Consider the following 72,089-nt stretch of genomic DNA (forward strand, 5'->3'; position numbering starts at 1 on the left):
TTCATATAAGATGCAGCCTTTCACTCTGTGCGTCTGGGTAGTCTTCTTACTCGGCCGACGAACCCCTTCTTTTCTTATCCGGGTTCAGGCGCAGATCGTAAGTACTGATTCAGTGTTGCCGATCTTCTGCCCTCTGGTCGCTGCTACCAGTGCTTTTCCGAGCTCGCCGTCCGGTGGAAACAGGGATTGGGGGTCCCTGTTCGGGCGCCACTTGCGACGGGCGAGGGAAGCAAGCAGACGACTCAATGTGAGTGATAAAGCAAGCTTCAACTTTATTGATTACAGTTGCGGTTTATATACCTTTTACTACATTTTGCTTAGTCATTCCCTAAACTTGATTGGTTTGGTTATACATTTGTCAAACAATCATTGGCTACTACTACATTCATTTAATCTTATTCTCTCCTACTTGCGGATACAGTGGGGGGCCCACAATACTCTCCTGCTTCCTTGAAGTTGTTTGTTCGGCATATCTTCTAGGTCCGCCTGACCTTTACTCACTTCCTTATCAGTATGTTTTAACATACCTCTGGTACATCTTCATTGCAGCTGATAAGTTTCCACTGAGATACTCATGCTAAACAAAAGCCTTATGATAACTGTGTCTCACACAGTTTCTCCATAGATCCATGGCCTTGTTCAGTTAGCCATTCATGCATCCATTCTCCAACAGTAAACCCATGTTGACTGGGCCTGATCACCCGGTTCTCTTGCATGTGCTTCATGATAGCACTCAAGATCACCTGTTCCATGACTTTCCCTGGCACTGAGGTCAGACTGACAGGCCTGTAGTTCCCTGGATCCTCTCTGCAACCCTTCTTGTATATGGGCACAACATCAGCCAGCCTCCAGTCTAGTGGAACTTCCCCAGTCAGCCAGGACCTCTGGAAGATGATGGATAGGGGTTTGGAAAGGACATCCGCCAGCTCCTTCAATACTCTTGGGTGGATCCCATCCGGCCCCATAGACTTGTGGGTGTCTAGCTGGGCAAGCAAGTCTCTAACCGTCTCCTCTTGGATCATGGGAGCCTCAATCTGCCTCTCTAACTCTTGGATTTGTAAACAGAAGGAACAACTTTCTTTGCTATTAAAGACTGAGGCGAAGAAGGCATTAAGTACCTCAGCCTTGTCCTTATCCCCTGTCACTGTTATTCCTTCTGCATCCAATAGAGACTGGATATTCTCCCTCGTCCTCCTTTTCCTGTTAATGTACTTGTAGAAAGACTTTTTGTTGTCTTTCACAGACTTAGCGAGTTTTATTTCTATTGACCCCAGCAATAGTGAAAAATCTGCCTTTTCGGTTCCGACAGCAAACAGAAGGGACCGGTGTAGAGATATCAGTGGGTGATGTTACCACAAAGGATGAAAAATACGCCAACAATGTGTCCACTTTATGTTGACCAAGCCTTACAAGGTTTCCGGAAAAAATGTCCACAGCTGTTAGCGTATCATTACATGGATAATATACTAGTGACAGGGAAAGATAATTTGGAAAGGTATAAACAGGAATAATGTGACGTTGCAAAAACATCAATTGCAAATCGCACGAGAAGAGGTGCAGAGTGTTGCACCATGGATGTATTTGGGGTGAAAAATTTTGGATAAAACCATCAAACCACAAAGGGTATCATTTAGAATTAACATCCAAACACTTAACAATGTGCAGATCTTGCTGGGTAATATCAATTGGATCAGGAATTTGATAGGGGTAGATAATCAAATGTTGTTACCTTTGTTTGGGTTGTTAAAAGGAGATACGGATATATTAGCACCAAGGAAACTAACAAAGGAAGCAGAACAAACGCTGGAAAAAAAGAGAAAATGCAGTAAGCAACAGACAAGCACATCGTGTAGTATGCGAGTGGCCTGTCGATTGTTTGATCATCAATAATGCTTATGGTTAATAATGGAATGGCTTGAAAATGATTTGGATTAGGTTAGCTAAGGTACACTATGTTATGAATTTTTTATGATTGCCAGGAGATACTTTAATCCCTCCAATAGTGAAACATGTGCAAACCGTGTCAACAGGAATGACTGAACATAAAAATCAAGTAAAAGTCATGGTAAGAACTTGGGAAGGAAATTGGGAAGGTGCATTTCCATTGTTAACCTGAGGACAAGGATATGCTTTTGTAATGTATAATTATACCTATAACATCACTCAAAAAGGTCAGAATGTGAATGTGAATGGCTCCTGGGGTGGCTGCTGCAGCAGCCTTGACAAAGCTGACAAACTTGGGTTGTTGGTTGAGTAAGCAGACCAATTCTACATCAATTGCATTAAGTGGCTTGTTAACTGATGTTGATAGTGTTAGGCATGTTACATTACAAAATAGAGCTGCAATAGATTTTTTATTACTAGCTCAAGGACATGGATGTGAAGACTTTGAGGGAATGTGTTGTATGAACTTATCAGATCGTTTGGAATCAATATAGAAAGAGCCCCTCCGTAGCTTTCCTGTAGATCCCCTTTAAGTACTGGAAGGCTACTATAAGGTCTCCCCAGAGCCTTCTCTTCTCTAGACTAAACAAGCCCAACTCTCTCAGCCTGTCCTTGTATGGGAGGTGTTCAACATGTCACATACCTGCCGTAGTTTCCCACACAAGTGGCCATGATGAGAAGATGAGGTACAGTGGTTCTTGGGTTGTGGCTAGGGTATTTAGGGTATAATTACCACTCAATGTAATGATTGAGAGAAGGATAATGGCCAGGGTGACTTCATATGAGATGTTTTGGGCTACTGTTCGGAGTGCTTTGAATTGGAGGCCCACCCTGATCATAGGATTGAGTATACTGCTAGGCTTGATATGGCTAGTAAGAATAGGAGTCCTAGGTTCAAATCGGTAAGTGAAAATGGGAGAGGAAGAGTGATTCACATTGTAATTGCTAAGAGTAGGGCTAGTATTGGGGTTATAATGAAGAGAAATGGTGAGGAGGTGGATGGACAGATAGGTTCTTTTATAAATAGCTTTACTCCATCTGCTACAGGTTGTAATAGGCCAAATGGTCCTACGATGTTTGGGCCTTTTCGAACTTGTATGTAGCTTAAAATTTTTCATTCTACTAATGTTAGGAAGGCTACGGCAATTAGGATTGGAATGTCGTAAGATAGGGATATGAAGAGGTAGGTTATTGCAGGAAGTTGCGTCATGGGTGGAGTATAGCTAGGGAGAGGACTTGAACCTCTGGATAAAGGGCTTAAGCCTTTTGCATTTACCCATCTTTGCCAAGCTAGCGGCCCTTTTCTGGGGTGTGAAGGTTAGTAGTTGGTGTCTTGGTAGTAATTTAGTTGGGTTCATTACTGTGGGGGAGGTGTGCTTGTGATATTGGCCTCACTTTTCTGGTCCTTTCGTACTAGGACAAGTTTATCATAGATAGAAATCGACCTGGATTGCTCCGGTCTGAACTCAGATCACATAGGACTGTTAATCGTTGAACAAACAAACCCTTAATAGTGGCTGCACCATTAGGATGTCCTGATCCAACATCGAGGTCGTAAACCCCCTTGTCAATATCACAGAATCACCAGGTTGGAAAGGACCCACTGGATCATCGAGTCCAACCATTCCTAACACTCCCTAAATCATGTCCCTAAGCACTTCATCCACCCGTTCCTTAAACACCTCCAGGGAAGGCGACTCGACCACCTCCCTGGGCAGCCTTGAATATGGGCTCTTGAAGGAGATTGCGCTGTTATTCCTGGGGTAGCTTGGTTCATTGGTCAGTTATACTGGGTCTGGGTACTATCAGTACATTGAGTGGTTGCTCTTGGTCAAGAGAGAGGATCTTGTTTTCGGAGGATTTGTTTTTCTCCAAGGTCACCTCGACCAAAAAATATGGACCAACATTTGGTGTTAGTAGGCCTAGTAGGTTTGGGTTATATGAGTAGTGGCTGTTGATTTTTAAGTTCCACAGAGTCTTCTCGTCTTATGGTATTATTCTTGCTTTTGCACAGGAAGATCAATTTCACTGGTTATCTGCAAGAGACAGTTAAGATCTCATTTAGCCATTCATACAAGTCCCAATTTATGAGACACTTGATTGTTCTACCTTTGCACAGTTAGGATACTGTGGCCATTAAACATTATGTCACTGGGCAGGCATCACCTTTAATACTTCGTCAGCTAAAGGCTATGTTTTTGGTAAACAGTTGGGCCTTGGGTTTGCCTAGTTCCTTTTGCTGATTTAAACCTTTCTAGTAAGCGCTCCTGGTGTTGGGTTAACAGGATGTATAGTACGAAGTCTTGTTGGAGTTGTAGTACTAGTTGTAGTCTGTTAAAAATTTGTGGAAGTAAGCTTGCGCTTAAGAGGGGAGAAGCCCAAGTTACTTATTTTACCATTAATTCTTCTATAGGTATAGGTTGGCCTGTTAGTCATGAGGGAGTCATGGTGTTTTATAATCTTTGAGTGTAGAGCTTTGATGCGCTCTTTATTGATGGCTGCTTAAAGGCCCACAGTATGCTATGTGTTTGGTTTTTATCCGCTGGGGGAGGTTGTATCCTTTTTTAAAGGTGCTGTGCCCCCTTTAAATAGCTCTTAATTTGCTACATAGGAGTTAAATTGCGTGTCTGGGGAGAAAAATTAAGGAAGAACTTAAATTCATTTCACAGGCAACCAGCTATCACCCAACTCAGTTGACTTTTCACTTCTACTAACAAGTCATCCCACTCTTTTGCAATAGAGACGGGTTCGCTCATGGATAGCTGCTTATAAGTAGCTCACTTGGGTTTCAGGATGGCAAGCTTAAATCCATTTTGCTTGGTTGTTCTTGCTAAATCATGATGCAAAAGGTACAACAGTTTATCTTTGCTATTTAGTGCTTGGGTTTTCATTGTTATTTCATCATTCCCTTATGGTACAAGATCTCTATTGCTCCAAAGTAGATATATTCTTTTCTATCACCTATACTAAGTTTGGAAAATGTTTTAGCTTTAATGTTTAAGTGGATTTTTGATTCTTTCAGGTTGAGTGTAGTTGGGCTAGAGGTGGGCTTCAAGGCGATCTGGTTAATTACAGATATCTTTCAGGTGTAAGCTGAATGCTTTTGTGTTATAGCTATGCCTTGATATGCTAAGTACACCTTCCGGTACACTTACCTTGTTACGACTTGCCTTATCTTTAGCTTGTAAAGGCATTAGTTATGGAGATTTGAGGCTTGTGAGGAGGGTGATGGGTGGTATGTACATGCCCCAGGGCCAATTTAAAGGAAGCTTTATTGTTCTCCTTTACTGCTAAATCCACCTTCTAGGGATAGTTTCATAACTCTTTCAGTATTTTCTATTGTTAGAAAATGTAGCCCATTTCTTCTGCCTCATGAGCTATACCTTGACCTGTCTTGCTAGCAGGGAGGCTATTGTGCTCACTGTTGTCCTCTCAGTGGAGGTGAGCTGGCGACGGCAGTGTGTAGGCTGCTTTGGGTGAGAGACGGTTGGGTGTAGCGTGGGTTATCGATTACAGAACAGGCTCCTCTAGGTGGGTTTGGGACACCGCCAAGTCCTTAGAGTTTTAAGCATTTGTGCTCATAGTTCTCAGGCGGATACTTTGGTAAAGTTAAGTATCAAGATTTAGGGCTAGGCATAGTGGGGTATCTAATCCCAGTTTGTGCCCTAGCTTTAGTGGATCTGATCTATCAGGGACTTGCTAAGATCATTATAATGGTGGCTTTAGGTGCAGCTTGGGCATATGACAGCTCAGCTACATTCTGATCCTAGATATTATGATAGTGCATATACCACTCTTTACGCTGTGCTACAGTTAATTCGGGTCTCTTGTGTGACTGCGGTGGCTGGCACAAGATTTACCAACCCTAGGTAGTTGCTATGACTAAGTCAAGTTTGCACTCATTGCTTAATGTTAATTACTGCTGAATACCTGTGGGGGTTCCTGTAGTTGAAGTTTTACAACAATGTTTTTTTTCAGGCCATGGATCTTGGAGAGAGGCCAAGCGGGAATTATTATGACTTATTTTGTTATTTTTTAGGAGTGTGTTTTGTGTTAGGTGGATTGGTGGTTGCGTCAAATCCCTCTCCTTATTATGGGGTGGTTGGTTTGGTGTTAGCGTCTGTAGTGGGTTGTGGGTGGTTACTGAGTTTGGGAGTTTCATTTGTGTCATTAGTATTGTTTATGCTTTATTTGGGTGGGATGTTGGTAGTTTTTGTTTATTCTGTTTCTTTAGCGGCAAATTCTTTTCCAGAGGCTTGGGGAGATTGGTGAGTGTTAGGGTATGCGGTTGAGTTTATTTTAGTGGTTGTTGTAGGAGTGGTTGTTGGGGGTGCTATAAAGTATCTGAAGTTTGGTGTGGGCACAGTGGATAGCCTAATTTCTATAACCCTAATCTCTATAACAGCTGTAATCATACTAATATTTATCATCTGAGAAACCTTCGCATCAAAACAAAAAGTTCTTCAACCAGAACTACCCTCCACTAACATTGAATGAATCCAGGACACTTCTGACTCCTAGAAGTTGACCATCAAGTTGTTATCCTAATAGAGTCACATGTGCGTATTATTGTAACTGCCAGCCATGTTCTTCACTCATGAGCAGTACCAACACTCGGAGTAAAAACAGACGCAATTCCAGGCCGACTGAAACAAACATCATTTATTACTACCCACTGTGGCATCTTCTACAGCCAATGCTCTGCTCCAAAATCTGTGGAGCCAACCACAGCTACATATCAATCCCACGGGGACAGGGCTTGAAGGAGCCCGGGATTCACCCCGCGGGGCTGGGAGAGGGAGTGGGAGCCCCGCGGCCGGAGCGGGGGAAAGGGGAAGAAAAACACAAAAAAAAAGAGGGGAAAGAAAAAAAAAAAAGAGAGGGAAGAGCCGAGCCAAAAGAGCTCGGAGGATAACTGCAATCAAGAAACCAACCTGAGCTTGACCTTCAGAGACCAGGGTGACCCTGTTGGAAAAATGTTAATTTAGCTGAAGAATTAGAGTTTAATTAAGTAAGACTAGAATTATAGGTTATGTATATTGTATTTGGCAATTGATATGTATTGTATTTAGCCTTTAACTTCGTTGATCTTTATAGTTAAGTTTGTGCAGACTTCGTGTTTGTTTCTGTAGACAGTGACAGTTTTCTCACAGACCACATATAACCTTTACAAGTATGATATTAGGGAGTGCTTAGAAAGAATGTACTAACAACCTTATCCGAGCAGAGCCTACGCTTTCACTAACAACCTTATCTGAACACAGTCTACATTTGTGAAGGCCAGAAGCATACCAAGGGCAGTCAACTGAAGATAAAGAAATGCTGGTGTCCACAAATGATGAGACAATTTTCGAATACATATGCATGAAAAATGATGTAATCTGTTGAATATACATTAGATTATGAAACACTTAAGGGTTAAATTGCGTACGCGCCGGGATGGTCTTGGAATCTGATTTGGGTATACCCCAGGTTCCCGGGGCCTCGAAATAAAGCACCACATTTAACCTACCTGGACTGGTTATGTGTTTGTCTCTATGCTAACAGTTTTGGCGACCCAGATGGGACCTCGTGGGCATTGCTGAGGCGGCCCGCATCGATCTCGCTCCAGCCGGCACCGAGTGATTCTCGGGGAGCCATCGACCGCAGCCGACCTCCGCTGCCCCTGACGGACCTGGGCTATCGGTAAGACACGGTGCTTTATCGGGAATGGTACCAACTTTGTCGGGTCTTCTGCCTAATTGGGAATAGTACTAAATTTTCCTATGGGTCCTGTGCCCAAATCGGAAAGGTACCATATTTTCTGATCTGTCTGGTAAAAGCCTGCCTGTTAGACGCGGCGAAAGCTACGCTTGGTTGGGCTAGGGAGCTCCAGAGGAAAGCCTAGGTGCCGTCCATAAGACAGCAGTGAAAGCTCTGCAGGTTCGGCATCAGTGGTCTGGTTCTGCATTCTCAGTATTAGTGATCTGTTCTGTATTTTTCAGTAATCTGTATTATTTGTTACCTGTATCATTCCTACTCTGTATTATTTGTTTTGCAGGTTCGGCAACAGTGTTCTGATCTTGTATTTTTCAGTAATCTGTATTATTTGTTACGTGGAAGTTTGTTTAGTTTGTTGTTTGGTACTGGTCTGGACTGTTATAAAATGCCACCGATACCTAAGTCATCACCGTTAGGGTGTATTCTGATGCATTGGAAAGAGGGGCAGTTTGGGCAAGAAATGCAAAAAAGGAAATTGGTTGAGTATTGTAATGTATGGCGGACACAGTATAATTTAGAGGATCAGGTTCATTGGCCAGAAAATGGAACTTTAGACTATAATACCATCCTACAATTGATGCTATTTTGTAAGCGCGAGGGCAAATGGGATGAGATACCATATGTAGAACTGGTTTTTATTTTAAGAGGGAAAGAGGAGTGGAAGAAGGCGTGTGGGATAATGGTCATTAGTACAAAATCGGATGAGCAATGTAAGGGATGTGTGACTGAGAAGAAATGTATGAAATGTCTGGCAGTGGAAAATGCTTTGCAGCATAAGGAGGATGATGATTTTGATTTATTAGTGGCTCCGTCGGCCCCACCAGCCCCCAGAGATACTGGAGTAGAAGGTGATGGGGAGGATGAGGTAGAAATAGAGGAAGAGGAGTATTCCACTACCCCAATATCCCACCGAACACGGCAACGGGATATTCAAGTTAGACAGCAGACACCCAGTGCTATATTAGCACCGCTTCGGCAAGGGGGTTGGGGCAGAAGGACCCGTATATGTTAAAGTACCTTTCACTCCAGGAGATCTGATGCTCTGGAAACAATCTGCTGGAACTTATCGGGAGAACCCGAGTAAAGTGGCACGAGTTGTAAAGATGATTCTGAAAACCCAAAATCCTGATTGGGATGATATACAGGTATTACTAGATACTCTAATGGACTCCACAGAGAAGGAAATGGTGTTGAGAACTGCGTGTGAACGAGTTAGAGAAGACATTAGGCAGGGGATTGTCACAGGGACAGTTGATCAGAATTTTCCGACTGAAGATCCCATGTGGGATTATAATACTGCAAGAGGAATGGGTAATCTGAGGAGATATCAGGAATGGATAGTTGTTGGAGTACAAAATGCTATGCCAAAAACAATTAATTGGTCGAAACTGTATAATGTTAGGCAAGAGAAAACAGAATCCCCGCCTGCGTTTTTGGAGCGGCTTAAAGAGGTGGCGAGGAAATACACAGATTTAGACGTAGAAACAGAGCAAGCTAAGGTGCAGCTGGCCCTGATTTTCTTAGGGCAGTCGCAGGATGATATTAGAAAGAAACTGCAAAAACTGGAGGGCGCGGAGCTGCGTAATCTGGATAGACTATTAGAGACTGCTTGGAAAGTATACAATAACCGTGAGAGGGAGAGTTCTCAAAGACAACAGCGACATCTACTGGCGGTGATGCAGGGCAGAGGCCAGCACAATCCTGCAGGTCGAGGTAGAGGAAGAGACTCGGTGCGCGGACAGGGAAGAGGGGTTGGATTTAATTGCTTGCCTAATGACTTAGGACAAAGGCTGAATAGATTAGGCATTAACCAATGTGCATATTGCAAGCAGGAGGGACATTGGAAGAATGCGTGCCCGTACAGAATGAGGCAGAGTTTGCAGCCGGGAATCCCATTTGGAAACACCGAAGTAGCCAAGGCAATGGTTTTGGGAGACTATGAGAATCAGAGCTGACTAGAATCGGGAAAGGATGAACCTCTAGTGAAAGTAAGGTTAGGGGGAAAAGAGGTGCAATTTTTAGTAGATACTGGTGCAACATACTCAGTGTTAAATGATTTATGTGGACAGATAGGGAAAAAGACAACTACAATAGTGGGAGCCACAGGGAAAGAGGAAACCCGGCCATTCATGCAACCCCTAGAATTACGATTTGGAGGAAAGGAAATATGGCATGAATTTTTGTATATGCCTGATTGTCCAATCTCCCTGCTGGGACGGGATTTGTTATCTAAATTAAATGCAAGAATTGTCTTTGAGAATGGAGAATTAATTATGCAAGTTCCAGAATCAAAGTCAGGACAGATACTAGTGTTGAAGGAAAATCCAAAAGTTCAAGTACCCAGAGAGGTAGAAGAGGCAGTGATCCCTACAGTATGGGAAACTGATATACCAGGGAAATCGAAAATGGCTCAACCGATAGTAGTAGAATCGAAGGAAGGAACGAAACCAGTACGAATAAACCAATATCCCATCAAATTAGAGGCCCGATATGGAATAGTGAAAATTATTGAAAAATTTTTAAAATTTGGAATATTAGAAGAATGTGAATCAGAATATAATACCCCAATTTTTCCAGTAAAGAAACCAAATGGAGAATATAGATTGGTACAGGACTTAAGGGCTATTAATGAAATCACGAAAGATATACATCCGGTAGTAGCTAACCCATACACATTGTTAACATCTGTGAAGGAGAAATACAAATGGTTTACAGTAATTGATTTAAAAGATGCCTTCTTCTGTATTGCTCTCGACAAAGGTAGTAGGAAACTCTTCGCTTTTGAATGGGAGAACACGCACAACGGACGAAAAATGCAGTTGACATGGACAAGGCTTCCACAGGGATTCAAGAACAGTCCAACACTTTTTGGGAACCAGCTGGCAAAAGAATTGGAATCATGGACAATGCAGGAGAAATTTCAGGTACCACGATCACAATATGTTCTGCTACAATATGTGGATGATATTTTAATTGCAACAGAACACAAATCAGTATGTATCCAAGTGACAATTGAAATTTTAAACCAATTAGGCCTTAACGGGTACAAAGTCTCGAAAGAGAAAGCTCAAATTGCCTGCACAACTGTATTATATTTGGGTTGCGAAATAACACAGGGACAACGACGACTAGGAATGAATCGTATTAGAGCAATCTGTGCGATTCCAGAGCCTCAAAATTTACATGAATTAAGGACATTCTTGAGTATGGCAGGCTGGTGTAGGTTATGGATACTGGATTATGGACTTATAGCAAAACCTCTATATGAGGCACAGAAGTCACCAACTTTCATCTGGGAAGGACCTCAGAGGGAGGCCTTTAAGAAATTAAAAGAAGCCCTGACTAAGGCACCAGCATTAGCCCTGCCAGATTTGACTAAGGACTTCCAGTTGTTTGTCCATGAAAGGCAACGGCTGGCACTAGGGGTCTTGACACAGAAGTTGGGAAGCTGGAAACGACCAGTAGGGTACTTTTCTAAACAATTAGACCCTGTGAGTGCTGGCTGGCCATCATGTTTGAGAGTGGTAGCGGCAACGGTGACCCTGATACAAGAAGCCAGAAAACTGACTTTGGGGAAGCGTATTGAGGTATATGTGCCTCATATGGTGTTAACAGTCCTAGAACAAAAAGGGGGGTATTGGCTTTCCCCTAGCAGGATGATGAAATACCAGGCAGTACCGACCGAACAAGATGATGTAAGTTTAAAAACAACTAATTTGTTAAATCCAGCCTTCTTAGGAGTACCTATGGAAGACGGCCCTTTGGAACATGACTGTGTGGAAGTTATCGAACACACTCATGCAACAAGGGCTGACTTAAAGGATACCCCACTTGAACAGCCTGATCAAGAACTTTTTACAGATGGAAGTAGTTATGTAGAAAACGGGACACAATATGCCGGGTATGCGGTAACCACACAAAATAGGGTAATAAAAGCAGAGGCTCTTCCTGTAGGAACTTCAGCACAGCGAGCAGAAATAATAGCTCTCACGAGAGCCTTGGAATTGAGTAGGGATCAACGAGTAAATATATGGACGGACTCAAAATATGCATTTGGAGTGGTTCATATACATGGAGCACTATGGAAAGAACGAGGACTCCTATCTTCACAAGGTACGAATATAAAATACCAAAAAGAAATTCTGAATTTGATAACTGCTGTACAGTTACCCAAACAGGTGGCGATCATGCACTGTAAGGCACATCAAGGAGGAGATTCCAAAATAGCTGAAGGGAATGCGTTAGCAGACCGGACAGCTCGACGGATTGCACGACAGGTATCAAATATGATGGCCTTAATACCCACGAAGGTAAGCCCTTTACAAAATTATTTAACGCAGAAGCCGAAGTACTCGGAGGAGGACGAGAAATTAGCCAGATTACTGAAGGCCCAGTTGGGTTCAGATGGATGGTACCTAACTGCAACCGGACAAGTAATTGTACCAACAACTATTATGCGGACAGTTTTGCAAACGGAACATCAGAAATGTCACTGGGGAGCAGAAGCTTTAGTGGCATATCTAAAGCGCAGCATAATCTCAACACGGATGTTAACAATGGCAAGGTCAATAAATTCAAAATGTGAAATCTGTTTGAGGAACAATCCGGTGGTTAGGAAAGGAATAGAAATGGGACATATCAGAGTAGGTATGGAACCGGGTGATTATTGGCAAATTGATTTTGTAGAATTACCTAAAAGTCAAGGATACAGGTATTTGTTAGTTGGGGTTGACACTTTTTCTGGATGGCCGGAAGCCTTTCCTTGTTGCACCAACCAAGCTAAGGAGACAGTGAAATGGCTGCTGCGGGAGATTATTCCAAGATTTGGGGTACCCCTAGGCCTATCTTCAGATAGGGGACAGCACTTCGTAGCAACTATAGTTCAAGAGGTAAGCAGAATGCTAGGAATCTCTTGGAATCTCCACACACCGTGGAGACCACAGTCAAGTGGACAAGTAGAAAAGATGAATCAGACAATTAAGCGGCAAATCAGTGAAATATGTCAGGAGGCTAAAATTCAATGGCCACAGGCGTTACCAATAGCACTCCTAAGAATAAGAATTAAGCCAAGGAGCATGATGACAGTAAGCCCTTATGAAATCCTTTTTGGGAAACCATATGAGGCGCCTCAACCAAATCTAAATGTGCATATAAAAGGGAATCAAGATGTATATAACTATGTACTGTCTCTCAGTAGAACTCTGACACGGCTACGAAGTGCCCTGATCTGGAACCATCCGTTATCATTAGAAAATCCAGTACACGAAATTGAGCCAGGAGACCAGGTCTACGTTCGAGATTGGAATGAAGAACCACTGAAAGAATGGTGGAATGGACCGTACTTGGTAGTACTAACAACATTTACTGCGGTAAAAGTAAAAGGAATAGACTCTTGGATTCATTATACCCGAGTGAAAAAGGTTCCTAGAAATTGGGAAGTAGAAACTCTTGGACCAACAAAACTGAGACTGAAAAGCAGATAAATGTCGAATTTTGTGTATAGTACCTTAATTGCAATCTGGTCCTTGACACCCCTAATGGTTATCACTTTTGTAAAGGTTCCGCAGAAAAAGGAAATGATGAAATCTGTCACTGGACAAAATGCCACTCCGTTTTGCAAGTTCAGAAACACTGTCCCGAGGAATTTAGAATCAAACAGGTATGGATGGGGATTGAAGGGAAAACAGAAATCTAGAGGCAAGGTGTCAAATAAATTCTGTTTATGTAACCCCCTTCAGGATCATGGGATAAAGGCAGGACATTCATACTATCAGATTCCTCTGGACAGTGATATACTTATCTATTGCCTATTGGATGATCCACTACCTAGGGAGTTTGGATGGACAAGGAAAGGGAAGAAAATCCCTAATGATAACAGGCATTTAACAGAATTAAGATTAGGAGGAATGTTAGTTCAGACTATTAGACGAATAGATGAATCAGATATGGGGGCATATAGATGCCAATAACAGAATTAAGATTAGGAGGAATGTTAGTTCAGACTATTAGACGAATAGATGAATCAGATATGGGGGCATATAGATGCCAATACCAGAATGAAACTGCTTCTGGATACAGTGAAATAAACATCACTAGAATTAGAGTAAAACGAGCAATAGAATCAACTCAACTGCCCCAGGTAATGAATATACCTCGGGGTGATCCTGAAGAAAACCTGATAATTGGCTTAATCAAAGATTTTGCAAAAGTGCAGAATACTAGTAGAATTACTGCATGTTTACCCTTGCCGAAAACAGCAGGGGAACCAATAAAATGGGGAATAATGACTTTTCCATTCCCAAAGAATGTAGGGAATAATACAGTATGCAAACAAGAAACGAGAGTGTTACAGGTGAAACAAAAACAGTATATAAAGCAGCAATGGAAATTGCCAGGAAGGCGAGAGGATTGTTACAAATTACTAAACCATCAGTTTGTCCAAAGGAATTCAATGTTTAGTTTTGGAGACGTGGGATGGTGTACATATGATGTGGTTAAAGAATTCATAGCCCCTCAGGAGAGGAAGGAGTGGGTATGCCGAGAAAAGGATGAAGTAAACACAAAATGGGATTCTGTCTGGTCAACTAGCATCTTACAAAAATTTCAATATGGAGGTGACACACCTTGGTGTTTCAGATGGACAGGGAAACAGAGTGTCACAAATGATTTAGCATTATTGGCAACTAACAAGGTCAGTCGGGATATCATTGAGAGTGTTTCATGGTGGAACTGCTCTAAGACTTTTGATTGTGACACAGACCCTAAACAGATAACAATCCCTCCTGTAAGAATAGCTTTAATAACAGGATGTTCATGTCGAGATCTGAAAGTTAACGGAAAAGTAATACCGATCCCAGAAACAGACTGCAGATACTCGACGATACATAGTATGGGTAACTTTGTATGGGCAGCTAACAATGGAACCTGGACTACCCACCTCCCAGTGACAGGACCAGTACGGGAAATAACTTTGGGCTTACCTACCCTATGCCCGATTTGGAAGCGATTCCCTTTTAAAGGTAAATTAGAAACCTTACAGATTCGAACTAGAAGAGACATAAACAATGATATTGAAGATATAGATGATATTTGGCAAGAACCTTCAACTGGGGTTAAAGTAGGTTGGGCGCTGGAATCTCTTTTTGCTCAGGTAGCTGCGTATCATAATAGGGAAATGATTTATGATTTAATTGGACAAACTGAAAGATTAGCTAGAGTAACCAAGAAGGGATTCAGAGATCTAAATTTGCAATTGCAGGCCACAACCAAAATGACCTTGCAGAACAGAATGGCATTAGATATATTGCTATTAAAAGAACATGGAGTATGCGGGTACCTCAAAGACCGGACTGATCATTGCTGTGTACATATACCAAATGTAACTGCGGACATAGAATATGATATTTCACAACTCGGGAAAATAGAAAAAGAGGCTGAAAGAGAAAAAGAGGTAATTAGTCATAACTGGATTGGGGAACTGTTCAATGGATTAGGAATTCATCTTACTGGCTGGATTCAATCCCTGGCTGAAACACTATTTACCCTCCTGATTATCTTTCTTGCAATTTGTCTGGTATACCTGTGTATCCGAAAAGAAATTGTTCGTAAAAGCAATTGGACGCACAGAATCATTGGAGCCATCACACGAGAATACCCACAACACCCAACACCCCCGCTGATTTACCAAGAAACAGCTATGTAAATGAAAATACTTGCAGAAAATGAAGTATTTTCAAAGGGGGGAAATGTTGGAAAAATGTTAATTTAGCTGAAGAATTAGAGTTTAATTAAGTAAGACTAGAATTATAGGTTATGTATATTGTATTTGGCAATTGATATGTATTGTATTTAGCCTTTAACTTCGTTGATCTTTATAGTTAAGTTTGTGCAGACTTCGTGTTTGTTTCTGTAGACAGTGACAGTTTTCTCACAGACCACATATAACCTTCACAAGTATGATATTAGGGAGTGCTTAGAAAGAATGTACTAACAACCTTATCCCAGCAGAGCCTACGCTTTCACTAACAACCTTATCTGAACACAGTCTACATTTGTGAAGGCCAGAGGCATACCAAGGGCTGTCAACCGAAGATAAAGAAATGCAGGTGTCCACAAATGATGAGACAATTTTCGAATACATATGCATGAAAAATGATGTAATCTGTTGAATATACATTAGATTATGAAACACTTAAGGGTTAAATTGCGTACGCGCCGGGATGGTCTTGGAACCTGATTTGGGTATACCCCAGGTTCCCGGGGCCTCGAAATAAAGCACCACATTTAACCTACCTGGACTGGTTATGTGTTTGTCTCTACGCTAACAACCCGGTGAGTCTCCGCTCTCCGCGGTGAGGGGATGCGCAGATGCGGTGGGGATGCTCCCCTCCTTCCCTGCCGACCCGCTCCCCTCGCGCGCACACGCACTCTCACACACGCTCGGGTGTGTGTGCCCGAGCGCCTGCTGCGCGCATCCCCGCTTGTCCCCGCGGGATGAGCAGCACCTGTCCTGCTGGCCGGGATAAATTGTGCCTGTCCCCGTCTCTGTCTGCCCTTCCCCCCCCCCCCCGTCGGCTTTAAATGTATGGGGGTGACGAGGTGCGAAAGGCAGAGCTCGTCGGGGGCTGGGGGGACCTCCGGGCTGCCTTTGCGGCCCCTCATTGTTATGCGGGTGGCGGTGCCGCCAGCCAGACCGAAAAGGTGAGCCCGGGGGATGGGGGAAGCCGCAGCTCTGTCAGCCTGGGAGCACATCGGGGGAAGGTACGGAAAATAAAGGCTGTAATCTTGGGTATCCGGCGGGCAGACTTCGAGGAAGGGATGAGTTTCTCCTTCGTAGGCTGGGTAAAGGAGATGGGGGCGATGACAGAAAAATGGGCATTGGAAGTTGTGGATGGCAGTGGTCCCTGCCTGGTGTCGCCGACACTTCATTCTCTACCTGATACTCTCTGCCAAAGGGTTAACACTTCAGGATTAAACACATGCCCAAACTCTGCAATGTCAGAAAATGTTGGAAAAAAAGTATGCAGGTGATGAACAGATACGTGCCAAGTGTGCTGGGACACTGCGGGGGATGTATCCTGCCCAGTTGTTTTCACACCTGAAAGAATTTGTCATTGGCTATTTCTGCTTGTATCGTTTGGTTGTGTTGAATACCTTGTGCTAAAGTGGAGAGACAGCAACGCATTGTGTTTGAAGTGAAAAAGATCTACTGAAAGAAAAATGGTCCGAAACACTTGGGGCTATAAATGTTTCTGTCCTTGACAGATAAGCTCTCAGCAAACTCTAGCTGCATGTGTTATCCCTGATGGGGATGTAGTTGGACTCTGCAGGATGCGGGTGTGTGTATGTGGTGGGGAAAAAGAGAAAAATCAAATTTGGTTTTAACAGGAGGGGGAACAGGGATCTAGCTGAGCGTAAAGTGTAATCGTGTGATTCCAGATGGTTTGACATTGAGTGTTGGTGACCAAAAGCTCATCTTTGCAACAGGGGGCTGTATTTGGAAGGAGACTGTTTGGAAGTTGATTTTCTTGCTGTTTTGGTTTGTGCTTCTGTTCAAATTGTATTTCAAAGAGCTTTTGACCTGACTAGTTGATCAAACACGACATTACCGTTAACGCACCCTACTAATGTGATTATGACAGCAGTGACATCAATGTTTCCTTGCCCTGCAACTACAGTGGCAATGCATTTGTTTACTTCCTCCGTGCACACTCTGAAATGTCTGTTACTCAACAGCTCTGGACAGAAAGCGAAGAAAGGAGGAGGAGGGGGAAGATCTTAAAGGCATTTTAAAATGACCATAGCTCTATTTTCCTTATGCGTTTAATTATGTGAAAATAAAATAACCTCCAAGTCCCCTTCTTTAATTATTTTTTTACAGTTTTTACCTAAGTGGCAAAAACCTCTTCACACTTTGACATGTCAGATTGTGTCACATGTTCCCTTCCGAATTAATGGCAGTGTGCACCTTCTGCCTCTCTCCCAGTTGGCAGGAGCTAGTGGGCGATATGGTTAGAGAGGCTTTGCCATTTAATGTTAAGTATTTCACAGTAAACTGGTATTTAAAATTGATAGTTACAGAACCAGACAGAACGTGGCGAATTGAAATGGTTTTCACAAAACTTTAAAAATTGACACATAAGTGTGCATGTAATGAAACAACTGAAGTGTTGACATGAACAAACATATTTTATAGTACCCAACATAACTGAAGTTAATCAGCTTAATACTTGCAGGCTGTGAAATAGTTCATTCACTTACAGTAGTGTTTCCAGCTGGCTTATTATTATCTTAAGCATATAGTGTCTAGGAGACAAGATATAGAAAATATTTTTTCTCTATCAGCTTTTATTTTATAAAAGGTGTGTATATATATGTCTTAATATATAAGTATGCATTTATATAAATGGTAATGGGTATTTTCCAGCCTGGAACAATTGAAAAATAAGCAGAGCAATTATTAGCAATATTGTATTTGATTTATAGTTGAAGTCACAGATTCGTTGGCTTTGGATCGATACTATGTGTGTTCATTATTATGTATTAACAGAGGGAAAACCCTAAAGATAAGAAGCCCACCCTTCCTATTGCTGTGATACCTAATATAAGAGGATGAGATCCTGAGCTTGCTGAGGTTGGCGTGGAATTTTGCAGTTGGTTCTGATGGAGTCAGAAAATTATTGACAGATTTCCTTGTGAATTTGAAACAACAGGATGTTATTGAAGTTGAGAGAACTATTAAAACAGTAAACAAGGGCAGATTGGTCACAGCAGAATGCCTAACAGATCTTATTTTTTCATTTATTTTCTTGCTTGCTCAGAAGTTTGGTGATGATTTTATTTCTATTTAATGTTAGTAGCTGCTCCTGCCCCAACTCAACAATTTTCACTTTGCTCTCTCTTAATCTATGGCAGTGTTTCTGAAATATAATCTGTGCCTGAGATACACAGTCTAGTACATCAGGGAGATACAGATCACTTCTAAGTATTTTTTTGCCATAAGATGTGTTGTAGCATCATTAGTAGGACCTTTGTTCAAGGCAAAGACAACTTGTTATCATGTTCCTACTTGATCCAAGAGAAATATTTATCATATTGCGAAAACTGGTAATATCATAGGCTGAAAGTATCATATTGGTCCAAAAGGAATTTAATAGACTATTCAAGCATTGTGTAAAAGGATAATTCAGAGCTTTACCTTTTTGTGTGAAAAAGACCGTGAAGAACTTAACCACTGCTTCATCAGCAGAAGTGTAATGAATTTTATGGATTAATTCTTACAGCAAGGCAGCATGCTACAGCATGGTCCCGGGAACCCCATCACATCAGATTCAAATGTACAGTATGTTTATGGGTAAGTTATTCTTTTCTCAATCAGGCAAATTGCCTAAAGTTTTATTAAATATTGTCAGGAAGTGGCACGTAAGCATTGCTGGACAATGAACATAACAGGTTTGCTTATTTTCTGGTTCCTCCCTTATAAGACAGATTAATAAGAGTCAGTTTCTTCACGATACGACCTCTGTGCGTCTTGTACCATTTCCCTAAAACAGGCCTAAAAAGAGCATTGAAGATCATTCCAGCATAAGAGGGTCTCTGCAGAGACGAAAAGTTAGCCAACGTCCAAGGATGGCCTTGAGTCATTCAAGTGTTTGGCTGTACATTTTTTCTCTCCGGGTGAGTTAAAGTCGAGTAACCTTCAGTCTGCTGTCAGGCAGAACATGTATATCCACCCTACACAGCTCCAGCCCTGTTTAGCAGAGGGCTTGATGTAGGAGCAATTTTCTACTGTCTATTTTATGCAAGAGATCAGACACGATGATTTCATAGTGATTCCTTATGGCTTTAAAATCTGTGACCCTTTGATTATTGGTAATGTGACAAGCACTCGGTGTGATTTATATGTTTATAAACAGTTTTGAGGTGGGACTGTGGGAATTAATTGTATGATTTATGCCACAATTATAACACTTCAAACTGGCAGGGCCCTTTAAATGACAAGTTTTGGGTCTGTGTTAGGGAATACAGTATCACTGTAACAAGTGTATTGAACCTGCAGGATGAGCAGGCCATGTCTTTTCTTCTTTCTTTGCTAGAATAACAGTCTTGCATTGGTAATGTTAATACAAACTCTGGTGGTGTTGTAATGGAGCTGTAAAGAACAAGAATGTTTGCCCTTCACCTGAAGAGCAAGCCCAATGCACACATCAGGTACATATGTACCATTAGACACTCGCCTGGTGTGCTCTTTCCCTCCTGCACCACACTGCTTCAGGGCTGGAGTTGGATCTTAAAGTACGGAAAAATTCCACTTCTGTTTCTCAGCAAATGGCTTTCCCCCCATTTTTATTTTGATGCATGAGTGTGTTTTGCGGAATCAAACTCTATAACCCAAAATGAGTTATAAAGCAGGTATGCTTATTTCCAGCACTGGGGTTCAAGGGGGTTCTCCTCCTAGCTTGCACACCGTATAGCTTAACAAGCAGCTACTTATAGTGTAAAGACATGCATAGGTATAAGCGCCTACTACATATTCATACCCTATCCCCGCTTCATATTATAATTAGAACTGGAAAGTTCGCTCCAATCTTGCGCCAGCGTAGTGCCTCCTGATGGTCGTTGGCCGAGGTCTTAGGGGTGAAGCAGGAAGTCTTCCTCGGGATGAATATATTTCTTTTTGAACTTTGCGCAGACTCAGTCTCCTCTGGCTGTTTTCAAACTCCTGAACCAAATGCAGCCAGCTTTCTGCATTCCAGTGCCCACTTATCAGTAAACTGCTGCTAGCTGGCTCCTTCATTATCAACTTCCAAGGTCTTCAAGGCGAACAACGCCAAGCTCTAATGAATGCTCCCAGCCCCCATTGTCTGCTTTCGCACATCAAGTGTTTTCTCCTTTGCCTCCTAAGCCATAATCCTCTGAACTGTGACTAGCATATAATGCGGTTTGTAGACTAACTGTGTGAATTGATTTTCCTGAAGTGGACTGACAAAATGGTGAGTGTATTGGAAAGCAGCACACACTTGCTTATTTGTTGTTCTACATTAAGCTAGGTTCTTCAAGTAAATGTTCTTTTTTATTTTAGTGTGCTGCTCTTAGCATGCATAGCTAATATGGTGCATATAGTTGCATGGCAGCTTCTGTTCTTGTTAGAAGCACTCTGATAGCTTTCAGTATTAAACCCTGATGAAAAAATCTGAACTTCATCTCGGAGGGGCTGGCTGCTGTTGAGAATTACATCCTCATTTTGAATGTTTTGCTATACATTGGAATACTAAAGATTCTTACTGGTGTTTTCACGAGTCACCATTAAATTAAATCATATGTAAAGGATGACAATAAGGTATTTCTTTGTAGAGCATATGGTGGATGTGGATTATAGTTGAGAAAAAGATGTGGAAAAAAATTATTGTAAGTGATGAAGAAGAGAAAGGAATGGGAAAAGAAAGAAGGAAGAATGTTACATGAAGATGGAAGAAGAGAGACTCCAGAGTATTCAAATGTTAAGAAGTGCAGCTAATACGGAGTAAAATGCTAAGCTCACAGGACAAAAAATGCCACTTCCCTTTGCAGAAAGCGTATAAACATTTATATATACACACATATATACATATGTGTGAGTGCATGTACATATGTACCGTCTATGTGATCAAATTAGAAATCTGCAACTCTAGAATTGAACTGAGAATCTTTATAGGGATGATTTTATTCATTTATCCCTGAAACCTGGCATTATTACTGCCCAATATGCAATAAGTTAAAACTCAGTAGTGTTACTGATGCTTTCTGTAGGACATTGGGATCAAACATGAGTGAGATTGTACTCTGAAATTATAAATTAATGATTCTTATAAAGAAAATTCTAACGCTGTATTCACTTTTAAAAAAGAATGAGTTTATGTTTTATGGGCTAGAAGAAATACATTAATAACAAATAGATTTTATGTCTTGTTTTTTTCCACTGACCTCAGAAAGACAAAGCCCTCATGTACTAGGGAAAAAGTCTATTAGGTAATTAACTTGTTATGACTAAGAAATACATACGAGAAAAGAGTATCTCAGAGAGAAGGTACTGGAATTGTAATATCTTGTTTAAAAACAGTAATAGCCAACACTTACTTGCAAAAGTAAAAATCTTTCATGTGATACATCTTTCCTATTTATATCTTCAAGTGCAGAGGAGGAAAGAACTCCCCTGAAATTATGAATGCTAAAACTTAATGCACAGTGAAACTCACTAAATGATTATGATGCTTTTTGGGTTTGTGTGAAACAAGGGAATGTACATACCAAGGGCTGGGGATAAAAATAAAAGTGCATTTTGCATGAAAAAAACAAACAAACCAAAACAAAATAATAAAAAAAAAACCACTCCCAAAAAACTGGCCTGGACAGGCGCACACTCAGTTATGCTGTTGATCCTGGTGTACTCGTGAGGGGAATAATTTTAATTCCTAAGTGACTACTCGCTAAATTATCTAACCCATCAGTAATCTTTGCATCTGTGCTGCCACTTGGAGTGCTATCCCCCACTTCCTCAGAGGTGGCAGACCAAAGGTCCTCACCATCCCTCAAACAGTGGAGTGCCATTCCCAGTCTTTTTTCTATCAAGCCTAGTTTTGTCCCCTTCCTCCTTCATATCTAGTTTAAAGCTTTATCGATGAGCCCTGCTAGCTTCTTGGTAAGCATCCTTTTGTCCCTTGGGGACAAGTGTACCCCATCCTTGGACAGCAAGACTGGTGTTGTGCAGGCCAACCCATGGTCAAAACCCCCAAAGTTTTGCTCCTCACACCAGGCTTGGAGACAGGCATAAATTTCCTGGCTCTTCCTACTCCGTCCCTCGTCATTCCCTGTAGTTGGAATGACAGAGGAGAACACTACCTGTGCCCCTGATCGCTTCACCATTTGTCCCAAGGCCCTGAAGTCCCTTTTAATTGCCCTCACATTTCTTGTTGGAATTACATTACTGCCTACTTGGAAAATCAATAGAGGATAATAATCCATAGGCCTGACCAGGGTTGGAAGTTTTCTTTCCATATCTCTAACCGAGGCCCCAGGTAGGCAGCAGGCTTCCCTATGTAATGGGTCCAGTCTGCAGATCGGGCCTTCTGTTCCCTTCAGAATGGAGTCTCCTATGACAATGACCTGTCTTTTCTTCTTAACAGAAGCCGTTTTGATGGATGGCTTAGGGTGTCTTAACCTAGGGAACATTCTAGGCTGTGAGACCCATCATCCTCATTGAAGTTTGGTTCCACTTGCAGAGCTTCATATCACTCTCGAAGAGGAGAGTGATCGTCTTAGGGGATTCCCTTCTAAAAGGAACGGAGGGACCCATCTGCAGACCAGATCCGCTCCACAGGGAGGTCTGCTGCTTACCGGGGGCATCAGTGAAGGATGTAACTAGAAAACTACCTTCCCTGGTGAAAGAGACAGATTACTACCCTCTAGTAGTATTTCAAATAGGCAATGATGACTTACAGCGCAGAAAGCTGAAAGCCATCAAGAGAGACTTCAGGACTCTAAGGAGAACATTGGAGGGCTCTGGGGCACAAGTAGCGTTTAGTCCCATTCCAATGCTAAGGAATGAGAAGCAGGAGGTCAAAGAGAAACAGTTGATTAATGCCTGGCTCCGAGCCTGGTGTGAGGAAAAAGGCTTTGGGTTCTTTGATCATGGGGTGACCCACACACCCCCAGGCTTTCTTACTAGGGATGGGACACGCTTGTCTCCTAGGGGGACTAAAGTCCTTACTAAAAATCTAGCGAGGCTCTTAAACAGAGCTTTAAACTAGATGTGAAGGGGGAGGGGGACGAGACCAGGCTAGTCGGGAGTGAGCCTGGAAGTGGGACTCCAGTACCTAAAAGATGGTGTGCTGGAGAGGACTGACAGCACATCACCTCAGAGCAAGTGGGGGCGATTATACCTGGGGACAGTAAGGATGAAACTGGCACTGTGGAGTTAGTTATTCCAAGGACCAGTCAATTGGGAATGAACTCTATTCCCTTTATGAGGGCTGAAGGTTTGCCAGCCCAGCTGAAGTGCATTTACACCAATGCACGCAGCATGGGCAATAAGAAGGAGGAGTTGGAAGCTGTTGTAGGGCAAGGTGACTACAATGTCGTTGCCATCACAGAAACGTGGTGGGACAACTCGTATAACTGGAGTGCAGCCGTGGTGGGGTATAAACTCTTCAGGTGGGACAGGAAGGGTAGGAGAGGAGGTGGTGTAGCCGTCTATGTTAGAGAGTGCTTTGATACCCTTGATCTCAATTACAGTGAGGAAGGGACTGAGTGCCTATGGGATAAAATCAGAGGAGCCCACAAGAAGGCAGATATTGTGATGGGAGACCACCCCAAACCACCTACAGACCACCTAGCCAAGAAGAAGCAGCTGATGAGCTCTTCTATAAACAGCTGGGGATAGTCTCTAGATCGCTACCTCTTGTCCTCGTGGGAGACTTCAATCTTCCTGATATCTGCTGGAAGTACAATACAGCAGAAAGGAAGCAGTCTAGGAGGTTCCTGGAGTGCGTGGAAGACAACTTCCTCACACAACTGGTGAGTGAGCCGACGAGGGAGGGTGCCCTCCTGGACCTGCTGTTTGTGAACAGAGAAGGCCTTGTGGGGGATGTGATGATTGGAGGACACCTGGGACAAAGCGATCATGAGATAACAGGGTTTTCAGTTCTAGGTGAGATGAAGAAGGGAATTAGCAGAACAGTCACATCGAACTTCCAGAGGGCAGACTTTGGATTGGTCAGAAGGCTGGTTAGCAAAGTCCTGTGGGAGACAGTCCTTCAGGGCAAGGGAGCCCACGAGTGCCGGGTGCTCTTCAAAAATGAAATCCTAGCAGCTCAGGAGCAACGCATCCCCATGTTCCGGAAAAGGAGCAGGCGGGGGAAAAAACCTCTGCTTGGCTGAGTAGGGAGAACTTGAGAGACATCAAAAAGGAGAGGAAAGTTTATGAGCTTTGGAAGAAGGGACAGGCGTCCTGGGTGGACTACAGGGAGGAAGTGAGATCGTGCAGGGGAAAAAACAGGAGGGCTAAGGCCAACTAGAAATCAAACTGGCTAAGTCTGAGAAAAATAATAAAAAATAATTCTACAAATACATTAACAAGAAAAGGAGGACTGGGGAGAATATTCAGTCCCTATTGGATGCAGAAGGAACAACAGTGACAAGGGATGAAGACAAGGCTGAGGAACTTGATGCCTCCTTTGCCTCAGTCTTTAATAGTAAGGGAAGTTGTTCCCCCTGTGCACAAACCCAGGAGTTAGAGGAGCAGAATGAGGCTCCCATGATCCAAGAGGAGGTGGTTAGAGACTTGCTTGCCCAGCTAGACACCCACAAGTCTATGGGACCGGATGGGATCCACCCAAGAGTATTAAAGGAGCTGGCGGATGTCCTTTCCAAACCCCTTTCCATCATCTTCCAGCAGTCCTGGCTGACTGGGGAAGTTCCACTGGACTGGAGGCTGGCTGATGTTGTGCCCATCTACAAGAAGGGTTGCAGGGAGGATCCAGGGAACTACAGGCCTGTCAGTCTGACCTCAGTGCCAGGGAAAGTCATGGAACAGGTGATCTTGAGTGCTATCATGAAACACATGCAAGAGAGCCGGATGATCAGGCCCAGTCAACACGGGTTCACGAAAGGCAGGTCTTGCCAAACTAACGTGATTGCCTTCTATGACGAAGTGACTCAACTACTGGATGGGGGAAAGGCTGTGGATGTAGTTTTCTTGGACTTCAGTAAAGCCTTTGACACAGTTTCTCACAGCATTCTGCTTCAGAAACTGTCAGCCTCTGGCCTGGACAGGCGCACACTCTCCTGGGTTGAAAACCGGTTGGATGGTCGGGCCCAGAGAGTGGTGGTAAATGCAGTTAACTCCAGCTGGAGGCCAGTTACAAGTGGGGTTCCTCAGGCCTCGGTACTGGGTCCAGCTCTGTTCAATGTCTTTATCAATGACCTGGGTGAAGGCATTGAATGCACCCTTAGCAAGTTTGCAGATGACACTAAGCTGGGGGGAAGTGTGGATCTGATGGAGAGTAGGGAGGCTCTGCAAAGGGATCTGAACAGGCTGGACCACTGGGCTGAGACCAACGGCATGAGGTTTAACAAGGCCAAATGTCGGGTCCTGCACTTGGGGCATAACAACCCTATGCAGTGCTACAGACTAGGAGAAGTCTGGCTAGAAAGCTGTCTGGAGGAGAAGGACCTGGGGGTGTTAGTTGACAGCTGACTGAACATGATCCAGCCATGTGCCCAGTTGGCCAAGAAGGCCAATGGCATCTTGGCTTGTATCAGAAATGGCGTGACCAGCAAGTCCAGGGAGATTATTCTCCCTCTGTACTCGGCACTGGTGAGACCGCACCTTGAGTACTGTGTTCATTTCTGGGCCCCTCACCACAGGAAGGATGTTGAGGCTCTGGAGCGTGTCCAGAGAAGAGCAGCAAAGCTGGTGAGGGGGCTGGGGAACAAGTCTTATGAGGAGTGGCTGAGAGAGCTGGGATTGTTTAGCCTGAAGAAGAGGAGGCTGAGGGGAGACCTAATTGCTCTCTACAACTACCTGAAAGGAGGTTGTGTGTGGAGAGTTTTGTAGAGACGTGGCTCGAGGAGAAGGGACATGAGAAAATACAGCTGGTGAAGCAATAGCAGCCTTGTACAAGGACACAGTATCCTTGAGCAAGAAGTTAGGCCATAGCAGGATGTAAAAACAAGATCTAGAAAAACCACAAACATCCTGAGAATGTAGCAATAGAGGCAGGGCTGACATTCTGTATCGGACCAATGATGAGCCTTACTTTTGCAATATGTATGAGCCTTATTACTGCTATTATAAAAGCATGCCTATCGTATCAATAAACTGAGACTTGTTGATCATCATCGGATGTGCTTGTCTCCCGTCGACTCCGTCAAATGGTGACCCCGACCGACTGGACACCATGGACGAGTGACGACAGTCACGTTCCCGAAGCAGCCGGTACGGCAATAAGCGCGAATACAAAAGGTGACCGTATAGACGAGCCTGGACGCGCTGTGCCCTGGGTGACCGTATAGACGAGCCTGGCCTATACGTGCTGCCGAGACCTTGAGGGGCTGCAACAGCGCTGACAAATTAGATATGGAAAGGCAAGCAGCATATGATTTATTTACCGCTTTCCTGCAAAAGCGGCAGGTTAAGGGAATAGATTTGCAGAAGGAGTTACCGGGGTTTTTAGTATACGGGCACGCCAAGGGATTGTTCATAAATCCACATACCGTACATGAGCTGACAGAGTGGCGAAAGTTCAAGGATGTGTTGTGGGAGGCTACACTAGAGGATGATAAAGTGGCAAAAAAGTTGGGAAAGCTATGGAGGGTGGTACAGCATCAGGCAGAAAAGAAAGCAGCTGAGCAAGCATCTGCTGCTCACACAAAAAATAGAAGCTATGAAAGAGAGTGGTCCCAAACCACTCCGTTGCCCGCTACGGTCACGCAGGTGGCTTTACCTCCCCCGCCGCCACCGCCTTCTGGGTCTGGTTCAGAGGCAGCTTCTGAGCCGTCTGCACCCCCGGAAGAGCAGGGGCCATGGCCGAAAGCGCCCCCGGCCGTTCTCCCTCTGCGCAATGAGCCAATTCCTGGGGCGGAAAGCGACCTAGCGGAGGTCATTGCCAGGGAGCGGAGAGAAGCTTGGGCTGCGCTTGCAAAAGACGGCTTGGAAAGGGGAGATGACAGTGTGGTTAATGCGGCGGCACAGCTAGCATGCCCGGTGACCTTCCAGGCTCAGGCGGGGGGAGGACTGATGGCAGCAATTACTGTCTTATGAGGAGTGGCTGAGAGAGCTGGGATTGTTTAGCCTGGAGAAGAGGAGGCTGAGGGGAGACCTTATTCCTCTCTACAACTACCTGAAAGGAGGGGACAGGACAAGGGGGAATGGCCTCAAGCTCTGACAGGGGAGGTTCAGGCTGGACAACAGGAAAACAATTTCACAGAAAGGGTCATTGGGCACTGGAATAGGCTACCCAGGGAGCTGGTTCAGTCACCTTCCCTGGAGGTGCTTAAGGGATGGGTGGATGAGGTGCTGAGGGGCGTGGTTTAGGGAGTGTTAGGAATGGTTGGACTCGATGACCCAGTGGGTCCCTTCCAACCTAGTGATTCTATGATTCTATGAATCATAGTTGAATCAACCCCACTCACCTACTTCGAAAACTGATCCTCATTCCTATCATCCTAATCATTAAGAAGGTATGAAACAGCACTAGCCTTTTAAGCTAGTAAAAGAGGACCCTGCCCCTCCTTAATGATATGCCACAGCTCAATACAAATTCATGATTCTCTATTATACTCGCATTCCTCCTAACCATCCAGCCAAAACTACTATCATTCACCCAAATCAACTCTCCCTCAACCAAATCCACCCAACCACATAAAACTACCCCTTGAACTTGACCATGAATTTAAGCTTCTTTGATCAATTTGCAAGCCCATATTTTATAAGCATCCCACTAATCCTTATTTCAGTACTATTCCCCGCCCTATTACTCCCATCACCAGGCAATTGATGAATCACCAGTCGCCTTTCTACCTTACAATCATGACTACTACACCTTATTACAAAACAACTGATAATCCCACTAAACAAAAAAGGCCATAAATGAGTCTTAATCCTATCTTCCCTAATAATGCTACTACTTACAATTAACCTTCTAGGCCTCCTACCATATACATTCACCCCAACCACCCAACTATCAATAAATATAGCCCTAGCCTTCCTCCTCTGACTAGCTACGCTCCTCACAGGACTACGAAATCAACCCTCAGCCTCCCTAGGCCACCTCTTACTAGAAGGCACTCCAACCCGCCTCATCCCAGCATTGATCCTAATAGAAACTACTAGCCTCCTTATTCACCTACTAGCCCTAGGAGTCTGCCTTATCGCAAACCTCACTGCAGGACACTTACTAATCCAACTTATCTCTACAGCTACTACTGCCCTCCTTCCAATTCTACCAGCCGTATCCATTCTTACTGCCTGAATTCTACTCCTACTTACTATCCTAGAAATTGCAGTAGCCATAATCCAGGCCTACGTCTTTGTTTTACTACTAAGCCTATACTTACAAGAAAACATTTAATGGCTCACCAAGCACACTCCTACCACATAGTAGACCCAAGCCCATGACCAATCTTCGGAGCCGCTGCTGCTCTACTTACTACATCAGGACTAATCATATGATTCCGTCACAACTCTTCACAACTACTAAGCCTAGGACTGCTTGCCATAATCCTAATCATAATTCAATGATGATGAGACATTGTCCAAGAAGGCACTTTCCAAGGCCACCACACACCCACTGTACAAAAGGGCCTACTATACGGAATAATCCTCTTTATTACATCCAAAGCATTCTTCTTCCTAGGATTTTTCTGAGCATTCTTCCACTCCAGCTCCCTATCCCTGAATTAGGTGGACAATGACCCCCAACAGGAATTAAACCACTTAACCCACTAGAAGTTCCTCCATTAAATACAGCCATCCTACTAGCTCCAGGTGTCACCGTAACATGAGCCCACCACAGCATTACAGAAGGCAATCGAAACCGACCAATCCACGCACTAAGCCTAACAATCCTACTAGGATTTTATTTCACAGCACTCCAAGCAATAGAGTACTATGAGGCCCCCTTCTCGATCGCCGACGGAGTATATGGCTCAACATTCTTCATTGCCACAGGATTCCATGGACTACACGTAATCATCAGCTCGTCCTTCCTGTCCATCTGCCTCCTACGACTAATCAAATTCCATTTCACATCAAACCATCACTTTGGATTCAAAGCTGCCACCTGATACTGACACTTCGTAGGCATCATCTGATTATTCCTCTACATAACAATCTACTGATGAGGTTCCTGCTCTTCTAGTATACTAATTACAATTGACTTCCAATCTATAGAATCTGGTTTAACCCCAGAGAAGAGCAATAAACATAATCACATTCATACTAATTCTATCCCTCACCCTAAGCATCATCTTAACCACATTAAACTTTTGACTTGCACAAATTACCCCAGACTCAGAAAAACTATCATCCTATGAATGTGGATTTGACTCACTAGGATCTGCCCGACTTCCCTTCTCAATCCAATTCTTCCTCAGCAGTAATCCTATTCCTCCTATTCAACTTAGAAATTGCGCTCCTACTACCCCTTCCCTGAGCAACCCAACTTCAATCCCCAACCATCACACTAACCTGAACTTCCACTATCATCCTACTGCTCACACTAGGACTAATCTACAAATGAATACAAGGTGGACTAGAATGAGCAGAATAGACAAAGAAAGTCAGTCTAAGCAAGACAGTTGATTTTGGCTCAACAAACCATAGCTCAATCCTATGACTTTCTTTATGTCACCATTACACCTGAGCTTCTACTCAGCCTTCTCTCTAAGCAGCCTAGGCTTAGCATTCCACCAAACCCATTTAATCTCCGCCCTCCTATGTCTAGAAAGCATAATATTATCCATATACGTAGCCCTATCAACTTGACCCATCAAAAATCAAACACACTCCCCCACTCTAATACCCATCATCATACTCGCATTCTCAGCCTGCGGAGCAGGCACAGGCCTAGCAATACTAGTAGCTTCTACATGAACCCACGGCTCAGACCACCTTCATAACCTAAACCTACTACGATGTTAAAAATTATCCTACCAACAATTATACTTCTCCCACAGCCCTCTTCTCACCAACAAAATTCCTATGAACTAACATTACCACACACAGCTTATTAATTGCCACTATCAGACTTCACTGACTATCCCCAACATACTTCCCACACAAGACCATAACCCAATGAACAGGAATCGACCAAATCTCATTCCCCTTAATAGCGTTCTCATGTTGATTACTTCCACTAATAATCATAGCAAATCAAAATCATCTACTCACTGAACCCACAACACGGAAATGAACCTTTATCACCACCCTAATCTTAATCCAACCATTCATTCTCCTAGCATTTTCAGCCACAGAACTAATAATATTTCATACCACATTTGAAGCAACCCTTATCCCAACTCTAATCCTCAGCACTTGCTGAGGTAACCAACCAGAACGCCTAAGTGCCGGCATTTACCTGCTATTTTATACCCTCATCAGCTCCCTCCCTCTCCTAGTAACAATCCTCCACCTACATACACAAATCGGAACCATTCACCTAACCATATTAAACCTAATGAACTCTCCCTTAGCCACCTCATGAACCAACCTCTATCAATCCTAGCCCTACTAATAGCCTTCATAGTAAAAGCTCCCTTATACGGATTACACCTATGACTGCCCAAAGTCCACGTAGAAGCACCAATTGCAGGCTCCATATTACTAGCCACACTCCTCCTAAAACTAGGTGGATATGGCATTATACGAATCACCACCCTGATAGTCCCCTAATAAACTACCTACATTACCCATTCCTTGCCCTATCACTATGAGAGGAACTAATAGCAAGCTTTATTTGCCTCTGCCAAACCAACCTAAAAGCACTCATCGCCTATTCATCCATAAACCATATAATAATATATAAGCAGCCAGAATAATTCAAACCCAATGATCCTTCTCCGGTGCAATAATCCTAATAATCTCCCATGGATTTACCTCCTCAATACTATTCTGCCTAGCTAACACAAACTACGAGTGCACACACAGCCGAATTCTACTACTAACACACAACCTACAACCTATTCTTCCACTAATAGCCATCTGATGATTACTAGCCAACCTAACGAACATAGCTCTGTCACCAACAACCAACTTAATAGCGGAACTCACCATCATACTCACATTATTCAATTGATCCGCCTTCACCATCATCCTAACTGGAGCCGCCACCCTACTAACTGCTGCCTACACACTATTTATATTACTAACAACACAACGAGGAGTCACACCAACCTACATTGCTTCCATCCAAAATTCAAACACATGAGAACATCTTCTAATAACACTCCACATCCTCCCTATACTACTCCTAATCCTAAAACCAGAACTAATCTCAGGGATCCCTCTATGCAAGTAGTTTCAAACCAAACATTGGACTGTGATTCTAAAAATAGAAGTTAAACCCTTCTTACCTGCCAAGGGGGAGTTCAACCAGCAGGGACTGCTAACTCCTGCATCTGACTCTAAAACCTCAGCCCCCTTACTTTTAAAGGATAACAATAATCCACTGGTCTTAGGAGCCATCCACCTTGGTGCAAATTCAAGTAAAAGTAATGGAACTAACCTTACTGCTAAACACATCCATACTACTCACACTAGCACTAATCATTACCTCAATAACCCTCCCCTTCCTCTCAAAAAAATTCCAAAACTCCCCAGACACCATCACCCGCACCATCAAAGCTGCCTTCCTTACCAGCCTAATTCCAATAACACTCTTCCTCCACTCAGGCACAGACAGTATCATCTCATGCTGAGAATGAAAATTCATCACTAACTTCAAAATCCCACTCAGCTTCAAAATCGACCTATACTCAATAATATTCTTCCCTATCGCATTATTCATAACATGATCCATCCTTCAATTTGCATCCTGATACATAGCCACAGAACCATACATCGAAAAATACTTCTCTTACCTACTACTATTCCTAATTGCTATACTAATCTTAACAATTGCCAACAACATATTCCTCCTATTCATCGGCTGAGAAGGAGTAGGAATCATATCCTTTCTACTAATTGGCTGGTGAAAAGGCCGAGCAGAAGCTAACACAGCTGCACTACAAGCCATCCTATATAATCAAATCGGAGATATCGGTCTTATCCTAAACATACCCTGACTCGCATCCACTACCAACTCATGAGAAATACAACAGGCCCTATTCCCCAACCAAACCCCAACCCTACCACTACTAGGCCTAATCCTAGCCGCAATAGGAAAATCAGCCCAATTTGGCCTCCGCCCATGACTCCCTGCCGCCATAGAAGGCCCAACTCCAGACTGCCCTACTCCACTCCAGCACAATAGTAGAGGCTGGAATCTTCCTACTCATCCGCATCGACCCACTACTCTCCAGCAACCAAACTGCTCTCACCCTATGCCTTTGCCTAGGTGCCCTATCCACACTATTCACTGCCACATGTGCTTTCACACAAAATGACATCAAAAAAATCATTGCCTTCTCTACATCAAGCCAGCTTGGACTAATAATAGTCACCATTGGACTAAACCTACCACAGCTAGCATTCCTACACATCTCAACCTATGCCTTCTTCAAAGCCATATTATTTCTCTGCTCAGGGTCAATCATTCACAACCTCAACGGAGAACAAGACATCTGAAAAATAGGAGGCCTACAAAAAATACTCCCAACAATCACTTCATGCTTAACCATCGGCAACCTCGCCTTAATAGGGACCCCATTCCTAGCTGGATTCTACTCGAAAGATCCAGTCATCGAAAGCCTTAACACTTCATACCTGAACACCTGAGCATTACTAATTACCCTACTAGCCACATCATTCACCACCACCTACAGCCTACGAATAACTGTACTAGTACAAACAGGATTCACTCGCATACCTACAATCACTCCCATAAACTAAAATGACCCTAAAATTACCAACCCAATTACTCGCCTTGCACTGGGCAGCATCATAGCCGGCCTACTCATCACATCCTACATCACCCCAACAAAAATACCCCCAATAACCATAGAAACACACACAAAAACCTCAGCCCTAATCCTCACAATTACAGGAATTATCCTAGCCATTGTACTAGCTTACATAACCAGTTGGTCACAGGGAGAACAAATTATAGGAATGCTCACAATCATGGTGAGAACAGGTTCTCACTACTGTGACCCTGATATACCAGTAGCCTCCTCTTCCCAGCCCTTTTCCCACAGCCAAGCCCCAAAGGAACCTGAGTCAGGTCCTGAACAAGCACTGAGAGGAGAGGAGTTGTCTCATTCCCCTGAGGCTGCAGTGCACAGCTTGTTCCAGCCTTGGATATTTACTGCTCATGAAATGAAGGTGTTTGCTCACATGGATTATTCCCGTTCACCATCCGGCCTGAGACACCCAGGCAGAAATACAATTCTTGGTGCATTCACTCAAGTGTTCAAAAAACTAGCCACATTTCTTCATGAGTGCTACTGAAGCACACAATTTATTAGACCTTTAGACCATTTGACCATAACTCTTAGAGACCCTCACCTTCATTTTCCAGGTACTGCATTCCTGGTACCTTTTCCTCATGCAGATGTTGTTCCCATCACTCCCATGCCCATCCTCTGTCTGACAGAAGTCACTAGCAGCAGTGAAGTGTGCAGTGGAAATCGGAGAGATTTTTCTTTTGGATTTGAGAGCAAGGAGAGAAATCTCATTTTGGGAAAAAAAATGGTTTGTTTTGTATTTAAATATTTTCCTCCTACTCAGAGTAAGACTGGTAGAATCCCCCTTTACTGAGTTGCTCTTTGGTTTAGCACATACCCAAATATTGCTAAGCTTGTGTAGCAGCACTTACTGTTCCAGTGTGAGTCCCAAAGATGCTGGTTTCTAGCCAAAATGGTACCAACATCACAAACAGAAAGGGCTCTATTTAATTGTCCAAACTTATGCCAGCCGAGACACCCTAAGACATCTGCACAGGCACATGGGTGACACAGGACCTCCAGCACTCACTGGTGAGGGATATCTGAGAAGATCTGTTGTAGTTTGAAGTAAGTTAGTTAGTCAGTTTTGTGACTAACTCAGTTGCTCTAAGTAACTTAATTTCTCTGAAAGCTAACTGCATGTTTTTGAGACAGTGTTCTTCTCTAAAGTGATAATGCAGTGCATTGGTATGCAGAAAGGCCAATGCTTATAATTAACTAAGGCCATCCTCTAGCTGGTGAAAATGGAGCTGCACCTGTGAGGAGAGGCAAATGAGGCAGGTGACCCTAAACTGACCAAAAGAGTATTCCATCTCATATACATCATACTCGGTATAAATTGAGAGATCTCAAGGGTCTTGCTCTCTTCCGCAATGGCCGATGTCCAGTGAGGACCTCGTCTGTCTGGTTGCTCCTGATCCCTGATTCATGCATTCCTGAATCCACTTCCTGAGTCCAGCTCCCTCCTAGCCGTGGACCCATTCCCTTGTGTCTGCTCTGCAGCATTTGTGGTGATGTATAGTCATCGAGGAGTGGGGGCATGATCTCATATGTTTGTATATATTTTATTACTTTCTAATTATTTTCATTGTTATCATTATCATTACCATTATCATTTTCATTTCATTAAAGCTGTAGTTCTGGTTTCCAACCTGTAAGTCTTTTTCCTCTCATTTCTTTCTCCCCTTTCCCTGTGAGGTGTTGGGGGGGAATGGATTTTGGAGGCTCATCTGCATGGCTTTAGCTGCTGAGTTTGGCTGGGTGGGGCTAAACCACGACAATATTAAATTGGCATCCCTGGCTGGGCCCAATCAAACTGAATTTGATTCCTTCGAACTGCTTCAGAACATAACTTGCCCAGATAGCTTAGATAGCAGTGGCTCAGCTGTGCGGCCTTGTCTAGCTCTGCTGATAAGGTTTACTGGGCAGACTGCCAGCCTGAAGCTGCTGGTTTGAAGCTTATCAGGGCAGATTTGAAAAGTACAATTAGGAAGTGCTACAATTTGTTTTTTTTCCTTGAGAGCTGAAGGCTTGGAAATTAAAAGCAGACAGGTGGTTCATGCTGCTTTTGAGAAAATTATTATGTCTTGTTCTTATAATTTTTTTTTCTGACTGTTGATTAAAATGATAACATACTCAATAATGATGCAGATGCTAATGGCCAATGGGATTTGTGGTGTTCCTTTGCATACAGGCCCTCATTGTCATTCTGGCAGTTATCAATAGTAGGTGCTGGGTAATAGATGCAAATATCATAGGCGTCCTAATCTTGATTTATTTGGTAACACTAATGGCAGTCCGTCTTCCTGATGATCTTGTGAAGTTTTGTTTACAGCTAGTTGTCTCAATGTGCCATGTGAGACAGGTGATATGTTATTGCAGGAATGAATGACGAGATGGACTCCAGTGAGGTGGTAAATGGAGACCTTTATTGCTCTTAGCGAGCTCCTTATATACACAATGTTATGTTGCATTTAAAACTTGGCATCATTTGATTGGTTACAAACAACTGTTCACGCGTATAAGTTTATACTACTATTGGTTAGTTGCTACTGTCCAGGCGCCTAGATCAGATGCTTACTTGGTTAATTAGCTTTGCATATTTTACATGCTTTTCCCCTAAGTTGTCATGATTTCTACTTTTCTAACTTACACCTCCCTCTCAGCTTCTGGGCATACAGCCATAGCTTAATGTTGCTATCATTTGTTTCCTCTTACCGCACTGTTCATGGTCCTTCAAGGGCATCGTGGCCTTCGTTAATATAAAATGTTTCTACATGTTATGGCTTACTTGCTCTCTGCATCATTCTAGCATTTATCAATTTTAAGCGCTGGATCATGGTGATAACTGTGATTTGTGGTCTCATTGTAATATACCTTGTGATATGTGTAGCTATGGCCTTACCTGAGAATTTTTGGCATTATTTAGTAAGCTTTGTTTTTAAGTGCACTTTTGGCCTTTTCTGGGATAAGATTGACATTCAGTTCAGCTAAACTGGGGAAATTACACCTTCTCGTACTATACTGAGCTGATTCAATTAGATTTTAAGCAAAATAGCTTTATGTCATTAATAATGCTTCTGAGTTTATTACTGAATATTTATATGATCACTATTTATGCTTCTAACAAGTGTACTGCTTTGATAAAATGCCCTGCAAACTCAAATCTAAGACAGCTGCTACCGTATCTTGGAAAGTGAGAAGCATAGCTATGCGGAGAGTACCAGCCTTCTCAAGCACAGAAGCCATGCAGACACCGCCATTTTTTATGGGTGCCACAACTAAGCTGAGAGCACCAGTCTCAGTGAATGCTGCAACTACACAGACAACACCAGCCTTCTCAAGTACAGTAGCCATGGAGACAGCTACTTGACCTAAACCTGTGTCAGTGTCCACAAACACTATAGCTGTGCCAAAAGCTATCAGAGAATCAGCCACTCAATATGAACTAGATCTAGTTGAGCCAAGTACTTGGATACCTGTTACGGATACGCTTACTGACTCCACAGCGGTGTCAGTTGCTGCTGTGAAGAAGAGGAAGTACAAACCAACTTCAGGAGAGGAGGAGAAACAACTTGAACAGGCAGTTAGGAAGGATGAGGATGGTGATGAGGGTGAAGAAGAAACATCTTCTATTCCAGAGCAAGAGGAAGACCTAGGAGAGGGTCCTTCACAGCAACCAGAAACCTCATCATGACCATCGAGCCCTCCACCACTGCCAACTTCATCACGGTCATTGAGTCCTACACCATTGTTGGGTCCATCATGGCCGTCAAGTCCTTTTCTGTTTCCAAGTACTTCACAACTTCCAAGTCTTTTACAATTACGGAGTTCTGTACGACCGTTAAATCTACCACCACAAAGAGATCCTTTGAAATCTGTGCCATCACAGTAATCAGCAAAAGAATAATTCAGGACAATCAAAACCAGACGCTGATGTGCGAAAGCAGACAAGGGGGACTGGGAGCTTCATTAGAGCTTGGCATTGTTCACCTTGAAGACCTTGGAAGTTGATAATGAAGGAGCCAGCTAGCAGAAGTTTACTGATAAGTGGGCATTGGAATGCAGAAAGCTGGCTGCATTTGGTTCAGGAGTTTGAAAACAGCCAGAGGAGACTGAGTCTGCGCAAAGTTCAAAAAGAAATATATTCATCCCGAGGAAGACTTCCTGCTTCATCCCTAAGACCCTGGCCCACGACCATCAGGAGGCACTATGCAGGCGCAAGATTGGAGCGAACTTTCCAGTTCTAATTATAATACGAAGCGGGGATAGGGTATGAATATGTAGTAGGCGCTTATATCTATGCATGTCTTTACACTACAAGTAGCTGCTTGTTAAGCTATATGTTTGTGCAAGCTAGGAGGAGAACTCCCTTGAACCCCAGCACTGGAAATAAACATATCTGCTTTATAACTCATTTTGGGTTATAGGGTTTGATTCCGCAAAACAATTTGGCTACCCAGATGGGACACCCTCTCTGCCCAGCTGCAGGATCAGTGGGGAGTGGGACATTCTAAGGCACGCCCCAGAAAGCTATTTCTCCAGAGAATCTCCCATCTCTACCCGATCGCTGCGGGGGGAGAAACGGCCTATTAGCGGGTATCACCAGGTATGTGATTTATGTATGATAATTTGGATGTACCTGCAGGAAAAATAGGGGACGAGACTGTAAGTCATTGATGGGACGCCTCACACGATGACGAAAGGTTAGGGTCTTTTTTCTGAGACCCCGTAAGCCCGTGAGGGGGGATATGAATCTCCTACTTGCGCCGGGTGAGGAGGTGGCACTGCCCACCCCTGGGTAAAAGAGCAAATTCGTGGCTGTGGTCTGGCCAGCTCCCTGCTGTGATAGCAAAGCACCAGGTGAAATATAATCCCAAGATTCTCATAAAGTGGAGTACGTTGAGTGAGGGATTATGGTATAATCCCAAGATTCTCATAAGGCGGAGAACGCTGAGTGAGGGGTTATGGTGTTATATATGGTATTATAGATAAGATAATATTATAGTATATACTATTATGAATTGGGTACTCCTTGCTGAGGAAGCAGGAGTGCTGCATATGAGATAGCTATCATCTACACCTGTTGCAAATCTTCAGTATCAGTACCATGTATATTTTAACATCGTTAAGAGCTTATTTTAAACTTCTCATATGTTGTGGAATGTTTGTATGTGAGTGCGTGGTTGCATGAGACGCGCAATTGAGCGCGAAGCGAGTGCAGAGTTCCGATCCGCGGCTCTGCTCTCCTGTGAAGGAAGCAGACAGAGATAAAGAAGTGAGTGATCACTGCTATACGTTGTGTGTTTTATGTCATAAGTATACTCTGTGAATTGTTTGACATATAACAGAGTACCAGTGGAATTGAAAGGGATAGCTTACCAGGGGATGTTCTTCCTCCATAGACAGGAGCCAGAGGTGGACTGAGTTCAAAATGTTGAAAGACTTGCAAATTGTTTAGAAGCCCTGTTTGTCTTGATCCTAGGAATGCACCTATGAAGTCTTTTAATTCCAAACGTCCATTGAGCCGGCAAATGGGTATATTTACCTCGGACCTTTGGAATGGAAGGCTGCAAAGGATGACATTTTAAAACAGAAGAAGGAAAGAAGGAGGAAAACAAAAGGAGAAAAAACGGGAGGAGCGGAGAAGTGGCTGAGAGTGCCCCTCCCTTTCCCCCCCTTCCTGGTATGCCGAGTTATGCAAGTTAGGTGCTGTGCATGTGAGTTAACCCTTCCCCTCCCGGAATGTGAGTTAAGTGTTCTGCGTGACAGAAAAGAATAATTTTGAAGTGTAAAAGCAAAAGGTTTGTGTGGACAGGGGGGCAGAATTGTGCAGGCTGCCCCAATGGATCAGATTTGGTGTTCGGACTATCATAAGGTTTTATTGTGCTATTCAGCTAGGTTGAGATCACTCTATTGTCCTGAGTGTCTCTAATCTGTAGATGGGAATTGTTGTTGTTGCTAGTCTTGTGGGAAGTCCCTGAGAATTTAGAGACAGGACATTTGTAAGTGTTTAAATGGTTTGTGGAAGTTGGAGAAAGGTAGAGTCGGAGGGTAGTATAGTGGGGGCAAAACCGAGCAAGAAATTCCTCCAGCAAGCCCATTAGGATGCATATTACTGGAAGGAATTGGCGGGGTGAGCCAGAGGCTCCATGAGTAAGAAAAGGATTTCAGTACCATTTTGCAACTATTGTTTTTAAAGAGTGGGAAAGTGGAATGAAATGTTTTTCACCCTCTGAAACCATCCGGAGTGGCAAAGGGACAGTGGGATTTTGCCGCTGCAGGACCCTATGGTACTCATCCTTAGGTGGGAAAATAACAATTTAAAGGTAAACTGAGGCGGTATTGAGCAAGGGTACACTAGAATAAATAAAATTCACTGGACAGCAGAACAGAACAAGATTTATCTGATTTGCTTAAGCCTCCCCCTCAATCACAGGAATGGGATATGGGCTCAGACGGGTCCCCCAAATAGCCCGGTATCTTCCTGCATCAGGGAAAGGTCTGCTTTGACAGTTTTACAGGCACCTCTCTGGGAAGAATGAGACGATACCTGGATATTTGGTAATCAACTTGCAAAGGATCTTGAGGCCTGGAAGCCCCACCTGAGGAAGGGAGACTGTTGCAGTATGTAGATTGCCACCAAGACAACGCTTGCATGACCTGGATGGTGAGTCTGTTAAACTCTTTGGGGCTCCAGGGATACCGGGTATCTAAAAGAAGGCCTAAATAAGGCAATCTACTTGGGCTATGAAATCAGCACTGGACAAAGAACTTTGGGACAGGCCTGAGAAGAGGCAATATAACAAACTCCGAGACTGTAAACAGTGAAAGAGTTACGAACTTTCTTGGGGATGACTGTGTGGTGTCAGCTATGGATCTATAACTATGGACTGCTTGATAAACCCCTGTATGCACTAACCACCGCCGAACAGAAATACCTTCAACGGAGCAAAGAGGCTGTGCAAGGCTTTGAACAGCTGAAGAAAGCCCTGATCTCGGCCCCGGCCTTAGGACTTCAATATGTGAGTAAGCCATTTTTCCTCTTCTCTCACGAGAAGCAAGGGATTACCCTAGGGCCTGGCTGTTTACGAGTGGTTGCGGTCGTCGTGCTATACATCCAGGAGGCACGAAGATTTACCCTGGGCCAGAAAATGACTGTGTTAGTGTCTGTAAGTGAAAGGTGGGCACTGACTTTCTTCACAAAGGTTCCTAAAATACCAAGCTTTAACATTGGAACATGATATGGGAATTGTGGTTACTAACATAATCAACCCAGCTTCTTTTCTCAGTGGAAATACAGGAGAACCAGTGCACCAGGACTGCTTAGAGACCATCGAGGCCACATACTTCAGCCATTTGGACTTGAAAGACAGTCCCATGGAATACGCTGAGGGCTCGTTCACAGATGGAAACAGCCATGTCTTAAGCAATAAAAGACATTCCAGGAGGAAAACATCAAGCATGCAGAGGGATCCTGAGACTGCTGGAAGCAGTCCAGCTACCTGAGAAAGCTACAGTCATGCACATCAAGGCGCACCAGAAAGTGAATTAGGAATTGGGGAGAGGAAATGAGCTGGCGAACAGAGAGGCAAAACTGGCAGCCAAAGGTGAGGTAAAAACAAAAGGGGCTTTCATCCCTGAAAAGCAAATTTCCGTAGAAGGTAATCCAGAATATACCAAGGAAAATCAGATAATCGAAAACTTATTATAGACCTGGGAGGGTCATATAGTAAAGAGGGGTGGGTCCTCACTCCACAAGGGAAACTAATCATTCCCCCTTATTTAACATGGCTTTTGATGAGAGAAGAATACAGGAAGAGACATGTGTGGGGCAGAAGCTTTATATAAACACCTAATTAAAGGGATTGCAGCTAGAAATTTATACACCACAGTGAGACAAATTGACTCAGCAGTGTGACCTTTGCTTCCAGACTAATCCCAAAATTACCCCAAACCAGAAATGGGCCAAATTGGAAGAGGCAATAGGCCTGGCAACAATGGCAGATTGATTTTTTGGAACTCCCAAGACAGGGAGGATGTCGATACCTATTGATATTGACTGGTACCTTTTCAGGTTGGCCAGAGGCATTCCCTACTAGAACAAGGAGATAACCAGAACATTAATACAGGAAATAATACTATGCTTTTGGGTTCCAGCAACTATGTCTCCTGATAGGGGACCACATTTTATCTCAGAAGTAGTACGACAGATCAGTTACTATTTGCGTATGAAATCATGACCTCCTACATGGTGGCATTGGACAAACAGCTCCAAAAGACTGAAAATCATGAGGCTGAGACGTGAAGTAGGGGTTTGGATGAACCTGTGCATAACATACGACCTGGAGATTATATATATGTAAAGTCTCTTGCAGAGAGGACTCTGGAACCGCAGTGGGAAGGACCATTCCAGATGTTCCTTACCTCCTTCACAGCAATCAAAATCAAGGAGCAGAGTGCATGGATCCATCTACCCGAGAGAAAAAGGCACATAAATCTCCATGGAGGGTCACGCAAATCCAACCAGGAAAATTATTTTTCTCATGATTATAATTATAATCCAGGGAGGAAAAGGTACCTCTAGCCAAAAGAATACTGAGTGGCCTTGGTCTCAAGCTTTTATTAGGTATACTGGAGCAGTGGGAAATTTTCTGATTGAAAGGGTTTAAATCTATCAACTGTGGTTATGCGTGAAAATCAAGTATATGTGAGGCAAGAATGGAACGTGGATAGAGAATAGGGGATTCAGCAACTTCAGAGGACTGTAAGAGGAGAAATCAAAGTAGGATGCCGAATGGTTAATAGGACTATCCATAGAAAGGCATCCCAAATTACTCTCTCAACTACGCCTACAGATAAGAATACAAAGACCTGTATTTCCAATGAATTAGACTGTTGGCATAATTTTACATTAGTACAGACCGTTCAGGTGGTTTGTCTCTGGCCCTATGATACCATTGGGCTCTCATTCAAATCTAAAATAAATATTATAGCTAAGCCTGTTCAACCCAGAATGGTCTCTTAAATGTGTTGAACTGCTAATGCAAGCTGATATTTCTGAAATTCAACCAGCATGCTCTCATTTCCTAAAACATTCTTCAAGGGCTGGACAACCTGGCTGTGAAAACAAGTGCCCTTCAGGGGCAGAACACAAAGGGGCCTAACCGGAGTGTTAGAGACAGGATTGGAGATCCTAAATGGAATTGACTCAGAAATACTAATGAATAAATTGGCCACCACAACTAGTGATTTAACAAAATTAAGACAACCTTTACAGTCTTCTCTATTAGCTTTAGGAACTAATCAGTGTTACCAAAAGTGTTACCAAAGTGGGAAAAGGTGGAGGAACAAGACCATGAATTAATAGTAAATGCACTCGGTGTGAGCCAAGTTAACGTTTCTTTGGCCCTCAGTTGTATACGGGCACAATTATGGATGCAGTCAGTGGCCGCCTTAATTATAAGAGAAGGTGGTGAGAGTACTTTCCCCACCAAAATCCGGAAAGTGGTTTGGGACAGTGCCACTGGCTTAGAGAGGAAACTTCAATCCTGGTAGACTCTGGTAAATTTCACCTGTGACCCCATCACTAATACAGCCACAGCCTTTGTGTTGACCATACGTAATGCTTCAATATATGTAATTCCACCCCATCATTGCATTAGGATTAAGCCATGATAAAACTGTGTTCTATCCTTCCGAACATAGAACATAGGCACAAATAGTGAACAGGAAAGGGCAAACTGTAAATTTAGATTATAATTCTGGACAAGGTCCAGGAAAGCTGGAAAAAGACCCTGATAACAGTCCACCACGGCACAGAGGAAAGAAAGGGGGTCCTGAAAAGGGTAAAAGAAATGTGAAACATCATTGGTGGCACGTGTTGTTTGGATGATCCTCTACCGCAACTGGCATTCTAAATAAGTTGTGTCACCTCATTATTGTCCTTCTGATGCTAGTTTTAGTTAGCTTTGTTTTCTCTGCTATGTTATTTATTTGGAATTGGAGAATGCTACAACGACTAACAATTTTGATTTCTATGTCTAGTGCCCATGAGAATGCATTAAAAGGGTAATTTTCCAACAAAATATCATCCAATTCCCTTTCAATAAATAGATTATACATTTGGCAAATGAATTTGCCATGTTAAAAGACAGGGGGGAATTGATGAGCGAAAGCAGAGAGAACTTGGTGCTGTTCACCTTGAAGACCTTGGAAGTTGATAATGAAGGAGCCAACTAGCAGAAGTATACTGATAAGTGGGCATTGGAATGCAGAAAGCTGGAAAACAACCAGAAGAGACAGCGTCTCTACACAATTCAAGGGGAAAAAAACTTTTTTTCAGCCTGAGGAAGACTTCTTACTTCATCCCTAAGGCACTGGCCCACGACCACCATTAGGCACTATGCAGGCGCCAGAGTGGAGTGAACTTTCCAGAAATAATTATAATACAAAGTGGGGAGAGGTTATGAATATGTAGTAGGCGCTTATAACTATGCATGTCTTTACACTAGAAGTGGCTGTTTGTTAAGTTATACAGTGTGCAAGCTAGGAGGAGAACCCCCTTGCACCCCAGGGCTAGAAATAAACATACCTGCTTTATAACTCGTTTTGGGTTATAGGGTTTGATTCCGCAAAACATGGTAACCAGTGACTTCCTCAAGGTTGACATCTCTAACCTGCAACCTGTGGTCATGAGCCACAATGAACCTTTATGCTATACTTCTTACCCTGAAACTACAATAATGAAAGGACATCCATAATCAAGAACTGATTGTACTTTTGTATGAATAAATAATGAACTAGCAATATATATATGTATATTTGAAGATATAAGTAGTAATTACCTGAGCAAGATGTAAATGGTATGGAATAAGGAGTGGAATGTTGTAGTTTGAGGTAAATTAGAGTCAGTTTTGTGACTAACTCAGTTGCTCTAAGTAACTTCATTTCTCTGAAAACTAACTGCATGTTTTTGTGTCAGTGTTCTCTGAAGTGATAATGTAGGGCATTGGTATGCAGAAAGGCCAATGCTTATACTTAACTAAGGTCATCCTCAAGCTGGTGGAAATGGAGCCGCACCTGCGAGGAGGGGCAAATGAGGCAGATGAACCTAAACTGATCAACAGAGTATTCCATCCCATATACGTCATACTCGGTATAAATTGAGGGATCATGGGGGGTCTTGCTCTCTTCCGCAATGGCCGATGTCCAGTGAGGACCTCATCTGTCTGGTTGTTCCTCATCCTGGATCCATGCATTCCTCAATCTAGCTCCCTCCTAGCTGTTGACCTATTCCCCCATGTCTGCTCTGCAGCATTTGTGGTGATATATAGTCATCGAGGAGTGGGGGCATGATCTCATATATTTGTATATATTTTATTACTTTCTAATTATTTTCATTGTTATTATTATCATTTCATTAAAGCTGTAGTTCTGGTTTCCAACCTGTAAGACTTTTTCCTCTCATTTCCCTCTCCCCTTTCCCTGTGGGGTGTTGGAGGGGAAGGGATTTTGGAGGCTCAACTGTATGGCTTTAGCTGCTGAGTTTGTCTGGGTGGGGCTAAACCACGATAACATTCCACGTTAAGCTGGATACCTGCATTCTTGCAGCTGAACCAGCTCTAAAATACTTTGGTTTGTAAAACAAAATCAAACTGTACAATCCCGAAGCAGATGTCTGGGCACACCATAAACTGAGGAAACTTTGGAAAGTCAGGTGAAATCCACATTACAGCCAATGGCATCCACCTGGTGTTGCCTCGCCGCTGCAGAGAGACATGGTCCAGGTTTGGCCCTGCCAAGCTGGGTGACAGAACTTAGTGCTGCTGTTAGGGGTACAAGCAGTGCCATTGTCATCTCCCTGCTACGTACATGGAAGCACCACTACAGATCGCACTGCCCAGGGAGAGCTGACGGAGGTTGCTGAGCAACCATGGCCAGCAGGAAGGCAGCTCTGCAGCTCCAGAACCTCAGCTCAGTGTTATCACACTGCTCTTCCTTGGTGAGCCTGAAATGGTGTTGTCTGCAAGAGGCTTGAAGAGAGGCTGGTTCTGTACCTGAACCTTGTGAACAGGGCCAGGGAGAGGGGCTGGTGGCTGGCAGGGCTGTTCCTGGAGAAGGGACCCCTTTGCTGCAGAACTGGGGGTTGCATTGGCTCAGGATCCTGTGATGCTGGAGACCACTCGGCACTCACTGGCAGCATCCAGCTGGAGAACAAGACCCTTCCACTGTGCCCATTGGGCTGGAGAAGTGAGCAGCAGCAGCACGAGGCTGCAGCAACAGCATAGGGGTGAGGGCTGGGGAGAGGTGTCCGCTTCCCCTCAATCCTCATCTCTTGCAGCCCCCCAGCTTTTCCTCCCACTTCCACCACTTGTTCTTTCTGCACACAATGAAGGAGAGAGGAAAGAGGCCTCAGTGCTGTAGGTCCCAACCCCATCCATCTACACAGTCTTGGGCAGGGTGAGAAACCCTCCTTAGGAGGTTCTCAAGTTCTAATTTGAGCATCTCGGGTCTATGAGGTCCAACAGAAAAAAAAAATGAGACTAACCCTATAGTTCAAAAACTAAAAGTGGGAGGGGAGATGGTTATAGAACATGTTCTAATCTGTCGCAGTGAGACAAGGCTTAACTCATTGCTTCACTCAGTATGAGTGGATGCATGTTCGAATACAGACGTTTTGTTACCTTTGGTCAGAAGATGTTGGTGTGCGCCATCCCACAACACTTTGCCTGTGAAGCAGTTTATAGCTAGTAACAGCATCCCTGTGCTTGATCACCCACCCTATTCACCAGACCTGGCTCCCTGCGGTTTCTACCTCTTTGCAATGATCACGTCAGTACTTAAAGGAACCTATTTTTTTGCCTGTAAAAGATATGAAAGCAAAAACAGCGGAGATCCTCAATGTCCTTTCAGGAAATGATCTGAGGAATTGCTTTGAACATTGGCAGCATTGTATGCAGCTGTGCGTCAACTCAAAAGGGAATTATTTTGAAGGTGATTGTAGTTGATTTTCTTAATTTGTTAAATAAAAAGAGTTACAGGCACAGTCTCCTTTTTTTTCTGTGTCAGACCTCATACGTGGGGGTCCGTGGAGAGGTGCAGGCTCCTCCTTTGGGGGGAATGAGCCTTTCCCTGTGGAGACTCAAGAGAAAATTAGACATCTATGAATCTCCTTTGTTGTTTGCCTGCCATGAAGCTCCCTGCCCCTTTGACCTCAACAAGCTTTAGAATTTGAGACACACGAAGTCAGCTAAATCCTTTCACAGTCCAAATGCCCAGACTCCCTTCCCTCCCCATGTTAACAACAGCACTATTGCACAGTCGCTTACAGACACTTTGCAGTCAGATCAAGCCCAAAGTCCAAGGTTGATTGTTTACCCTACCTACAAGTTAGGGAGATAGAAAATCAGGAACAGGGAAAAAGAAAGAGAAAACAAGCTGCAGTATTCAGGTTCTTAACACTGAGTAGTTAAGACAGCGGGAAAAAGCATATTTTATTTTAAGTAAAAAGTCCATGCTTCTCCATGAGTCTGTCCTTGAAAAGAAGATAGGATTAAAAATGCAGTTAAATGTAGAATGATTATATCTATATATGAGATATTTAATGCACATGCTAGATAAAAGAAAAAAAGATCATTAAGGATCATCAAGCAAATCAATGCCTTCAGGAGAGGTTGCCATGAACTACTACACTGAACTGAACTATCTCTTCTTTGAATGATCACATCCTTCAGGAATTCAGAACAAGCAGATCTCACACTTAGCTTTCTCAGTCTTGGATTAAAAAAATAATTTTGTGTTTTCCTGCTTTTTCGGCTCTCAAATGCTTTCCTTACTGAAGGCAGGAACACGTTCTCTCTGTCTGCTAAGGAAGCTACCATCATCAGAGCTGGGAGCTTCAAACCCTGGCCGAGGGCTGAGCCAGCTCAGGTCTAGCTTTCTGCAGCAAACACTTGCTGCTGCCACAACAGATACAATTTAAACCAGACAAATGGATATTGAACTAAATACTTAACTCCCATCTGAAACAGCTTTGTTTTAGGAAAGAACCTAGAAGGCTACTTAAGCCAAACTGTGTTTTATATTTAAGAGTCAAGGCTGTATTTCCATCCCAGTCTAGAAAGTTATCCTGAAACCAGGATATTCCTGCTTGCTTAATCTTCATGCAATGATTAAATCCATGGGTTTGCATCTGTCTGTGCCTTGCTAACCTACTTAGACTGTTAAAAATCACAACATGTTTTCAGCTTGCTGAAGGAAGAGGCATCTTCCCGGAAGCATTGGCAGGAGATTTAAACACGGCAAAGTCAGCAGAAATGCTCAGTTGGTGAGAATCAGCGACAGGGATGGTAAGTTCTTTAGCTGGGCGCTAGATTGAGGCAGACAAGTGGTCCCCAGATTGAGGGAAGCCCAGGAGGGACCTAGAGGTGGGCAACTCCTGAATCCCAGAAACAGCAGCTTGCATGTGGGTGACCAAGATGGAGGAGGTGGTCCCAGAAGCATTGGCAGGAGATTTAAACAGCCCCTAAGGAGCGCCAGCAACAGGAGTGGGCAAACAGGTGTGTGGCGTGTCAGAAAGGCATGACGAGATAGTCTGCGAGGCAATTCAAGCAGTCAGGGTGAGCAGGCAAGGGCGCTGGACCTCGTCCAGAAGTACCAGGGAAACATGGTGTCCACTCAGAAGAAAATTAAGGCCTCTCCAAGCTCTGCACCAGTCATGACTGATGCAGCCTCCCAGACAGAGCCTCAGTGGGTGCATGCTGCCACACCGATGCCAGGCTGCAGGGCGTGTCCCCCTTCTGCACTGGTATTGGACACCAGTGGGGAATTCAACTGTAGGAGATGTGTTCGGGTGGAGGAACTCCTCCACTTGGTGACAGAACTCAGGGAGGAGGTGAGCAGACTGAGGACCATCAGGGAATGACAGAGGGAGCTCAACCACTGGAATAACACCTTATGCTCCCTGTTTCAGACCCAACAGGCAGGCATGCCTTGTGTGACAGAGGACTCCCCATGCTCTCTCCATCCAGCTGAGGAGAGAAATTTAGGACATGGAGGGGAATGGGAGCAGGTTCGTGCCCGGCACAGCAGGCGTGACTCCCCTGTGCCAACCTCAGTCTCCCAGGTTTCCTTGAACAACAGAATCATAGAATCATAGAATCACTAGGTTGGAAGGGGCCCACTGGATCATCGAGTCCAACCATTCCTAACATTCCCTAAACCATGTCCCTCAGCACCTCATCCACCCGTCCCTTAAACACTTCCAGGGAAGGTGACTGAACCACCTCCCTGGGCAGCCTATTCCAGTGCCCAATGACCCTTTCCGTGAAAAATTTTTTCCTGATGTCCAGCTTGAACCTCCCCTGGCGGAGCTTGAGGCCATTCCCCCTTGTCCTGTCCCCTGTCACTTGGGAGAAGAGGCCAGCTCCCTCCTCTCCACAACTGACGGAGTCGACGGGAGACAAGCACATCCGATGATGATCAACAAGTCTCAGTTTATTGATACGATAGGCATGCTTTTATAATAGCAGTAATAAGGCTCATACATATTGCAAAAGTAAGGCTCATCATTGGTCCGATACAGAATGTCAGCCCTGCCTCTATTGCTACATTCTCAGGATGTTTGTGGTTTTTCTAGATCTTGTTTTTACATCCTGTTATCGCCTAACTTCTTGCTCAAGGATACTGTGTCCTTGTACAAGGCTGCTATTGCTTCACCAGCTGTATTTTCTCATATCCCTTCTCCTCAAGCCATGTCTCTACAAAACTCTCCACATTTCCCCCGTTTTCTTTCTGAGCAAGAAGGTTCGTCTGCCAAGTTTTCTTTATCATTCGACTGATTCTTGTTAAAGTCATTTAGGTTCAGTAGCTCAAAACCGAACCAACCCCCCTGTTTGACATTGGATAAACTGGCATTTGCACTTCCAAAGAGATCTAATTCTTCTGGGGGAGAGTGCAGGGTGATGTTCAAGGACAGTATGATCTCACATTGTTGACAGCCATTCTCAATCTGATGGTTACCTTCCCACTGGCGCAGCTGGCTACAGCCCTCAGCGCTGGATAAGTTTTTGCACAGGCTGCTTTTGTTCACAAAACCACAAAATTCCCCTGGGGACCAAACAGGCAAACCTATCAGGCAAGTTCGAAAAGGATTAGTAACCCCTCCTAAGCTAAGGCAAAAGGACGATTGACTAGTTTGGTTTGCTAATGTTACCCAGATGTTATCTCTTGGCTGATTAAAGCGTGTATGCTGGCTATTACAGCCCGCTTCCTTCTCTTCTTATTCCTTTTAACCCTTACTGTTCCTAGCCGTTGCAGTTTTAACTCCTGTAACTTGCTCAAGCACTGATCCAATTCCCTGTCAGGATCTCCTCTTATGGGCCCTACCACGTAATGCTGTGTTATGGGTACCAATTTCCTACACCTCGCAGAGATAATATGAGATCTACCTTGAACTGTAACCCTTTTAACAATGTTCTCCAATTCCCAATGGTAGTAAGCCAATATTTTCTGTTCAGGTGCTTCAAAAAACGCTAAGGCCGTGGTTGTTGCTAGCCTTGTTTGCTCTTGCAGCTCTCTCTGCCAGCTGTTAAAGTTATGGTTAAATGCACACCTGTTACACCATAAGTCACATACTAGGGACTGTTCTATCCAAAAGATCTTATCGCAACCCCCGCAGTATAAAGCCACCCAAGCAGTGCAACACGGATTATTACAGTCAAGACAATTTTAACTCACTGGCCTCTGCAGTGAAACTTCCGATAACCGTCCAATAGTTGTAATCAGTCCTTCAAAGGTCTGGCAGTGCTTCAAAGTCCTGTCGACGGCTTTTGAGTATCCTGTCAACTGTGACAGCAGCGGTCGTAGGATCAGTGGCAGCTTCTCCTCTATTCTCCTCTTGTCTTCCTCCGTCAGATTACTTGGCAGTCGTTGCATCGAGAACAGGTTTAGTCCACTTTGCAGGCACCCATATCGGTCCTGTAGGGGTAGAGACACAAAGATATCCCCTCCCCCAAAACATAACCTTAGCAGGGCCTTTCCACAACCCTGTCTTAGGGTCTCTGTATTTTACCCACACGTCCTTTTTCTGCTCAGTAGTTTCATTTGGCCATAATGTAATTCTGCTGGAGGGTACTATGTGTCCCCAAATATGCATAAGTGATTGATCACAAATAAGCTCTTCAATAGCCTTGCCTGGGGGTCAGCAATCTTTTCATGTTTTGCCAAGTACCTTTTCAGAGTGCCGTTAGCCCTTTCGATGACAGCTTGCCCTGTTGGGGAGTTTAGAATGCCTGTGATATGCTCAATTCCCCAACTCTTTAAGAAACCTTCTATTCTCTTGCTAATGTAAGCAGGCCCATTATCCGTTTTAATCCTTTTTGGCGTCCCCATTACTGCAAAACAGCTATATAGGTGCCTTTCCACGTGGATAGCCTTTTCTCCTGCCTGTGCTGTTGCCCAAATGAACTTACTATAGGTGTCAATAGATACATGCACATACTTCAATCTACCAAAGTTAGGGACATGTGTAACATCCATTTGCCATAACTCATTTGATTGTAGTCCCCGTGGGTTTACCCCTAGGCCTAGACCACCACCTCCATTGTGATGGCTGCAAATCGGGCAGGCCCTAACTATGGCCTTCGCCTCTGCCATCGTGATTTTGAACTCTCGGTGCAAGCCCTTTGCATTTTGGTGAAATATAGAGTGAGCTTCTCTGGCTAGCAGCTGGCCTGGCAGTGGAGTGCCCTGAGCCACAGACACTAGTCTGTCTGCTCTAGCGTTACCCTCACCCAAGCCAACTTCCCATTTATGGCTTCTAATATGAATCACAGCATAAGCGTGCTCCCTTAACCTTGTAACCTTTTTTAACTGTACCAACAACTCATACAGCCTCCAGTTTTGCACCTCTTTTATAGAGGCGCCTTCGATTCTAGCTACTACCCCAGCAACATACAAAGAGTCTGTTACAATGTTCAGTGGTCCTCTTAGCTGTGATATTGCCCATACTATTGCCCATACCCATATTGCTAAAAGTTCCATAGTCTGTAGACTGTCTGCAGCTTCTGCTTGTAAAATCTGATGTTTCCATAGTCCCTTTTCTTGCCATGTTATTGCAGCAGTTCTGGATTTTCTGCCAGCATCCGTAAATGCCGTAAGAGCATCTGTGATAGGGGAATTTTCTCGTTTTGGCCAAGTAATCCAATCCCACTCCCCTATCCATTGAACTGGTGCCTGCCAGAGCTTTTCTGTTTCAATGGGACAGCTCGCACCTAAAAGTGCCTCCTGCAGTTCCTCACTATTACACAAGTACCAGTCCAAAGTATCCTTTTTAATTGGCATCCTAATTACTGCTGACTCTGTTCCAGCTACTTGTAGCATTCTCTCCCTGCCTTTCTTTATTAAATCCGCTAGCATTTCGACTTTTTGAAACAGTTTTGGTTTGTTGTAACGCGGGGGAAATCCATTCCAATACCCTTATCTCCCCCGTTTTCTTTTGCAATTGAGTCAGTGCCCGAAGGAGGTATTTGGAACCGTTCCAGATCGTCAGGTCTATGGATAATTCTGGATCTCGCCGATGGACCTGCCCCTGCGTAACGCAGTCCATTATTTTCTGAAGAGTGTGCTCTTGTTCCGGAGTAACACGGATCGGACTTGCTGGGTCCATGCCTTTGAGAAGTGGACGTAATTCGTCCAGCAGTTCGTTCGGTATTCCAACAATCGGTTTTAACCATTGAAGATTGCCCAGTAACTTCTGAGCCTCATTCAGAGTTGTGAGTTTTGATTATAGCTGCAGTTCTTGGGGTTTAACTATTTGTTCCGACATTGTCCATCCCAAATATTTCCACGGAGCTGTTGTTTGAATTTTCTCAGGGGCTATAACAAGGGAAAATTGTGCCAAGGCAGTCCGTATCTCCTGAATTTGCTGTTCAGTAAAAGGTTCCGGTTGGGCAAACAATATATCATCCATATAGTGATAAATTACTACATTTGGCCATCTCTTTCTCAGGGGCTGTAATACAGAGTCAACATAAATTTGGCATAAAGTAGGACTATTGCGCATTCCCTGCGGGAGTACCGTCCATTCAAATCTTTGGTCCACCCCTCCCTGTTAAGTGCAGGCAATGTAAATGCAAATCGCATCATGTCTTGTGGATGAAGGGCAATAGTAAAAAAGCAGTCTTTAAGATCAATAATTAGTAGTGGCCAATCCTTAGGAATCATTGCGGGATTAGGTAATCCTGGTTGTAAAGCCCCCATGGGTTCCATTTGGGCATTGACAGCATGCAAATCATGTAACAAACGAAACTTTCCTGATTTCTTTTTAATCACAAAAATTGGAGTGTTCCAGGGGCTTGTGGATAGTCGCAGATGCCCCTGTTCGTATTGCTCCTTCACTAGATCATGAGCACGCAGGAGACTCTCCATTTTAAAGGCCATTGCTTAACCCACACCGGAGAGCTGGTTTTCCAGGTAATGGGAATCGGGAAAGTCCAGGCAACGGCCACTACCCCAAAGGGTGCTCATTGGTTAGCATCACTCCCAATTGGGCCAGAATGTCCCGCCCTATAAGGCACTGCACGGTAGGTGGCAATTGGACTACTGAGAAAGTAGCTGTTAATTGTTTTCCATCGATGTTCACCTTGATAGGAGGGGAACGACTGGCCAGGGTTAAACCCCCAACCCCGGTCACTGTGGTGGCAGCTGGTTGTAAAGGCCAATGTGGAGGCCAGCAATTATGGCTAATAATGCTGGAATCAGCCCCAGTGTCCAAAAGGCCTGAAAATGACCTCTTTTGTCCTTGATATTCCACCTCCACACACAACCTCCTTTCAGGTAGTTGTAGAGAGCAATTAGGTCTCCCCTCAGCCTCCTCTTCTCCAGGCTAAACAATCCCAGCTCTCTCAGCCACTCCTCATAAGACTTGTTCCCCAGCCCCCTCACCAGCTTTGCTGCTCTTCTCTGGACACGCTCCAGAGCCTCAACATCCTTCCTGTGGTGAGGGGCCCAGAAATGAACACAGTACTCAAGGTGCGGTCTCACCAGTGCCGAGTACAGAGGGAGAATAATCTCCCTGGACTTGCTGGTCACGCCATTTCTGATACAAGCCAAGATGCCATTGGCCTTCTTGGCCAACTGGGCACATGGCTGGATCATGTTCAGTCAGCTGTCAACTAACACCCCCAGGTCCTTCTCCTCCAGGCAGCTTTCTAGCCAGACTTCTCCTAGTCTGTAGCACTGCATAGGGTTGTTATGCCCCAAGTGCAGGACCCGACATTTGGCCTTGTTAAACCTCATGCCGTTGGTCTCAGCCCAGTGGTCCAGCCTGTTCAGATCCCTTTGCAGAGCCTCCCTACTCTCCATCAGATCCACACTTCCCCCCAGCTTAGTGTCATCTGCAAACTTGCTAAGGGTGCATTCAATGCCTTCACCCAGGTCATTGATAAAGACATTGAACAGAGCTGGACCCAGTACCGAGGCCTGAGGAACCCCACTTGTAACTGGCCTCCAGCTGGAGTTAACTGCATTTACCACCACTCTCTGGGCCCGACCATCCAACCGGTTTTCAACCCAGGAGAGTGTGCGCCTGTCCAGGCCAGAGGCTGACAGTTTCTGAAGCAGAATGCTGTGAGAAACTGTGTCAAAGGCTTTACTGAAGTCCAAGAAAACTACATCCACAGCCTTTCCCCCATCCAGTAGTTGAGTCACTTCGTCATAGAAGGCAATCACGTTAGTTTGGCAAGACCTGCCTTTCGTGAACCCGTGTTGACTGGGCCTGATCATCCGGCTCTCTTGCATGTGTTTCATGATAGCACTCAAGATCACCTGTTCCATGACTTTCCCTGGCACTAAGGTCAGACTGACAGGCCTGTAGTTCCCTGGATCCTCCCTGCAACCCTTCTTGTAGATGGGCACAACATCAGCCAGCCTCCAGTCCAGTGGAACTTCCCCAGTCAGCCAGGACTGCTGGAAGATGATGGAAAGGGGTTTGGAAAGGACATCCGCCAGCTCCTTTAATACTCTTGGGTGGATCCCATCCGGTCCCATAGACTTGTGGGTGTCTAGCTGGGCAAGCAAGTCTCTAACCACCTCCTCTTGGATCATGGGAGCCTCATTCTGCTCCTCTAACTCCTGGGTTTGTGCACAGGGGGAACAACTTCCCTTACTATTAAAGACTGAGGCAAAGGAGGCATCAAGTTCCTCAGCCTTGTCTTCATCCCTTGTCACTGTTGTTCCTTCTGCATCCAATAGGGACTGAATATTCTCCCCAGTCCTCCTTTTCTTGTTAATGTATTTGTAGAATTATTTTTTATTATTTTTCTCAGACTTAGCCAGTTTGATTTCTAGTTGGCCTTAGCCCTCCTGTTTTTTCCCCTGCACGATCTCACTTCCTCCCTGTAGTCCACCCAGGACGCCTGTCCCTTCTTCCAAAGCTCATAAACTTTCCTCTCCTTTTTGATGTCTCTCAAGATCTCTCTACTCAACCAAGCTGAGTTTTGCCCTGCTGGCTCCTTTTCCGGAACATGGGGATGGCTTGCTCCTGAGCTGCTAGGATTTCATTTTTGAAGAGCACCCAGCCCTCGTGGGCTCCCTTGCCCTTAAGGACTGTCTCCCATGGGACTTTGCCAACCAGCCTTCTGAACAATCCAAAGTCTGCCCTCCGGAAGTTCGATGTGACTGTTCTGCTAATTCCCTTCTTCATCTCACCTAGAACTGAAAACCCTGTTATCTCATGATCGCTTTGTCCCAGGTGTCCTCCAATCATCACATCCCCCACAAGGCCTTCTCTGTTCACAAACAGCAGGTCCAGGAGGGCACCCTCCCTCGTCGGCTCACTCACCAGTTGTGTGAGGAAGTTGTCTTCCACGCACTCCAGGAACCTCCTAGACTGCTTCCTTTCTGCTGTATTGTACTTCCAGCAGATATCAGGAAGATTGAAGTCTCCCACGAGGACAAGAGGTAGCGATCTAGAGACTATCCCCAGCTGTTTATAGAAGAGCTCATCAGCTGCTTCTTCTTGGCTAGGTGGTCTGTAGGTGGTTTGGGGTGGTCTCCCATCACAATATCTGCCTTCTTGTGGGCTCCTCTGATTTTATCCCATAGGCACTCAGTCCCTTCCTCACTGTAATTGAGATCAAGGGTATCAAAGCACTCTCTAACATAGACGGCTACACCACCTCCTCTCCTACCCTTCCTGTCCCACCTGAAGAGTTTATACCCCACCACGGCTGCACTCCAGTTATACGAGTTGTCCCACCACGTTTCTGTGATGGCAACGACATTGTAGTCACCTTGCCCTACAACAGCTTCCAACTCCTCCTTCTTATTGCCCATGCTGCGTGCATTGGTGTAAATGCACTTCAGCTGGGCTGGCAAACCTTCAGCCCTCATAAAGGGAATAGAGTTCATTCCCAATTGACTGGTCCTTGGAATAACTAACTCCACAGTGCCAGTTTCATCCTTACTGTCCCCAGGTATAATCGCCCCCACTTGCTCTGAGGTGATGTGCTGTCAGTCCTCTCCAGCACACCATCTTTTAGGTACTGGAGTCCCACTTCCAGGCTCACTCCCGACTAGCCTGGTCTCGTCCCCCTCCCCCTTCACATCTAGTTTAAAGCTCTGTTTAAGAGCCTCGCTAGATTTTTAGTAAGGACTTTAGTCCCCCTAGGAGACAAGCGTGTCCCATCCCTAGTAAGAAAGCCTGGGGGTGTGTGGGTCACCCCATGATCAAAGAACCCAAAGCCTTTTTCCTCACACCAGGCTCGGAGCCAGGCATTAATCAACTGTTTCTCTTTGACCTCCTGCTTCTCATTCCTTAGCATTGGAATGGGACTAAACGCTACTTGTGCCCCAGAGCCCTCCAATGTTCTCCTTAGAGTCCTGAAGTCTCTCTTGATGGCTTTCAGCTTTCTGCGCTGTAAGTCATCATTGCCTATTTGAAATACTACTAGAGGGTAGTAATCTGTCTCTTTCACCAGGGAAGGTAGTTTTCTAGTTACATCCTTCACTGATGCCCCCGGTAAGCAGCAGACCTCCCTGTGGAGCGGATCTGGTCTGCAGATGGGTCCCTCCGTTCCTTTTAGAAGGGAATCCCCTAAGACGATCACTCTCCTCTTCGAGAGTGATATGAAGCTCTGCAAGTGGAACCAAACTTCAATGAGGATGATGGGTCTCACAGCCTAGAATGTTCCCTAGGTTAAGACACCCTAAGCCATCCATCAAAACGGCTTCTGTTAAGAAGAAAAGACAGGTCATTGTCATAGGGGACTCCATTCTGAAGGGAACAGAAGGCCCGATCTGCAGACTGGACCCATTACATAGGGAAGCCTGCTGCCTACCTGGGGCCTCGGTTAGAGATATGGAAAGAAAACTTCCAACCCTGGTCAGGCCTATGGATTATTATCCTCTATTGATTTTCCAAGTAGGCAGTAATGTAATTCCAACAAGAAATGTGAGGGCAATTAAAAGGGACTTCAGGGCCTTGGGACGAATGGTGAAGCGATCAGGGGCACAGGTAGTGTTCTCCTCTGTCATTCCAACTACAGGGAATGACGAGGGACGGAGTAGGAAGAGCCAGGAAATTTATGCCTGTCTCCAAGCCTGGTGTGAGGGGCAAAACTTTGGGGGTTTTGACCATGGGTTGGCCTGCACAACACCAGTCTTGCTGTCCAAGGATGGGGTACACTTGTCCCCAAGGGACAAAAGGATGCTTACCAAGAAGCTAGCAGGGCTCATCGATAAAGCTTTAAACTAGATATGAAGGAGGACGGGGACAAAACTAGGCTTGATAGAAAAAAGTCTGGGAATGGCACTCCACTGTTTGAGGGATGGTGAGGACCTTTGGTCTGCCACCTCTGAGGAAGTGGGGGATAGCACTCCAAGTGGCAGCACAGATGCAAAGATTACTGATGGGTTAGATAATTTAGCGAGTAGTCACTTAGGAATTAAAATTATTCCCCTCACGAGTACACCAGGATCAACAGCATAACTGAACTGTCTTCAGTTTTGGCCCCTCAATACAAGAAAGACATTGAGGTCATGGAGTGTGTCCAGAGAAGGGCAACAAAGCTGGTGAAATATCTGGAGAACAAGTCTTATGAAGAGCGACTGAGGGAACTAGGGTTGTTTAGCCTAGAGAAGAGGAGGCTGTGGGGAGACCTTATCACTGTCTACAACTATGTGAAAGGAGGTTGTAGCCAGGTGGGTGTTGGTCTCTTCTCCCAAGTGACAGGTGATAGGACAAGAAGAAATGGCCTCAAGTTGCACCAGGGGAGGTTCAGATTAGACATCACGAAAAATTTCTTCATGAGAAAGTTTATCAAGCACTGGAAAAGGCTGCCCAGGGAGGTGGTTGAGTTACCATTATTTGAAAGATCATAGAATCATAGAATAGTTTTGGTTTGAAGGAACCTTAAAGATCATCCATTTCCAACCCCCCTGCCATGGGCAGGGACACATGCCACTACATCAGGCTGCCCAAGGCCCCATCCAGCCTGGCCTTGAACATCTCCAGGGATGGGTCATCCATAACTTGCCTGGGCAACCTGTTCTAGTGCCTCACCACTCTCATGGTGAAGAAATTATTCCTTATGTCTAGTCTAAATCTGCCCCTCTCCAATTTAAAGCCAGTACTCTCGTCCCATCACTACATGCCTTTGTAAAAAGTCCCTCCCCAGCTTTCTTGATGTCCATCGTCGCAGGGCTGGTCTCAATCACATTGTCCCCCATGCTTTATTGAAACTGTGGATTGTCCCGACCCAGGTGTAGGACCTTGCACATGACCTTGTTGAAAACCCTTAAAATCCGTTAACCCTGAAATTATGACTCCCTTGATAAGGGGACTCCCTGAGTCACATAAATCCATGGGGATAAGTCTCCAGAGAACCATAGTGTCAATGGGTCCTGTGGAGAGGTTGGAGGGTTTTATGCACTGAGGTGATAATAGCAGAAATGCAGGCAGTACCATTACAGACTCTTACGCAAATTCCTCTGCCTTTTCAACACCAGCCCCGCTAGGTAACAAACCTCACCCTAGACCTAAAGTCTGGACATGGGGGGAGGTAGCACAAGAATTAATTGATTACAGTACGAAATATTGTCTTGTGAAGCCTTTGGAAGAAAGATCAAGGGGCATCCAACATGCAGGAGTTAAAAATGCACTCCCCCATCCCAGCAAAACTGCAGATGTTGCTGAAGAACAGTCCAATCTAAATCTGTTTCGGTCCGACTTCATTGGTGGTGTTTAGGGCTTAAAAAGGGAATTCCTAAGGATTTAATGGATGGTTTACCTTTAGATAAATTGAGCAAACTGGTAACCCAGTGGCATGTGCTAAAACCACATTCCTTTTCTTCTGTGAAAGAAAGTGCACCCGTCACGGTTTCGCCCCCGCCTTCTGTTGAGAGTGCAGACAAGACATCAAAGCAAACTTCTCCCCCAGAACAGGGAAACAAGAATCTCCATTTCCTAGTGCTGGGCGGGGAAATGGAGAACGGATTTATATTCGGCAGCTCACTAAAACAGAAAAAGGAGATGTATTAATCACAGCTATTGTGGGACCTAAGCATGCACCAGTGACCTTTTTAATTGATACAGGTGCACAGATTTCTGCCCTGACTGAGGAGGATGCCAAGAGGTGTGGAGTTTCTTCCTTAAAGCAAAATCTATCCATGCTAAATGCTTTGGGATCGACAGAGATCATGAATGTTGCTCCAGTAAAATTAACCCTGCTGGGGGAAGAGAGCTCGATTACTGAGGAGACTGACGGCACGGACTCCGATATCTTGGATCGAAGACCTTTATTGCTCTTAGCGAGCTCCTTATATGTTATGTTATGCTCCCAATGTTATGTTACATCTCAAACTTGGCATCATTTGATTGGTTACAGACAGCTGTTCACGCGTATAAGTGTATACTACTATTGGTTAGTTGCTACAGTCCACATGCCTAACTTTTCTAACTTACACCTCCCTCTCAGCTTCTGGGCATACAGCCATAGCCTACTGCTGCTATCAGTAGTTTCCTCTTCACTGCACCATTTATAGTCCTTCAAGGGCATTGTGGCCTTTGTTAAAATAAAATGCTTCTACAGTTCCCTCTTTCTTTTCTTTGACAACCAGAGCAACTAGTTGTTGACATTGCCTTTTTTGTCATTCCTCGGATACATTATAATATGCAGGGAATTATCATTAAAGTCCTAAGGATCACCAATAGAATGATTTCAGTTCTCATAACTAGTTCTTGAGGTGAAGCTCCGATACCCCATCCAGACAATAATTGCCTTAATTAATCTGGATCATTGTTATGTTGTAATTGTTTCGTCAAATCTTTCTACTGTTTCAATTGATGGTGTATTGATTCAGAACGATCTAATAAATTCACACAACACATTCCTTTAAGCCTTCATACCCATGTTCTGGTGCTAATAATAAGAGGTCAGTGGCTGCACGACTCTGAAGTGTAGCATGTCTTACTTAGTTAATATCTATTACAAGCTCAGAAATCAAATGTGAAGTTCAGAAATTAAATGTGAAGTTAAGTTTACTAGTTTAGCTATCCAACAACCTAGCTTATCTATTTCTCCTAATGCTTTTCCTACAGCTATATTAGGCACAAACAAAGTCACTAATACCTTTCGCCAATCACTCCGCATGTTAAAGTTTGATTTACCATTCTCATTATAATTCTCGCTTCCTTCTCTGCTTTGTTTCATCTTGGAAAATACTTGATACCGATTGAAACTGTACATATACTCTTTCAACATTTGGGACAAATCTAATATAGCTATGATTTCTCCCTGATGCTAATGTTTAGTTAGTTGATCCCAGATTAACTATTGTCCCATTCAAAGATTTTATAATTCTTGCGATGTCACTGCTGTTTCTTACATTCTGTGTCACTGCTGTGTCATCTAACGATCTTCTGAAACTGTGAAAATTAGTTATTGATAACCCACCTAACATGTTCTAAAAGGATTACTTGGTGTAGCCAAAGACAAACATAATGATTGCTGTCCGGTCATATTTGCAAAAAAAATACAATGGTTATTTTTGGATTTTATGGTCCACTGTCTTGCGGTGATAATAGAGATCGTTGCTGGCCAGATCCACCCTCGCGATGCTCCTCTCAGGGTGTTCCATCACGTGCTTTGTCTACCGCTGGTTTCACCCATTTTGCTGGAATCCAGTTTGGCCTGCTACCTGTAATGACACAAGCATATCCTCTTCCCCAGGTTATTAACTGGAAAGGGCCTTTCCAAGACCCTTCTCTGTTTTTTACTAACACTTTGGGATGTTCTTGGAATGTAGACATTCCTGTTGACAAAGTCTGTATGTGCTTAACAGTGTGAGGGACTTCATCATTCCCTGCTAAATGCAAAAAATTCATTACATATTGTACTTCCATAATTCTGTTAGTAGGTGTTTCTCCTGATTCCCCCCTTTTTTGTCTTGATACTGTTTAACTATCTGATGTGTCCTTTCAATAATTTCTTGTCCTCTGTGTGAATGCGGGATTCCTGTAATATGTTCTATACCCCACTTTTGGAAAAATTGTGCTGTTGTTTGTGATATATATGCTGGTCTATTGTCTGTTTTGACCCTTTTGGGGATTCCTAGTGTGGCAGAGGCGTGTCGAAAATGTGATTTAACATGCCTAGTTGTTTCTCTGCTTAGTGCCGTTAGGCACACTGCCATAGAATAGGTGTCTATAGATACATGTAAATATTTTAACTTTCCAAACTCAGGAACATGTGTAACATCTGATTGCCATAGCTGTAAAGCACGTATCCCTCTAGGGGAGGGATACCGCAGCACTAGGACCTTTTGTCACTCTTTAACAATTGGGGCATGCTTGGATTATTGCTTTTGCCTCTGAAATGGGGATATGAAATTGTTTCTTCAGTACCCTGGCAGATTGGTGAAAAAATTCATGTGATAATCATGCCTGTTGCCATAAGTTAGGTACAGGTGACATGAAAACGGTTGTGTTAATATGTCTGCTCTCCTATTTCCCTCTGCACAAAACCCAGGTGATGACAAACATAATATTCATGTTCTCTATTTTGAATTTCCCACCATAATGTTTTTAGCTGGTTGAACAACATCTCGTTGTCCATTTGTTTTAAAAAAGATCTTTCTATTCGCTGCACTATCCCAGCTACGTATGCTGAATCTGAGACTACATGTATTGGGGATTTTCTCCATTTGCTAAAAGCCTCTACTATGGCTCTCAGCTCCACAATCTGAGGTGAGGCCTGTAGTGTTATCACATGTGATTTCCACCTGCCGTCCTCTAACCATGTGAGGGCAGCCTTACCTGTTTTTCCGCTGCTGTCTGTAAATACGATGAGTCCTTTAACTGGAACGTCTCGGCATTTTGGCTTTGGATCTATTACCTGTTGCCCTAAAAATGCTATTAATTTGTGGCTGGGGTGATGGATTTTTATCTGTCCAGTAAAACCAGTCAAAGCTATTTGTAGAACTTGGCTGTTCTGCAGACACCATTGTAAATATTCTTCTGTCATAGGAATAACAATTACATGCGGCTTTTTTCCAATTAATTCTAGTACTCTATTTCTACCTTTCATAATTAATTTGGCAAACATTTCTGGCCGAGTAAGGATAGACTTGTGTGGCTGGTGTAGCAAAAATTGCCACTCTAATAATTTTAATCTTTCCCTGTCTGTTTCTTCCTTTAGCCATTGCATTATTATTCCTCTGGGTTGTACTTCGTTGTTTATAATCAACAAATTAATTGGTTGTCCATACACTATGCAATGTGCTTGTCTCTCATTAATCAAGTTTTCAATTTCATGCAATGCCTTTTCTGTTTCCTTTGTCCAGTTTCTGGGGGCCGTTAATTTTGAATCTCCTCTCAATAATTCAAACAAGGGTTTCAAAGTTTGATTGTCAATTCCTAGTAGATTCCGTATCCAATTAATATTTCCAACAAGTTTTTGCACATTGTTAAGTGTTTGGACTTCGACTCGAATTGTTACCTTTTGAGGTATAATGCTCTGGTCTAAAATTTTCCACCCCAAATATTGCCATGGTGCTTTCTCTTGCACCTTTTCTGGTGTCACCTGGAGTTTGCTTTCACTTAATGTTTTACATAGTTCTGTTTTTATTCCTTCTAAATCTTGGCTGACTATCAATATATCGTCCATAAAATGATATACCAACAGTTCCTTGTGTTTTTCTCTGAAAGGTCTCAAGGCCTTATCCACAAATAGCTGACATATCGTTGGTGAGTTCTTCATCCCTTGAGGCAATACTGCCCATTGATAACGTCTTATTGGTCCCTCTTTATTTACAACAGGAACTGAAAATGCAAAATTTCCACTATCCTCAGGATGTATCGGGATTGTAAAAAAAACAGTCCTTCAAATATATTATTAAAATTTTCCACCCTTTTGGAATCATGATTGGGGATGGTAATCCTGTTTGTACTGGACCCATGTCTTCTAAAACCTCATTGATTTGACGCAAGTCATGTAACAATCTCCATTTCCCTGATTTCTTGGGTATAACAAATACTGGCATGTTCCAAGGACTGGTAGATTCCTTAATGTGTCATGCATTCAGCTGTTCCTGTACCAACTGTTGTAGTATGGTGACCTTTTCCTTCACCAATGGCCACTGATATACTCAAATTGGTTTCTCTGCTTTCCACCTTAACTTGAGCAGTGGTCGCTCATCAGAAGCCAAGATAAAAAATGCTGTTCTGAATTTGTTGACAATACACACTTCAACTGTCCCGATAAGTCTCTGCCCATTAGGTTCATGGGTATGTTTGTAATGTAGGGTTTAGTCGAACATAACAACCCATCTGGCATTTTTATTGCTATTATATTTTTGCTCATTTTAGATGTGGTGTTGCCCCTTATGCCAACTAGGGCACCATGTGGCCATTCTTCAGGCCATTCCTTTTCTGCAATGACTGTTACATCAGGTCCTGTGTCTACTAACAGTTCTCAATACACCTCACAGTTATTCAAAATTAATGTCAGTTTCTTTTTTGGTTTTGCATTTTGTATTTCCAATGCCCACATTATCTGTTTTTCCTGTTCTGTTGAATCTGCCAAATCCTCCGCTATCTCTTTCTTTTTTTCTCATGCCGGGGGCTTTGTTTGCAAAGGGTATCAATTGTGCCAAACATGTTCCTGATTCTATGGATACCCATGGACTCGGAGTCCAGACCATGGCTTGAATTATGCCAACATAATCACTGTCAATTACTCCAGGTAGAGCAAAAATGCCCTGCATAGTGGTACTAGAATGTCCTAATAATAAAGCACTCAAATCATGTCCAAGGGGGCCATGGGCATTAAGTGGTATTTTGTGTACCTTTGATGTTGTCAATGTTGCCGATTCAGTTGTTATGACATCCACTTTGGCACTTCCTCGAGTCTTTGCAACGAGTTGATCCAAACATCCTGATTGTTGTCTCGGCTGTCCGATGCTGGCAGTTGATTCAGCACCTTCACGGGTATTTGTGTCTGGGCGCATCCCTGATTCACACTCTTCCTCCAGTTTCCCTGCTGATCGATGGGGTGACCAGCCCTGTCAAATCTCGATCGACAGTGGTTAGCAAAATGTGGTCCCTTATGACATTTTGGACAGAGTCCTGGCGCCTGTTTGTGCCTTAAGCCTGTGCACTCTTTGACATTTTGATTTCTGCATTGGGAGCTTAGATGGCCCAGTTGGCCACATGTATAACACCTTTCAGGTTGCCATGGTTTTAAAGGGGCAGCAAATGCTCCAGCCAATACATTGGCCTGTTGTTCCATGCTCCCTACTCTGTTGGCTGCATCCACCATCTCTACAAGCGTTGAATTTCTTGGTAGCGCAATCAAAATATTTTTACAATCAGCATTTGCATTTTCTATGGCTAATTTTAACATTAACGACTGTCTTGCTTCTGGGTGTTCGATTTCTTTATCTATGGCCTCTCTCAGCTTGTCTATGAATATCATATATGGTTCTCCAGGCTTTTGCTTGATATTAGTAAAACATACCGGTGGCTTTCCGGCCTCGAGTAATGTTGCAAATGCCTTGAGTGCTAATTGTGCTGAATCACTCAATATTTCAGGCAGCATCCTAGCTTGTGCCTGAGGGTCAGTAAATGGACCAGTTCCCATATAATGTTCCACGCCTATCCCAAATAACGGGTCACCTGGTTGCCTCCCGAGGTTTTCTATTGCCTTGACTTCACAAAATTTGAGCCACCAGTCCCGCCATGACAGTTTTTGTGTAGGCATTAAGATCATTGAAGCTAATTGTGTGGCATCAAAGGGAGTGATTAATTGAGCTGTCATTATGTTTTCTAATAATGTTTGTGTGAATGGGGCCTGAAGTCCATTTTGCGTTGCTGCCCTACACAGTTCCTTAATGAGCTGCCACTCAAATGCACGATATTGATTTGGTTGCCCTGGGGTAATGATCACTGGGAACATGTTAAGCATTTCCCCCTCCTTTAATGCTTCCAATTTTATTTTTCTCCAGCGTTCTCTAATGGACTCTCCCTTTGTATTTTCCTCAAGGGCCGCCGGTGGCGGCCTCGCTTTGGGGGATAGCTGATTAGATGTTTGAGCTTGTCCCCTTTTATTTCCTTGTTCTTTACAGTCCGATAATGATATTTCGTCCTTATAATCCTCCTCACCACCGGATTCGATCTCGCTTTGCAAAGATGCGTCTGTATAGGTTGGTTCCTTAATCTGGTCACTAGATGGCGGTACCGCACCACCACCCGAATCTGTGGCGCACTTTGTCTCTGCGGTTTCCTGTTCGTTGTTATTTTCAAACAGAGCAGTTCGCGCGGCGATGGCCGTTTGTTTTTCGGCCCGCAAGTCTGTTAATGTGTCTAATACTAAGCGCCACGTTGTTAAAACTCGACTTGTGTTCAGATCTCCCTTGGAGGCACCATCAAACAATTTTTCACCTGCCTCCTTCCAAGTACCGATATCAAAAACACGCGGGGATTCCGTGGGCATATTATTGCTTCTTAGTCAGGCTAACAACAATTCTAATTTGTGTTCTTCATACTGAGCTCCTTTCCTTTTCAAAATATGTTTAAACATCTTTACTATTGCTTTTTCTTCTGTCAACATATTGGCCCCCATCTTACACTACTTAGTTTCTCAGCTGCTCACCTGAATCTCATGGAACAGGTGTTTTTGGGCCCTGGGGCTTTTCTTTCTCCTTGTCTGCTCGGTCCAGATGGCAAGACGATTGTTCAGCTGAGACATCTCCCCTGTGTGCTATCCTTTCCAGCATGTCTTAGATCCCCAGATCAGCGACTCTCTTGATGTGTTGCATCACGTCAGGGTCACCATTTGAGGAGATTGATGACACGGACTCCGATATCTTGGATCGAAGACCTTTATTGCTCTTAGCGAGCTCCTTATATACCCAATGTTATGTTACATCTAAAACTTGGCATCATTTGATTGGTTACAGACAGCTGTTCATGTGTATAAGTGTATACTACTATTGGTTAGTTGCTACAGCCCACATGCCTAGATCAGATGCTTACTTGGTTACTTAGCTTTGCATATTTTACATGTTTTTCCCCTAAGTTATCATGATTTCTACTTTTCTAACTTACACCTCCCACTCAGCTTCTGGGCATACAGCCATAGCCTACTGCGGCTATCTGTTGTTTCTTCTTCACTGCACCATTTATAGTCCTTCAGGGGCATTGTGGCCTTTGTTAAAATAAAATGCTTCTACAGATTACTATTGTAATGGTGATTGGTAATATTCCTTTTAACTTGTTAGGGATAGATGTCCTTAAGGGAAACAGTGGGAGGATACAGAAGGACTACTCTGGTCTTTTGGGATACCCCAAATACACACCAGATTGTTGCAAGAAGCTCCACCACTACCGTTTAGCAAGATCACTAATGTCAAGCAGTAGCCCTTTCCTTTGGGAGCTAAGGAGGGTATAAAACCCATTATGCAGGAGATGAAAGAACAGGGAGTTGTGATAAATACTCATTCTCCTTTCAAGTCCCCTGTATGGCCAGTGAAAAAGCCTAATGGAAAGTGGTGGCTTACAGTTGATTTTAGAAGGCTAAATGCTAATACCGCCCCTCTGACTGCTGCAGTCCTGCATTTAGCAGAACTGATAACATCTATTCAAGAAAAGGCTCATCCGATTATGGCAACAAAGACACTTTCACCCGACTCCCCCAGGGGTATAAACATTCCCCTACATTGGCCCATCACACTTCAGCCTTGGAGCTAGAGCAAATGCCAAAACCTGAGGACATAGCTGTCTATCAGTACATCAATGATATATTAGTAGGGGGAGATCAAATAGAGAGAGTGAGGGAAATTCAGCAGAATATAATTTCCCATTTAGAAAATCTGAGTTTGCAAATTCCCCCAGAGAAGATTCAAAAACCTTCCCAAGAGGTAAAATTTCTGGGTATATGGTGGAAAGGAGGAATGACCTGTATCCCACCTGACACTCTCACCTCCTCAGATCAAATTAAAATGCGTGAGTCTAAAAAGAAGCTACAACATGCTTTAGGTCTTTTAGTGTTTTGGAGGAAGCACATCACGGACTTCTCCATCGTTGCTAGACCTCTTTATGATTTGCTCAGGAAAGGTGCCAAATGGGAATGGACTTCTGTCCAAGATGAAATACTACAACTGTTGTTTTTTGAAGCTACTGCACACCAGGTCTTAGGTCCTATCCATCCTACAAACCCTTTCCAGGTGGAATGGGGTTTTTCCTTATTGGGGTTGCTGGTACACTTATGGCAATGGGGTCCCGAGGGTCCAACCCAACCTGTGGGATTTTATTCTTGCAGTTTTAAGGATGCTGAGAAAAGGTATACTACTTGGGAGAAAGGTTTGTTTGTGGTAAGCCTGGCTTTCATTGAAGTAGAAAAAAATAGCACGTAATCAAACAATTGTGTTAAGAGGCCCATTCAAAGTAATAAAACCAATCACTGCCGGGACTCCTCCCCCTGACGGGGTTGCACAGAAAGCCTCCGAACGGAAATGGTATGCACAGATTGAGCATTATTGCAATGTTTTTTCTGTAACAGAAGGAGCCTCAAAGAACCTTTCTATCCAAGAAACAGAGAGTCTGGATATCAGCCAAGATAAACCTGTCTCAGTCATCCAGGTGGCCCCTCCTTTTCCCCAAGACCAAACAGTAAATGCTTGGTTTACCGACGCTTCTGCCAAAAGAGAGGGGAAGGTGTGGAAATATCGAGCAGTTGCTCTTCACGCTTCTTCTGATGAACAGATTATCACTGAAGGACTGGATAGTGCTCAAGTAGGTGAACTAATTGCAATATGGAATGTTTTCCGATGATAAGCCCAAACTACTTCTCCTGTTCATATCTACACAGACTCATGTGCTGTGTTTAAAGGATGTACTGAATGGTTTCCTTTCTGGGAGCAAAATGAATGGGAGGTAAACAGAGTACGAGTGTGGCAAAAGGAAAAGTGGCAAGAGATTCTGAGAATTGCTAGCCAAGGCATCTTTGCTGTAGGCTGGGTTGCTTCACATCAGTTAGGCAAGGGCCCAGCAGGAGAGTGGAATAACAGAGCTGATGAACTGGCTAGACTTGCTCCTATGCAAAACGATCAAACCTCTGAGAACTGGGAGCACTTGCTTGAGTGGTTGGATGATAAGCATAAGCACATTGGTGCTAAAGACCTGTATGGAGAAGCCCTCGCTCGTGGCTGGCCAATTACCAGAGAAATGTGTAAAACCTGTATATCAGCCTGCGAGCAATGTCGTACACAACTCGAAAGACACCCTCTAGAGGATGATCCTTTGCATCTGAGAGAGGATAAAGGCTTATGGGATGCCTGGCAGGTGGATTATTTAGGTCCCTTTAAGAGATCAGGGGGAAACATTTTGTGCTGGTTGGTGTGGAAATTACATCAGATTTAGTCCAGGCTGAAGCTTTTAAGGGGGCTACAGGAGACAACACCATGAAAGCACTGAAAGAATGGTTTGGAACTTTTCCAAAACCTCACAAAATAGTCTGATAATGGCTCTCACTTCTCTGCTAAGGTTGTGCAAGAATGGGCAAAGGCTGAAGGAATTAAGTGGGCTTTCCATACCCCCTACTACCCTCAAGCTAATGGAATAGTAGAAAGGACCAACGGTTTTCTAAAACGACTCATGAAACCTCATGAGGGGAATTGGGATGTCCAAAGATCACCGCTTTTTGCCCAAAGGCTCCTACTCTAACTCCATCTGTAAAAGAACCTAATGATTCTAAAGAATCATCTTATTTCTCAGGACAACCAGTTCTGGTGGAACTTCCTACTGTGGGAAGCATACCATTGGTACTAAAAACCCCTTTAAATAAATATGCATGGATAGCCACCAATGCCCTGGAAAGGAACGTAGGATTAATACCCACTGGATTGTTCCATCATTTTAATTCCTTTTTGTCTGAAAAGGGCAAGTTTTTTTTTTTTTTTTTTTTGTTCTTGCACGAAAACCCCGTGGGACATTAGGAATTTCTATAGAAGAAACATGAATAAAAATGGAAGACTTAAACCTGAAAATGGCCTTCAAGATTTTGATTAAGTTGTTCATACTTTTCTGCATTACACCTCCTAAAAAATTCAGGTGGGATGCAGAAAAGTGGAACTTAGTTTTCAATATGAAAAGGCCCCTTTTATTACAGTTTTTGGCAATTTTTTAGATTTCAATATGACATCCAAAATTCACTCCAGCATTTCAAAAGAAATATGCCCTACTAAGGCCTGGAAATGTATTAGACAAGATACTTTTATCTGTGTTGTCACCAGAAATTTACCGGCAACAGTACTTCTTGGAACCTGAGCGACATTAATGTAGAGGTTACCAAATCTTGCAAGAAAGAGCAAGGTGATTGCTGGCTCATTTTTACTATGATTAATTCTTTCTCTGCGGTGTGCGATTGGAGAGCTGACCCAAAAAACTTGAGCAACATTATTAGGTTTAACTCAGAAATTCAAAATGAATGTTGTAATTAAACCAAAACTTGTTGCAATACTCACACACTAGGGCAGAGATATTTTAAATGATAAAGAAACAGTTTTTTCTTTTTCTTGTTACTCAAGGTGATGACATTTATATAAGATGCCAATTAATGACTGAATCCCTCATTGAACCAGCAAACAGCTATGGTATTGGACCACATGGCTTTATTCTACCATGCAGAACCCCAAATTTGGTTGAATTTCACTGCAATAAAATTTTCTCATAAGGTCATGCGTGGAAAAAATAACACCAAACATTGTGGGGGAATTAATAATAGAAGTTTTAATACCTAAGATTCCTCCCAAATTAACACTTCAACCAAGGATTTATGAGGTTTGACCATTTGTAATTGGAAACATCGGCCAACAAAAAATGTTATTTAAACCACAATAGTCTCTCAAAAGGGTTGAATTGTTGATGCAAAATAATGTCTCAGAAATTCAACCTGCCTGTTCTTCCTTTTTACACACCTCTTATGAGGGATGGACCACCTGGTTACGTAGATCTTCTCGGAGATGAATATTGAGGGACTTGACTGGTGTTTTGGGAACCGGATTGGGGGTTCTGAATAGCATTGATTCAGAGGTATCATTGAACAAATTGGCTGCTACAATTTTTGATTTGACAAAAATGCAACAGCCTTTACAATCTTCCCTTTTTGCTTTGGGAATGCATCAGTGGCTGCTGTCCAACGTATTACTGAAATGGGAAAAGGTGAACATAGAAGATCATGAACTAATTCTAGACACAGTTGGTGTGGCCCAAAGTAATATCTTTTTGACTCTCAGTTGCATCCAGGCTCAATTGTGGATGCAATCAGTGGCTGCGCCAATCATTAGAGAAGGTGAAGAAAGCATTTTTCCTACAGAAATCCAGAAAATAATTTGGGATAGTGCTAAATATTTTGAAAAGAACCCCCAATCTTGGTGGAAGTTGGTAAATTTTACCTATGATCCTGTTAATAACACTGTCATGGCTTACGTGTTAACCATTCACAATGCTTTGATTTATCCTGTTTTCACATTAGGCTTGAACCACAATGGGACTATACTCTATCCTTTTGAGCATAGAGCATGGGCCCAAAGGGTGAATGACAAATGGCAAACGGTAGACCTGGAATCCTGCATTGTGAGGGAACAACTAGGAGTTATCCGTGAAAGTAATGCCATCAGAACACAAGATTTTTGCTTAGACATTGACCAGAAGGTTTGCCATTTTGAAGTTTGTCCCGAGGTTAACCCTAAAACTGTAATAATCTATATTGGCAAAGGTTGTATATGCTTAAGAACTGTTTGTAATAATATAACAGTAGGAAATGTAATAGCTTATACCAGTAATCACACGAATTTTGTGTTTGTAATTTTACTGAAATCACAGGATGTGACTTCTCTTACTCAGCTCCAGTCACTTCCCACCAAATTCTGAAATCTAACCTCACATTGATTCATGAGTTAATGCCCGTATCTATTGGAATGGACATCTCATACAAAGGAATTAGTACAGCATCGAGATTATATTCAAATATTAGAGGAGACAAGAAAAATGGACAAAAAACTCTGATAACCATTCACCATAGTGTGGACAAATTACAACAAATCATGAAAAGAGTGAAAAGGGATGGAGAACATAATTGGTGGGATACACTTTTCAGGTGGTCACCTTCTGCTACAGACATCCTGAACAAGCTGTGTCACTCTACTGTCATTCTCCTAATCTTTTCCCTAATCAGTATCACTCTGTCTGTAATATTATACATTTTTAATTGGCAAATGATAAAGCAAATGAGAATTTTGTCATCCACATTCAATACACACAAGCCCTTGAGTGTCATATCCAGCACAGACATCCCAAAATCTATCAACGTTGACCGAGTTGCATGGCAAAAAGTAATGTAAAAATCTTTCCTCCCTTTTCCCCTCCCCTCTCTCTCTCTCTCTCTCTCTGAGTGCTACCACCATATGGTCCCAAAGACAACTTATCACGAAGACAACTGATCCTGAAGACAAATGTTGAGCCACTGGGTGGTGTAAGGGTCTGTCAAAGGATAGATTTCTATCTCAACATTTCTCATCAGATGCTACGCTGGCCTTACAAAAACGGTCAAAGCTGGTACACAGCTTTTGCACCTGCCAAAGCTGGTACAGAATGAATGCTTTGTACCTGTCTCCAAGTCTCCCTCCTACCTGTACCTATCTCCTTATTTCCCTACTGTTGTGAAAGATCCATGAAGCAAGACAGGAAAATTAATGATGGGACTTACCACAGACCCATACCCCAACAGAGCATGTGCAAAGACTGGTTCATCCAAAGTTCAAGGTGATGATGACTGCTAGCCTTCATCAGGGACCCCAAGTCGACCACCGCCGCCAGGAGGAGCACATGCGCAAGGGGAAGAGACCTGCCTCCAAAGCCGACCACACCTCAGACACTACTCTCTTGGCATGTGTGGCCTGCTAGGTGGAGATTGGCATATCTCCACAGGATTGAGGTAGAGCAAAGGTGGGTCTGATGAGCAAAAGCAGACAGGGGGGTTGTGAATGTTCACTGGAACTTGGCGGTGTTCGACTTGAAGACCTTGGAAGTTGATAACGGAGTCAGCTAGCACAAGTTTACTGATAAGTGGGCATTGGAATGCAGAAAGCTGGAAAAAAACCAGAAGAAACTGCGCCTGTACACAATTCAAGGGGAAAAACTTTTTTTATCCTGAGGAAGACTTCTTACTTCATCCCTAAGATCCCGG

The 72,089-nt window shown here is 43.7% G+C and overlaps 1 protein-coding gene across 1 annotated transcript; it reads left to right on the top strand.

The window, feature by feature from the left end:
• Window positions 1–10,550: 10,550 nt before the first annotated feature.
• Window positions 10,551–27,502, top strand: LOC128850236 (uncharacterized). Its single transcript, XM_054053230.1, has 2 exons — window positions 10,551–12,593; window positions 27,176–27,502. The coding sequence occupies exons 1-2, from the start codon at window positions 10,611–10,613 to the stop codon at window positions 27,500–27,502; spliced, it is 2,310 nt and encodes a 769-aa protein (XP_053909205.1). The 5' UTR covers window positions 10,551–10,610.
• Window positions 27,503–72,089: the final 44,587 nt, after the last annotated feature.

This window comes from Cuculus canorus, chromosome W (assembly GCF_017976375.1).
Source record: "Cuculus canorus isolate bCucCan1 chromosome W, bCucCan1.pri, whole genome shotgun sequence".
In the NCBI taxonomy this organism is placed as follows: domain Eukaryota; kingdom Metazoa; phylum Chordata; class Aves; order Cuculiformes; family Cuculidae; genus Cuculus; species Cuculus canorus.

What these genes read in the sequence shown, in the direction of transcription:
- LOC128850236 (XM_054053230.1), top strand. Translation starts at nt 10,611, where the DNA reads ATGCAGGAGAAATTTCAGGTACCACGATCACAATATGTTCTGCTACAA. An exon ending in TAGCAACTATAGTTCAAGAG is followed by an intron (nt 12,594 to 27,175) that starts GTAAGCAGAATG and finishes ACGGTCACGCAG; the next exon opens with GTGGCTTTACCTCCCCCGCC.